This window comes from Lytechinus variegatus, chromosome 2, assembly GCF_018143015.1.
Source record: "Lytechinus variegatus isolate NC3 chromosome 2, Lvar_3.0, whole genome shotgun sequence".
Lineage (NCBI taxonomy): Eukaryota > Metazoa > Echinodermata > Echinoidea > Temnopleuroida > Toxopneustidae > Lytechinus > Lytechinus variegatus.
The window spans coordinates 27,137,710-27,209,798 of NC_054741.1; the positions used below are offsets into that span (position 1 = coordinate 27,137,710).

At 35.6% G+C, this 72,089-nt stretch overlaps 1 protein-coding gene and 12 non-coding genes across 13 annotated transcripts; 12 read left to right on the forward strand and 1 right to left on the reverse strand.

Annotated features, from left to right (window-relative positions):
- Nucleotides 1–3,523: 3,523 nt before the first annotated feature.
- On the reverse strand, nucleotides 3,524–7,073 carry LOC121407722 (forkhead box protein C2-B-like). The gene has a single exon (XM_041598912.1). It carries the CDS (start codon nucleotides 6,882–6,884, stop codon nucleotides 5,325–5,327), a length of 1,560 nt encoding a protein of 519 aa, XP_041454846.1. The 5' UTR covers nucleotides 6,885–7,073; the 3' UTR covers nucleotides 3,524–5,324.
- A 26,789-nt stretch (nucleotides 7,074–33,862) lies between these two features.
- TRNAK-CUU lies at nucleotides 33,863–33,935 on the forward strand. Its single transcript has one exon. It is a non-coding gene; the product is annotated as a tRNA-Lys (tRNA).
- Nucleotides 33,936–34,338: 403 nt separating this feature from the next.
- On the forward strand, nucleotides 34,339–34,411 carry TRNAK-CUU. The gene has a single exon. It is a non-coding gene; the product is annotated as a tRNA-Lys (tRNA).
- Nucleotides 34,412–35,133: 722 nt separating this feature from the next.
- On the forward strand, nucleotides 35,134–35,206 carry TRNAK-CUU. Its single transcript has one exon. It is a non-coding gene; the product is annotated as a tRNA-Lys (tRNA).
- A 777-nt stretch (nucleotides 35,207–35,983) lies between these two features.
- Nucleotides 35,984–36,056, forward strand: TRNAK-CUU. The gene has a single exon. It is a non-coding gene; the product is annotated as a tRNA-Lys (tRNA).
- A 720-nt stretch (nucleotides 36,057–36,776) lies between these two features.
- Nucleotides 36,777–36,849, forward strand: TRNAK-CUU. Its single transcript has one exon. It is a non-coding gene; the product is annotated as a tRNA-Lys (tRNA).
- A 739-nt stretch (nucleotides 36,850–37,588) lies between these two features.
- On the forward strand, nucleotides 37,589–37,661 carry TRNAK-CUU. Its single transcript has one exon. It is a non-coding gene; the product is annotated as a tRNA-Lys (tRNA).
- Nucleotides 37,662–39,241: 1,580 nt separating this feature from the next.
- TRNAK-CUU lies at nucleotides 39,242–39,314 on the forward strand. The gene has a single exon. It is a non-coding gene; the product is annotated as a tRNA-Lys (tRNA).
- A 790-nt stretch (nucleotides 39,315–40,104) lies between these two features.
- Nucleotides 40,105–40,177, forward strand: TRNAK-CUU. The gene has a single exon. It is a non-coding gene; the product is annotated as a tRNA-Lys (tRNA).
- A 1,575-nt stretch (nucleotides 40,178–41,752) lies between these two features.
- On the forward strand, nucleotides 41,753–41,825 carry TRNAK-CUU. Its single transcript has one exon. It is a non-coding gene; the product is annotated as a tRNA-Lys (tRNA).
- Nucleotides 41,826–43,717: 1,892 nt separating this feature from the next.
- TRNAK-CUU lies at nucleotides 43,718–43,790 on the forward strand. Its single transcript has one exon. It is a non-coding gene; the product is annotated as a tRNA-Lys (tRNA).
- A 756-nt stretch (nucleotides 43,791–44,546) lies between these two features.
- On the forward strand, nucleotides 44,547–44,619 carry TRNAK-CUU. Its single transcript has one exon. It is a non-coding gene; the product is annotated as a tRNA-Lys (tRNA).
- Nucleotides 44,620–45,404: 785 nt separating this feature from the next.
- TRNAK-CUU lies at nucleotides 45,405–45,477 on the forward strand. Its single transcript has one exon. It is a non-coding gene; the product is annotated as a tRNA-Lys (tRNA).
- Nucleotides 45,478–72,089: the final 26,612 nt, after the last annotated feature.

Below are 72,089 nucleotides of genomic sequence, written 5' to 3' on the forward strand. Positions count from 1 at the left end.
GAAAAGTCACTCATTGCTTTCATGCACATTATTAATCTCAAGCAAAGCATGATCAAGGAGATATCTCCTTGGCATGATCAAGCTCCTCCCAACTACAATCATTAGACGTAGATCATGTAGATAGGCCTATATAGCAGAATCTCATTTTTATTTTAAAGTCTATCAATTTTTCAGTCCCCAATATCATCACAACCACACCAGGGTCCCGTAACACAAATGTTTACGATTAATCGTACGATTGATTTTCACGATTGATTGTACATTGTAGTCAATGCAATCAATCGTAGAAAAACGTTATACGATCATTGCTAAGCTTTGTGTTACGGGCCACAGGAAACAGTCCATGATCCATGGCCACATCCAACGTTGTAAACAAAATGGTAAACAACTATAGCCCCCACCCACCTCCTCCCCCGTCATTTTCAATTACCACATTCAAATTTCCCCTTTCAAAAATTTCGAATACACTGTATCAATATTCATAAACTGGAGAGTCATAATTCACATTGTGCTTACGAAATCCCTTCAGCCTATCATCAGCCTCTAAATCGTTGTTTAAAAGAAACAAAATCTTCCTTTGGGGGATTGGCAGGCCATTTTTGGAGGTCGAATGGACTGTTTCTCGTGGTTGTGAAGAGGATCAATAAACACCAGTATGCTACGGGCAAGATCCATAATTTTATTCAATGATATCCTAAATTGGAGATGTGCATTATGGACATGGAGTAAACGTATCTTTTCAGCTAAAGAATTCGGTTTTGAAAGCGACAATGCAATTTTCGGAATATGTTCGGATATTGTGGCAAGGCTTGCATTTGATTGATTCGACATGAAATACAATCCTGATTTAATATTCCTTTTAAAAATTGATATGACATGTTTACCAAAATGAAATGATGACATTAATTCAAGAAAAAAAAACCGTTTTTCTAAATTCATTACTCAGGCAAAAGTGTATTGCATTCTCCGTAAAATAAATAAGTCATGAAGAACAAGTATTTCCTTTTCAATGAGCAAGAATGATGCCTCTGTTTATTTTCAATATTCATAAAAACAATAGTTAATATTTTCACTGAACATTTATAAACTTTGCTTGGACTATACTCAGTTATTGTCCCTGACATGAGAGAAAATAAGAACACGATAAAAAGTGATGTGACATACAAACAGGAAAATTGAAATATTCGATTTCCAGAACTGACAATTCTCAAAGATTTTCTTACACGTGGCTGGCTGCAAAAATGAAATAGTAAATATCGTTTCATTCGCTAAGTCATTTACTTCTACATTCATGACTTACGACTACAGAATGTACACATTGGGCCCTCTAACAAATCCATTTCACTCTGGCAAAATTTGTTGCCGTTTGAAATATTAGTAAATAAAAAATGACTTAAGGACTACTTACATTTCACTTAAACATGATTACCAACACAAACATATAGAGGGGCTTATTAAACGATTAACTGAACACTTAACAAAAATCATTTACACGAGACCTATCAAAATAAAATAATAACCATAATCAAACACGGTGTGTATAATAATGGAATCACAGGAGTTGTGCAGAGGATTTGTTTGGCTATTTCGTTAAATTATGCAGTAATATTCAGACAGACTGACAAAGTAAATTATGAATGATGTCAAAATCATATCTTAAAACAGGAAACTTAAAACAATTAATAACTCAGCCACGTAGCAATTCGAACATCTAAACTCTCTCTCGATTAAGTTAAAGTGTTGTTCTTTGGGGAAAAAATGCGTGACGTATATAATATGGATATGATTTATGGCAAGAATAATTTACGTGAAAAATATACACACAGCACTGGTGTCTTCTATCATTATATATATATATATATCTCCGTCTGAATCACACAACGCTCGCTGTCAGACCGGGTCGAGATTTCAATTAAATCGTAATCTCAAAATTCACTCATGGAAAATTAATCCGATTGAAGCTATTTTTCTCTGTCTCTCCCCATACATTTTTTTTTTCTTTTCAGTCTCCGATAAGAGATTCGACGGAGCGACTCGAATGCAACGAAGAACGTAGAGATTACCGACGCGTGAGCTACCCCGTGTGTACGGCTCAAGTGACGGGCAACATTTACATAGCGACACAACCTCACACTCTTCCCAAACTGCCATATTGATTTATTTCATGTACGGCATATTAAGTCGATGCATGTGAATCGTGGGATGAAAACTATATAAGGACATAATAAGATGGCCTGAAATATGGCACTCCACATATTACACCATAGTCTAAATTCAGGTCTCACGGGTTCAACTCTTAATAGGAATATTATTCCATGGAGACTTACCCCCAATTTGGATCTGCAAATTTGACTTGTTACTCTAAACCAGTCAATGATAGTGTTTATTTAAATTATCTTTTTTCTTTCTTTTAGCGCTTCGGGAGTTGATAACATTCTCACACATTCTAAGGACGTTTCTTCAACCTCTTTTCAACATTCATAACCGGTAAAGGGAATTAGAAACTTGAGAAATGTCTTTTGTTATCAAGAACGACCCTTTTTCACGACGTAATTGGGGCAAAAGTCCTTCCTCCTTATTATCTGAAGTTTATCTACACACTTACTAATATCCGTAACTACTTCATCTCACAATTTATATCCCACTCTTGTACTTTAACAGTAAAATCAAAGTACAGGACAATTTTACACCCAAAATGCATCACACTGGGCAAACCCTTATCAGTGAGAGTGAAATACTGCAAGAAATCTTCAGCCGACCTCACACCGACAACAATAGTGCACCCGAGAGCCGGTACTGTATTGACATTTCTATTTATACATGGAGTTTAATCTATGCATTCAAGAACTAATTCAATTTGAACTGAAAGGTGAGATGAAATAGAAAGGATTTAGACCGGTTAGTAACCTCTTCTTGCTCTTTTCCGTGGAAAAAAATTATTTCAAATCAGTTTCATCATATTGGGGTCATCGCTCCCTGCTTTCTTGTAATATCATTAAACAGTTGAGAGCAAATTCGACGAATCATTGCCGAAAAAAAAATATTTTGAAAGTCATGAGAATTCAAGTGGGAAAATAAAGATGACTCAAGCAGCTAGATTAAAATTGAGAAAGGGGGAACCCTACATCATAAATAAATTCTCTTCTGGAAAAAAAAAATTGAAGTAAAATGTGACTTATGGCGACTCACTCAGCTCAGACTCTACACGAGAATTTAGCTATAGCTCTAACATAAAATAATAGCTAGTTCTAACAGGCATCTAATGATCACAATCAATAAACTCTTCTGATTGGTCAGACCTATAATGATATGCACATAAAACTTTCGTAAGAAGTAAGAGAGAGAAGAAATAACCCTGTTTATCCGTGTCCTAATTTACATATGGTCTCTTGTGATAGGTTTCGATTGAGAAGTGGAAGACAAGACTGAACATTCGTGATCCTTTTCCCTCATTCCCCGTCGACGAATAAAATCTAAAACCTATTATTATTACAGAACAACGACCATTATTTTCTTACAACAAATTCGAACAGGTACATGTATAACACTACAAATATACACCCTTGACAGTTGAACAACTCTTAAAAATTTCAGCAGCCCTTTATATAGTCAATTTGCATAAGGTAAACCCTGCATTAACATTCAAACGACAAAAAAGGTACAACTTTCAACATTTTCCTGCGAATCTTGCATATCCCAGCGACCAATTCCATTTCGTGGAAAATCGTAATAATCTGTAACGGGTTTTTTTTTCCTGCAACAGCCTGGTAAGAGATTGCCCCCAAAACAAAAACATTCATCTATAGAATTAATCAGTTTATATCAATCTCCAGACCATAATACAAGGAATATCATAAATAATTATCTTAAATAATTTTGAATGAATTCTAAAGACGTATAACAGAGTCGGTGAATGATTCCAAACGAGACTGTATAGTCCTTCCGGTATTATTTCAACTTGAGCCCAAGCAAGACTACGTCGTATAGGATAATTTCATGTGGTAGATCTTTGTATGTAATCAGGCAGAAAAATATCAAGGGTTCAGCTTCAAAGATTGTTCCGGGGAAATACAATAAAGAGCAGAAAAATGAACGATGCCTATCACTTTGTGAACGATATTTCCCCCACAAATGACGTCAAGATCAAAGGAGCCGACAATTCATTGTCATTGTTGAGATTATATTATTATTATTATTATTGGTGGTCTACTAATTCTCTCCAAGCATACATTTGCAAGTAAAGCTGAGATTAGCTTTTTTGTTGGAATTATACACTATGATTTTAGCTTTTGTATGGTGGTGCCTTGTTTGTACAACGAAGTAACAGGGATGGTTTGTGATATTCTAGTTTGTTTACAAATGACATGTTGCTCAGCAACGTGATTTGTGAAGAAGGAAGAAAAATCAAATAAAATTGACAATTTTCAGGTATTTGATGATGCAGATAATTGTACAAACAATAAATATAAGACACACTCATCCGATTTCGAAATCATATTATTTCCGAGAAAAGTTATTGGAAATAAAGATGCATTTGGAGGAATATGGTTGTTTAAAACTTCTAAGAAATTTCAAAAAGACCCTAGATATCACAACAAATTGACAAATGAAATACAGCAACAGGCTTAATTGTGTGTCGAGATCATTAATTAATGTTCCTAAATAAACATACATCAAGACTAGCATTGCTACTGTATAACAAAACTTAAGGAACCAAAATCAATTGAGAGAAGAAAAAAAGACGAGGTAAGATAAAATACATAAAACAAACACATAACTATAATGCACATTACCACCCCATGTTAGCTTTGGTATATCAATATTTTAACTTTCCAGAAAAAGAAATCAATCTCTGATATTGTTTAAAGATTTCCCTCATGATAACTTTGAAAGACTTTCACTGCTAGGGGCAATATTAAAGTTTAAACAAAAACAACAAACAAACATATGATTTTATCCATGCGGAGTTTGCGGACTTTACAAAGGTTATGTAAACATTATATTGTGGCAGATGTTACTTACTGTTATACTTAAAACATTACTTATTAGCTTTATAAATACAAATATATAAAATGAATAATGATCATAGACTTGACCCACCAGTATTGTTGTCTGCCTGTCTGTGCGTCTGTCTTCTTGATGTTCCTTTCCCAGAAAGTTTTTAAAAGATTCATATCATCACAATCATCGTGAACTTTTGACTATACTAAACAAACAACCGGACAATGTTCAAAATGATTTTGGTATCAAGCGTTTTTTTTATTATTTCTTTTTTTCCCTTTCGTCAATCGAAAGTTTAAAAGTCAAATTGGTTTGGCATAGTCTCAGTACTTTGAACAATCATAGCTGTAATGCGCCGATGACGGGTACATTGAAGCCGAGGTTGAGCCTGAGGATGATGACCGGTAGCCACTCATCGTCGACATCGAGAGCTGACAGCTTTCATTGGCGTTCGCCGATGATGATAGTTGACCGTTTTGATGTGCAGCATGAGAAAGAGAAATAGATCTTTGAGGGTTGTACATACCACCGTAATGATCTTGACTCGACGTCGAAGAGTGCACATCGGGACTCGTTCCGTGGTACCACGAGTTCGAGCGGTGAACGTTTACGGTGCTCGACGGCGTGGCAAGGATCGGGGTAGACCCGGGAGGGCTGAGGCGTTGATTGAGTCCATGCTCCTGTTGAATTTCTTCAGGTGTTGGTGCGATGGCCATATGCTTACCCATCGCCATAGCTTCGGGGTCATATGAAGATGGACACTGGTATTGATTATGATTGAGCGAGCTGACCACCGGCCGTTTCGAGCAAGTGATTCGATTGAGCTGAGACTGGTTGAGCTGTGGAGAGCTGTACCCGAGCGGCTGCGGAGATAGAAGCTGACCCGTGCGGGGAGGTAAGGCGTGGGTGCTGGCTTGGATTTCGCTGCCCGTCCCACAGTTCCCGTGTGTGACGACGCCTTCGCGTTGTCGCATGGCCATGAGGTTTTCTACGGTGTAATTCGCCGAGTGGTGAGAGGATTCGAGCAGCGGGTTGTCAACAGCCATTGGATGATGGGGCTGGGTCGGGGAGGGTTCGTTTAAAACGTCCGAAGGGGAGTCCATGGGTTCTACTTTGGGTGTAATCAAAGCGGCACTCGTTTGAACCACATCACGATTCATGCCACCATCACCTATCTCACCTGTACACACAACCCCATTGGTCTTACCCAATTTCTCCTCACTCTGTCCTGTTGGATGACTGACCCCTTCTTCTTGTCCCTTCCTCAGTTCACACTCACGATCCTCCTTGTCTCCTTTCATCAAATCCTTCTTCTTGAAGCGTTTTCTCCTCCTCAAATAACTCCCATTGTCGAACATGTTGTAACTATCAGGATCCAGGCTCCAGTAGCTCCCCTTTCCTGGCTTCTTATCGTCCCGAGGTATTTTGACAAAGCAGTCATTCAAAGACAAATTATGGCGTATCGAGTTCTGCCAACCCTGTTTGTTTTCCCTGTAGAACGGAAACCTGTCCATGATAAACTGGTATATTCCGTTCAGGGTTATCTTCTTGTCCGAAGCATTCATGATAGCCATGGCTATGAGAGCGATGTAAGAATAAGGAGGTTTTACCATGTCCTTGGGGTTGGCCTGTTGAGGAGCGTAAGGTCCATACGGTGATCGAGCCATACCAGGGTATTGGTCGTGACCGTACATCGACATCGACATCCCCGAGTAGGTCGGATGGCGGTAGTAGCCCTGGTCTGGTGGAAAAACAGAGTGCATGACGCCGGGTATTGAAGGAGCCGCCGAATGATAAGGTTGCATCGCCATTCCTTGGTTCGACACCGGGGCGCTGCCGGGGTGGACTTCGCCTGGCGAGGTGCGTGAAGCGTACATTGGCATGGATGTTTATCTCACAGAGTCTTGATTCGGGATTTCGACGTGTTTCACGACAGAGATTCGTAACCCAGAATATCCAACCATCAAAGCTATTCAACCTATACTACTCTTTCACCATTTTGCTCGCTCCGCCCCCATTCGGCACGTTGAGCCAATCAGCGCTGTCGTTCACTACCGCACATGATGACCTGGCCACACACAGCGTACGCGATGTTACCGTTCATATATTGACGGCTACTTTTCCCTTACAATCCCTGACGTCTAAATGAGCTAATTGCTCCACTTATACCATATTCATCTTCAAGATTAATTATGAAACTTCACAGATATTTCATGTTCCAGCTCACTTGCACCTAGCACGAAATATCCATCAAATCCTATGCGTGTATCGATCCGTGTTGTACCCCTCGAAACCAGGGATTGTGTTCAACAGTTCTTTGCTTGAAGAAAAAAAAATCACGTAGTTGGGTCATCATTAGGGGTAGGCTGTGTACATACACGTAGCAGACAAATCAGGGGCTAATAAGGACTTAAATCGGCACTAATTCGACTAGTTTATTTGAACTTTCTCTTCGACAAAACAGACTTGCCAATGTAACCCCTTGTATCACGCAAGTATAAGACTTGAACACAACACCATTGCCAAAAAGGGGGAAAGAAAGAGAGAGAGAGAGAACAAAACTTACAATACAATACAATACTAAATAAATCTCTGGTTCATTCAAGTGCACACAAGCATATAATTTAACTATTTATCGGGTCAATTCTATATATCCACAGTCTGATTTAGTGATAAAGATTTATGAATACCTAAATATCTCTTGATTTACTTTATCGTTGAAATTTCGGCAACAAAGGGTTACTTTACCCGAAAGCATTATTATGAATATTTCCCCTGGTCATGCTGGTAGAATTATCTTATGAAGTAGAAATATTGTGGGAAATATGACTGACCAACAAAATATTCTATCACACTATTGTAAAGCACGAAATAGACCACAGTCTTGTTATGTCCACTGTATTGTAATATATTTGTCAGTAGTTCAGTGTTAGGGGTTATATTGTCGGGGTCCCAAGGAGTTTAGGCCTGTACTCGCTAAAACCTGTTGGTAAGAGTTTGTACATTGGTCAGCACTCAGCAGAGAAGGAATTTGATTTTGATTTTAACTTTTCTGACTTATGAGGGGCGTGCTAAATTACGATTAACTTTTCAGAAGTTTCAGAAATTTGTGAAAATTTCACGGGGCCCCGACGCCCTGGTGATACTAAGTTGAGAGATTCCGATTTATTTTTATGTGTTTAAAATAGTCTTTAGATTTATAACAAAGGGTGTTTTCCAGTTTGCCCGTCAACCTAATAATTTTACAAGGGTCACTGAACCAAGGGGACCCCAGCCCCCACTTTTTTTCCACTTAACCCCCCCCCCGTGTACAAAACGTAAAATTGACCATCTGATTGTGATTTTTTTTGCATGGTCAGCCCCCCCCCCCCACTTTATAAACCGTTCCGCGGCCCCTGCTATTACAGGACGACCAAGATTTTTTTTCTTGTTTGATGATTCTGTGATACAACACAAGCAATATCATTTTCAATATCATAAATGTTGTGAAATAAAATGGGTACCATCATTATTATCACCCCCATCGACCATTTTTTTATTTTGTCCGATACCCCCCCCCCCCCCCCCCCCTCTCTCTCTCTCTCATTTATTATGAATGTATTTTTTAGGCCTGCATAAACTAATATAGGCCTATAGTTTTGACGGAATTATACATCATAAAGACGTTGTTTCTACTTAAGGCCCACTATGTTTCCTGATTGTTATTTATCAGTACAATAATTATTGAAGCATATCAAGCGTCGGAGAACAATGCGTAACAGGAGCGAATGAATTGCGATGTTATTCGATATTGCCAAATGTCAAACCATGGAGCTGTAGCTCTATGGTCAAACCAGAAGCTGCAACTCTACCTTGAGTTTCTAGGGTCCATGGTTTATCAAAGGAGTTTGACTCTTGACTTCTCTCTCATGGCTTTGCACGCATAAATCACGGAGCTCCATGCATAAATGATTGCTGATAACTCGATCAACAGCAGCTTTCATTCTAGGTAAACTCTGATTAAGGGTATTAATGATAACGATCAAGCTTGGATTCTCCTAAGAGCATTCCATCTTAATTGCTTTGTGTGTCATAGGAATTATAGAACACAGCTGGTAGCTGAAGCTGAAACACAAGGGGTGGTCAACGATTTACAAGCGGCCAGGGATACAGGCGAGCTGTCACTGACCGACTGAAACCTTTCCCTTTTCACGCGCACATGAAAAACCTACTAATGGCAAAGGAATGGGAGTCTAGAGATACAGAAGATAATTATGCTCGAAAAAGATGTTAATCACTGAAAAACTTATATTACTCGTAAAATGGGAAATGAATTGGTACCTGAATTTGTATAGCGTCCCTGTGCGACACGCCACTGCCCCTATGCATCGTGATTTATTTGATGAAAAAAAACCTAAATTTTGTAAATTTCTTTATCCCTAAAGTTTCTACCGTTGTTTTGCATACAGAAATTGCGTAAACTTCACTCTAAAAAAATTTACCCAATATTCGGTGACCTGGGAACTGGCATGTTTGTTGGGTAAAAAGAAACCAAATATTTTGCAAAGTTTGCGCAATGTTGCGTTGGAATTTACCATTAAAACATGCATTTTACCCAATATTTGAGGAAAAAAAATGCCAAGCAAACATGTCTGGTCTCTTTCTATCAATATTGGGTAAATGTTTACTCTGTGTTTTGCTAAATGATAATAAAAAAGCAACAATTATTGGTGGGAATAGTATTCGATCTCATGGTTTCTTCTTCAATGCCTATTCTGATATCTGTGATTTATTATCAATCTCCAATGACGGCGCTGTATAATTATGCCTATACTTACGCATGAGACACACAATAATACATAGATGTACTATAAGGTATGCTATACGAAGTACATATACATGTACAAATACATGAATCCTTAATCAGAATGTTTTCATTAATATTGTGATAACCTTTAATATCTGGAATTATAATTTATTTTCGAGCATACAAATCGTTTTTTACGTGTAGTCGATAAGAATTGATCGGTACTCCATTAATGACAATTTAAATTACAGTATTCACATTGACTGGATTAAAGCGAAAATCGTTGAGCTAGCCGCTGCGCATATTTCCACAAATTTGACGTTACTGAAAGGGAATTATCTAATATTTGATTTTCTTAAATCGGATCTTTGATTTTGTGGAATCGGGAAAGTAAAATTGGCAAATAAAAGAGCTGGGGGAAAGAAACACTCCAAAAAGACGGAATTGAAACGTGAAATTGAGCTAATCCACGGTACTGAGAGCTCTCTGTGCGTTGAGTCTTTCCTTTGCAAGTTTTCAACTTTCCCACGCCCAACACAATGCATAAATGAAAGTGTGTGTAATAGTATACGCCAAGCTACCTCGACCGTAGTCAAACTCAAAGAGGATATGGGCACTTCATTTTCTCGTTTTTTTTTCTTTCTTCCTCGTCAAAAAAAATGTCCTTTCCGCTCCACCTGATTGAAGCGAATTGAATGACCTGACAAAATGCTACACAATGATCAACTGGCTATCGGTGTGTTTTTCGTAGAGAATGCTAACCATCGAGGAGACAAATTATCAACATATTGAGTCCACAATCCGTGTTTGCAAATTAATAATAATTATATAGTCTTGCTAAAATTCCTAAATTTCAGTGCTGTGGTCACACGAACGAAACGGACCCCTAAAACCCCTTTTCCACTAGGGCCAGGACAGCGTCAGGACAAGGCGCGGAATGTAATAAGTACAATCCGCGACCCTTCCGCAACCTGTCCGGACATTCCTGGGGGTGTCCGCACCCTGTCCTAAACCCTTCCTGGTGTTCGGGAAATCAAAATTTGTCCGCATCCAAATTTTGGTCGAGACCAAAATTTGGACGCGGATATTGAATTCCTGACACCTTCGGGACCCTGTCCTGACGATGTCCTGATGATGTCCTGCCCTTCCTAAACCCTTCCGCGTCTTCCGGAAACCATCCGCAATCAGGTCAGCTTCAAGAAGGAAAGAAGAAGCCATGCGGATTTTATCACGAACATGCGGATTGGAATAAGAAGGCAAGCGGACAGTTTCAGGAACGTGCGGACAGGAATAAGAAGGCAAGCGGACTGTTTCAGGAACGTTCGGACTGGAATAGGAAGGCAAGCGGAGTGATTCAGGAATGTGTGGATCCAATGCTAATATGTATGGAACGAGTACACAAGTAGCAAAAACCATTTGCAAAAGCACTAGATGGGGCAACGGGATAACAAGACAAGAAAATTACAAAAAGTAAAGAAGTACGGGGTCAAGGGGCCTAATTAGTATATACTAAACAAACCTGAGAACCTAGTATTTCAAGCAGTGTTTTAAACATAATTACGCGAGCGCAAAGCACGAGTTGATTTTTTTTGGGGGGGGTTACAGACTTGAAGGAGGAATATTTCAAGCATTTTCTACTGATCTGAAAAGTGGACTTTTCAAATATTTCTTGCAATAGTTAAACTGGCAATGATGCGAGCAGATTATTTTATTCTGTACTGAACATAAAAAGATGTTTCATGCAACGTTTGATTATGAATTAGATTATTTTAATGTACTCGACTGAAAAAGGACCGTATAGGCAGCGCTTGACTTTACAAATAGGACAAATATCATAACACAATTAATAATACAGGTGTAGATTCCAAACTGAAATTCAAGTTTATATTCCCATTACATTTTAAGCACTTTGTTTGATCATGAATGAGGTGTCATTAATAAGAAATAATAATAAATGGTAGCAAGTTTATAAATATCGCTTTTCTCAGAACGGCTCAAAACGATTTACAGCAGGGGCAAAACGATTTAACCCAGGATTCATTTCAATCCCGCATGAAAAGTGCACAATTCTCACACCCTGGGAAGCATTCCTTGCATTCATCCCGGTCTAAAAATGGCGCTGGCAAATTCAAGCATACAATAACTTTCGCTTCCAACCGGGTACCCATTTTGCACCTGGGTGGAGAGTGGCAAGGTATGCAGTACGTCTTGCCAAAGGACGGTTTAGACGAACACACGACTCTCCGTTTACAAGGCGGGAGTCAGAACCACTATACACCACGACTCTTTACAAAAAATAGGCCTTCCTGAAAAAAGTCGTGCACAGAGCATGTTTCTCATAAACATAAAATATGAGCGCGAAGCGCGAACTTACTTCTTTCAAACATCAAGGACGAAAAAGAAAAGACCTAAGTATTTTTCGTAAAAAATGAACAGCGTGCACAATCTTCTTATGATTAAACTATTGAAAGTATGAAGCGTGAAATGGACCATTATTTTTTACAAATTGAACTAGCTGAAACGCAGATATTCTCCCCGTCTGCAGGTCTGTCAATTTCTTCACTCTTCTTCCTTTTTCCCCCTCTTCTTTGGTTACTCCATTTTTCCTATTTTTACGCAGTCAATAGGGCGTTGCGATCGCATTCGGCCTCCTGGAATTGCCCATTTACATTTTCTTACTTAGTCTATTTCAATTGGTACAAGAGGAGCCAAAGGCGATTAGACACTCGATTCACATTTTGTCTAAAAATTAAGACTGATATTTCTAATCTTACACTTTCATAATCTCGACCAATTATTTTCTGTTCATTATCGCGATTTTTTTTCCTCGATTCTATTTCACCTTATTTCATTCATCTCCTTCGTTTATTCCTATTTCTTTTGTGCTGTTTGTATATCTCTTTAATACTGGGAGGGGTAAGCCAGCAGCAGGGAGAGGAGGGCCGCATCAGCACAGCACCCCCTTTTTCTTTTCCACCATATCATTTTTTTAAGTTTCCCTTTCCATTTCACTTATTTTTCTTCTGTTTGTATTTTTTTAAAGGGGGAGCAAGACCACCTCACCCCTTGATCCGCATGTGCCTGTCGAATGCAATTTGCATCCTGTTTTCTTCCTCTGTTGTAATATATGATTATGTATTAATTTGTAGACAAAATAAGAAAGTAATGTTATAAAGACAGCCCCGACTTTGCTATGAACATATGCAGTCTTTTTAAAGTTACCTTAGTTGAAAAAAATCAAGTTCCGAGATAATTTATTGTTATGAATAAAAATGCACAAAATTTGCTTTCAAAAAGTGAATACTACATTACACCGCTAACACACTTTCCTTTATCCTACATATTTCAACTATCAAATAATGCGAGCGCGAAGCGCGAGCTGAACATTTTTTTTTCATTCCTACCTAAATACTGGGCATTCTAAGCACCTTTTAAAAGCATGAACAGGAAAGGAGTATGACTATACACTTGATGTGTGCGCGTAGCGCGAGCCGAAACGAAATTCGACATATCACGTTTTGTAAATCAGGAAAAGGATGGATAATTGGATAGATGGATAATATTCCTACATTAATAATGATATTTGGTAATCTGATCTGAAACTGGCACAAGATTCGTATCTAAATAAACATGCGTGCGAGTGCGAAGCTCAAGTTTATATTTTTATCATTACATATATTTTGAGTTGCGACCGGGACATTTTAAGGACATTTTTTGTCTTCATATGACTATGATGACTATCTTCCTAAGCGAGAGATGAAACTTGTCGATATTCCATTCTGAAAAAAAAAACGGACAATGATTATTAGGAAATCATGAAAATATTGTTACACTACTTATTAATCAAATGAGGGCGCGAAATTGATATTAAGGTCAGATAACTGGACATTTTGTAATCATGAATAGGATGCATGGGTTGATATATTTTTAACAAAAATAATGCGAGCGCAAACTGTGAGCCGAAAATTTTAATAAACTGTCATAAAAGAGGAATTTAAAATAATTTGTTACAATTGATACAGGTATACATGACTCCCCAATCAAAATGCAAGCGAGCAGCTTTAGCTGATACTATTCAAAATCAGACCATCCTAAAAAGGGATATTTTTTAAAAAATTATGGAATACACGAAGAGAATAGTTATTTGACAAATCAAATAATGCCAGCGCGCAGCGCGAGCGGAAAATGTTCATATTTAGACCATAAAATATAGTCATTTTTCAGAAAACTATAAAATCAATTTGTAAATCAAACAAATTGAAAACTTAATGTTCGAAAAATGTTTTGTATATTTATTTCAAAACTTGATATTTTAAGCTCAATATAAGTCTATTGAGCAAGTTATACATCATTCTCATAGATTAGGCAATGCGAGCACAAAGCGTGAGCGAAAATTTAACATAGTGACATGAAATCCCCCCCCCCCTCATCTTATATAATTCACTCGTCTTTCTCCTCTTGTTTTCCTCTTCGTTTTCTCTTCTCTTTTCCCTTCTGGTTCTTTTCCCTCTCTTTCCACTTTTTTCTTTTTTGCTCGTTCCAAATATTGGGGAGGGGGGCGTTTGATATCAAATGCCCCCCCTTCCAAAAAGTGAGGGGACGCGTCGCCCCTGTCCCCCTGGGATGTCCACCAATGTATGCAATTTGATTTGAAATAAAAGAAAATCCCTTTGTAGTCGAAGAAAACCGAAATAACACCCCTAAATTCATAAAAAAATATATGAATGATAATTTTCATGGAGTATTCGCAAGTTGTCCGATTGTCCTAGTCCTTGAATTTACCACTCGTGACGTTGTCCTAAATGTCTCCGGTTCTGTCCTAATACGATCTGCATGCTGTCCGCACCGAACGCCGACAAATTTATTTAGATAATCTTGTCCTAGGACAGTCCCAGGAGTGACCTACGACAATACGCAGACAGTCCTGGTTGTGTCCTAGGACAAGATCATTTGCATAATCTTTTACGGAATTTGGTTGCGGACAGCATGCCGAAATGACAAAAGTAGCTTCCGCAACCCTTCCTGGTCTTGTCCGCGCCCTAGTGGAAAACCGCCTTAACCGGCCTATCGTATGTCATTCGAAATGACGCAGTTGTTATCGTTTTGGAGTCGGTTTCGTTGGTGCTACTATAGCATAAGATTTTGTTGGGAATACCATATTTCTCTAGCAAATACTTATCATGTTGATTAGTTTATACTGATACAATGACGCATCGCCATGTAATTGAACACGATTACGACGTTTGCTGTGTAGTATGATTTTAAACGGGGTTTGCGGAGGGAGGGTGTCGAACTGCACAAATTAATCTTTGCGAGTAATCTACAGAGGGCGATATGTCACTTTTACGCACGGTGTGCTCTCCTAAAAATAATATCCCATATACCTTCTCTTTCTCGTACGAGCGAGTGCTACCGTACCCCTCCCGATCCACCTTTCACCCCCATGTCCCCCTCTCCTCTCTCCCTTTCTTCCCCCCCCCCCTTCCCCTCTTTTACTCCTTTTTTCCTATCTTACTCTTCTCTATTCTATATTTATTTGTTATTCATTTGCTGTATATCTCATCTTATCTCTTTTTTTTTAATATATTGTTATTTTCAGGTTGATTATGTTTATATTTCTGGCTATGTCTCTTTATTTTCAGATTTATTTGTCCTTTCTGTCGTAGAAGTTTTTTCTTTTCCCCCTTTCCATCTTTCTTTTCCAACTCACTATGATCTCTCAATTTTCTTCCCATCCCTCAATCTACCGAAGTTCAATTTCTTCTCTCTTTCTATCCAGATTGGCCTAAGGGATCAATCCTGCTTGAGACTGGTCTAGCAATCAAGGCAGTCATGGCAGTGCCCTAATATCGCTTTGAGAGACAGGCCGGTTGAAAGAAATTAACTAGGGCAGATATTTTTCAAATGTTCACAAACAAATTCAGCTATTGTCCGTTCCTCTAAGTAGCTAGAAGCTCCATTTTGTGTGGGATTGCGTTTTGGAGGTATTGAGGTCTGGGGGTTTTTATTGAAGGCTTCCGTAAAAAGCCGTCAGGTTCATCATATGGGAAATGCAATTTCTGATTGATTCTATTGTGCTATATTGAAAATCCGCTCGCATATTAGCTACAACTTCGACACCTCAAGCGTCACTCAAATCTCTCCCCTCCATCTCTCTCTCTCTCTCCCTTCCTCTCTATCACCCCACCCCTTCTCATTCTAACCAAACTCTCAGTCCTTCTTTCTTTATAACTGTTTTCTTTTTTGTTTTCTGATATCGTACAGATAAGGAAAATTTTGTTAACCTTTGTTTATTTATATCATTATTATGTCCATGATGTATATAGAAAATGCTCTCACTTTTGTAATTTTAACAATATTTTTATTTCCAGTTTACATCTAAATATTTTTCCATGTCCTTATTCTAAAGTTATTGATTCGTAGGATTTTTAAAATTATAGTATGTGTACAAAATTACATAGAAAATAACACTGTGCATTTTATCTGAATTATTGATTTTGAAATAGGCATATTATCATCAATTATGTTTATAGGAATGATAGAGTCATGTTAGTATCATTTGAAATCCGATTTTATTCATACCAACACTTCCGAAAAAAAAGATGAAACAGCAATCCATGTAAAATAGGTAAACACGGTTGATTTTCAATTTGTCGTTTCACATTGGTTGCAATTAAAAGATCTATACAAGTGTTTCAAATAATATCCTTGTCCGTAGGAATTAATTTGAAAGCTATATGTTTACTTTCAAATTTGAATTCGAAGCTCTTATGTTTAAATTAGTAGCCCAATCAGCCCCCAAATTGAGGGTTGGCGTTTGGGACCAAGTTTATGGTAAAGCAATCGAGCAAACGTGACGTTGTTAATACAAAAAACCTAAATTTGTGGCAATTTTTGACACAATAATTAAACAAAAATAACATAATACTTCTTTTCTTTTTTTTCACTTTCTCTCTTTTACTTACTTTTTTATTGGTCTTTTTTTTGGGGGGGGGCCGGGGGTGTCAATTGTTTCCTAAGCCCCTATCTGTACTCTAGTAATTGAAATTAAAATCTATAAGGTTAATCTAGTATTCAACATGTACATGTATGTCCATTTGACCAACAGGAAGCCAAAATGAATTGACCTATATTCTTGGTGATGCCACGCCAATATTTTAAAAATGATTACATCTTAATATAAAAAGGTGTGATAAAGGCAAATGTCCATGCATTTTTAACAATTTAGGACAAATGAGGAAATCAGTTTATTGGATTGAATTGAACTGATTTATTTAAGGTCATGTCCACCTCAGAAAAATGTTGATTTGAATCAATAGAGAAAAATCAGACAAGCACAATGCTGAAAATTTCATCAAAATCGGATGTAAAATAAGAAAGTTATGACATTTCAAAGTTTCGCTTATTTTTAACAAAATAGTTATATGAACGAGCCAGTTACATCCAAATGAGAGAGTCAATGATGTCACTCACTCACTATTTCTTTTGTTTTTTATTGTTTGAATTATACAATATTTCAATTTTTACAAATTTGATTATTAGGACCTCCTTGCCTGAAGCACAAAATGTTAAAATAATGAAATTCCACGTGTTCAGGGAGGAATGAAAATTCATTTCACATGACAATGAAAGAAAATCAGAATACAGAAAATCAAAATATTTCATATTTCATATAATAAAATACAAAAGAAATAGTGAGTGAGTGATGTCATCAGTTCCCTCATTTGCATACCGACCAAAATATGCATATAAATGTTTTGTAAAATGAAGCGAAACTTTACAATGTCATAACTTTCTTATTTTACATCCGATTTTGATGAAATTTTCAGTGTGATGCTTGTTGAATTTTTCTCTTTTTATTCAAATCAAGTTTTTGTTGGGGTGGACTTGTCCTTTAAGAAAAAAGAACTTTGGCACACATTGTCAAGACAGAGGTATAAATATTTAATTATCTGACCACAAAAATATATATAACTACGTACTTGCAGAATATATCCAAAGTACAACAATAAAAAATGCGTCTATACACAGGAAAATTTATTATAACAATAACCCGAAACCGAACAGCTTCGTCCTTTCAGGGTACGATATATCTAACATGAAATTGTATTCGCATTCGTTTAGAGCAACAATGACGTTAAACTGTTGTTACAGCCTTCTAGTACTGAAGTGCAGAATATAAATTGGAAACATTTTTATAAGCCTTGACTTGGACACGTGTTAAAGAAGCGAGAGTGAAAAAAGGCGATAATGTAATTTTATTCATGTTTTATTCATCATCTGGAAGATTATCAAATTAATTTCGATTTTTTTTCTATATGGGATCAGTAAAATCGGCAACAGTTTTCTTCTTCCCCTTCAATGCAGTGGGAGATGTGATTATGGCAGACGGCAAAAAGCGGAAAGAAAAATTCATTTTTTTTTACCTGAGCTAAAAACGAACGTCAGTTTCTGTACGCATCAATAGTTTATGTTGTAATCAAGTGGATATTCTAGGCCAAATTTGTTTAATTGTGAAATTCAGTGCGCATTTTGTATTATTTAATTCATTTTGAAAAATATTTCTGCATGCTGGTCATGCCGGTACTGTGGTATCGCACGTTCTAGTGACTCTTTGCATTCTGACTGCCATCATGTCCGTGATCAAATTGATTTTTTGAATTTTTCTCCTTGCAACATTATTTTGGTTCAGTGTACCATGAAATTCCCATGAATCATTTAAATACATGTATAATCATGTTAAGATTTTTATCATAAATCTGTATATAGAATGAAATAGAAAACATATCATTGTTGAACTTAATTCATGCAATAGATTTAACTTGAAAATTAAAATAGTTTGCAGCAAATGATTCTCCCTACATATCCAGATTGATACGTGCATTTGCATTAACATCACATAAACTTTGAAAGAATCGGTTGTTGAATGGGAAGGTGATGCAAGCATAACTTCATGCATCGCGTTAAAAAAGCGTAAATGCATTGAAATGAATAAAACCCGAAGAATCTAATCATCCAAGATGATAAATGCATCAAATAAATTTGATAAAAGAGGAAGGTGGATTGACTTCGAAAATATGATTGAATGATTGCGACTGGTAAGAACGGATTTCAACAGTTGAAATTCGTCTTGTGGTGACTATGAATGAATTATAATCAATCATGGAAACGAAATTAATAGTGCAGCGCTCCTTCTTTGCATTTTTCCAAGTTTGCCTTTTCTACTCTTTTTATTGAATTTCATCTTGATTTATGCTCAAAAGACATTAAAACAATGTATTTTCCTCAATTTATAGGGTCTAGTTTGCTTTGGAAATTCCTTCCTAAACTTAACGTAAACCAATATGTATCATCCTTGCTTTTTTAAAAAGCTTTTCATAATTACATTTTTTGTTATTATCATTTTATCATTTTGTTGGGAGTTATTGACATGCAGGATAGGGTTTTAAAAGTTTATTATTTTCATAGAAACATTTTACAAGATTTTCTTTGACTCTAAGGCGAAAGTCTATACACACATAATATGCTTAGAATAATGATATACAGTACTAAAATTTCTACACGATAAGCAGCCCCCTTTTAATTATGATACTTGTTTTTATTCATTTACCCTAATATAAAGCTTCATAATGGTGATTCAAAGACAAAAGGCTCTTTCTTTTGTATTGTGATTTGAAAGTTGTTTTTTCACTCCCATAAGAAAATATAAACTAAATTGCTCGGGAACTTGGAGTAAAGTTGTTTTGTTCGATTTTTCACTAAATTTCAAGACCCCAACCCAACGAAAAAAAAAGTCTGCAATCGGCCAGTCAATCAAACAAAAGTCATCGGATATTCGTTACCTATCCCCTTAGCCCGATATAAATAGCAATTGCTAGCTTTTCTTATTTGAACAAGATAAAAGTTTGGAATCAGTAGAAATACATGGATAGGAAATGTTCAGTTGGCGGGCTTTGACTAATCCCAGCACGTGTGAATTGGTGTTATCACGACAAACAAAACCATGTTTAGATGGTGAAACGAGAGAGCTACAAACTCGTGGCGAGTATTGACTTAACCAAGTTATTGTACAAATTACGGCGAGGCGTGGCGGACTCTCTCTTCAGTCCCACGCATAGGCTTAAGTGACATCTTTTCTTCCACAGCTATCAAAATGGTTCGCGCCCTTTTCTTCTTTTTCATTGATACACAGCCTTTTTTCTGCCCTTCTTTTGTCGAGGGAATCTCTAGCTAATCGTTGGGGATGATCCGGGTGTTTGTAGTGTCTTCGGGGCAAGATATGCCTCTGTTTATTGAGCGTATGTTTTTCAATCGTCTTCTAGGTGGACATGTTTTCTTACAACTTATTTGTCGTTTGATTTGTACATGGACTGAGGGAAGTTGCACTTCTTCATCAGTTTCGTGCCCGAGGAGGTCGAATTCCACCAAGTTTAATAATAGTTTACAATCGAACCATTACCAAATGAACCACAATGTTGCTGCATCTGCTCCTTTTTGAATTGATCTCTCTGCATGAAATTTATCCGATGTAATGAATCATTTAAATTTAAGTAAAAATTTATGTAAGATGCTGTTAAAGCTCTCAAAAATGTGTGTCTCTATACAGTGGTACAAAATAATCCTCATGAAACGTCAATACTAGATGTGATCAATCAAATGACCCGATGTAAATGGATGCTTATGAATAACAAAAGGCTCACCAAATAAAAGTAATGGCAAACTCATCTACATGATGAAAGAGAGAATCGTTTCAAACGAAAATCGATATGCAATGAACATGAACAAATGCTATTCAAATAAAAAAAAATATTGAATAAAAATTACTTGTAACTGTTTTGAATTGCAACAATCCCTAGACTATTATAGATCACTGCTTCAACAAAGGCTTCTTGCTCCCCCTCTCCCACCCCCTCCATCTCTTCTCTCTTTCTCTCTCTGTCGCCCCTTCCCCATTACGTTATTGGTCAATATTCATCTCGCTTTTGATGCATTTTGGACCATTCATCATTGTCTACTTTTATGGGTGCGGTATGTCAAGTAAAGTTGTGAAGAAAAACAAAATCTTCTCGGAACCTGAATTGGAGACTGGGAAATATGAAATAAATGTTCGAAAATTTCAATAAAAATAGCAGAAAAGAGATTTAAAAAGGGTGATTTCCTACATGATTGTAGCAGTATTACGCAACAAAATCCCCATGATGTAAGTGAATGTCTTTTGTAGAATACACACTGATTCTTGAAAGATCCATCACGGCACTGCTAAAATGACGTTGGGACATGATCATAACGTCTTTCTTGCAGTTACACCTATAGTGCCAGGCCAGTGAAACAGGGACAAGTTACGGCCCATTGGTAAGATTGATGGATGATGGGTTGATGTTTGTAAACATCCATGTATCATTTCATCTATTCCTCGACATAAAGTCAAGGTAACTCACAACGATGGCGTGACCATTATTCGTAGGAGGATCGTGGGGGACGGTTCTGTATAAAGCGATTTGTCAATGATCCAAGTTTGTGTCCAGCCAATCAGATGCAAGAATTCGGATAGCTTATAATATTTGTCAACGAAAATCACTAACAAATCACTTTCAGTAACGCTACCTTGATTTACCCACTTTTGGAGCAGGAGGAACTGAAACCCCCTCTCTCTGTCTCCAATCCCAACATAAAAAGTCCCTTTTTTGTTAACAAAGTTCATGAATACGTAATGCTAAAACTTATTTCGGAGCAGTAAATTAGCCTGATTACCATAAATTGATGTGTTATATTCATTGCAATAGATATTAGGAGTGAGCATTAGTTGACACTGCTTAAATACACAATTCACGTTGTTAGTCTTTGTTTTGTTTTTTTATACAAAACGACTTATCGTTCGCATCTAGTCAGATTATATTGTTGGAGTTAAGAGTAGGATGGACACATTGGTTACAATATCGGTGTCAGGAATTGGATATTTAACTGGTTACGTCATTGGAATGAGGAGGGGGATGGTTACATTGGTTACATTATTGGTGACAGGAGAAGGATGTTACATTGGTTAGATTATGGTACCAGAAGTGGGATGGTTACAGTAGTTTCATTATTGGTGCCAGGAGTGGGATGGATAAATTTGTGATATCATTGATTTCAGGAGTGGGATCGTTACATTGGTTAAACTATTAGTGACAGGATGGGGGGTTAAAATGGTAACATTATTGGTGACAGGAGAAGGATGTTACATTGGTAACGTTACTGGTCTCGGGAGCGGGATGGATACATCGGTTACAATATTGGTGTCAGGAGAGGGATGTTACTTGGTTACATCATTGTATGAGGAGTGGGATGGTTACAATAGTTTCATTATTGGTGTCAGGAGTGGGATGAATGAATTGGTTTAACAATTAGTGTCTGGAATGGGTGGTTACAATAATTGTTACATTATTGGTATCAGGAGTGGGAAGTTTCCATTGGTAATATCATTGATGCCAGTAGTGGGATGGTTACATTGATTAAACGATAAGTGTCGGGAATGGGGGTTACAATGGTTACATTATTGGTGTCAGGGGTGGGATGGATAAATTGGATATATCAATGGTGTCAGGAGTGGGATGTTACATTGGTAAGACTATAACTAGTAGTGTCAGGAATGGGATGGATACATCGGTTACCTTATTAGTGTCAAGAGTGGAATTGAATAATTGAATAAAATGCTCCTATCTTGGTATTTGTCAATCACAAATATTTTGACGTGACTATGCAATATTTCGATAAGAAAGTCGTTCACTATGCATTATAAGCCCTGCTATTATCAATAACAAAATACAGAATTATATATCAGCCATTGCGAAGTCATATTTCTAGTGCAGTTACTGAAAGTATTTGTTATCAAAATCATTTTCATCAACGGGATCACATTTAGGTTCTAGTATTTATATATATATATATTTCATCTTAAAGGTAATTAGTCCATTACCACCTTCTTAGTTGTGTCAATTTTGGCAGCTCCGACATATTTGAAATAACATTAGTTAATTTCCATTTTGAAGCCGTAAGCACGACCACAAGCAGGCGATAAGCATTGGTATCAATGAAAAATACAATCACCGAAACTCTTATTTTTCCCCATTTATAGATAGGGAGGGGGGCTTCTTTCAAACAAAATGATTAACCTTATCTGGAGTCCATGTTCGTTGAATTCTGCTCAGACAAAATCCGGAAGGTGTCAGAATTCTGTCGGCTTAGAATTTTTACAACCGCAACCTTTACAATGCAGTCTACCTGCTTTTAACAATTATCACTTCATTTTAGACGAAAATCCCTATTCAGGTATATATTGCCCTTTGTGCCTCCGTCAAAGAACACCATTTCCACATCGTTTCTAAATACGTGACAGGATAATAAACCACACATTTCGACCATTGTAATGGGACTATTATATCAGTGGTTTTATAATTTTATTATTTCCTTTGACACCCTTTGTAGCATGTAAGCCAGGAGCCTTACGAAAGAGGAAAGGCATAAAATGACTTTATGCTATTTTTTTCTAGTGAGTTCAGGAGCAAAACAGTTTTTTGACATGCGTTTGTAAATGCGTGAAGTAGAATAAGTTTAATGTCGTTATCGTTGTTTTTTTTTCAATTTGAATATTGTGTGTGTGTGAGAGGGTGTGCGTATGTGTGTATAAACACATTTATTTATACGGGGAATTTTGCAATTTTCGCAGAAAAATTAAAAAATCAAACTATGATGCATAGTGACGGAGACAAAGAGATTAATGATGAGACCAGACAATCGGGATATCAAAATATAAACTAAAACAATCTCCAAAAGGAATAAACATGCTCACTATACCATTTATTACATTTTAGCTTCCCTCACCTCTTTTATTGATATGAAATGAATTTATTATGTTTTTTTAATCTTGATTTAACTATACATTTAGGTCTATCTGCCATATACCTTATAATATAATCTCCCGATAGCATCGTATCATCCATCCCCTATTTCTCTCATCCCCCCCCCCCTCTCTCTCTCTCTGCCTCCGTCTCTATTTCTGTATCTTTTTATTCGTTTTTTATTTCCTATATCTTCCAGTCTCTTTATTCATATTTAAATGTTTCTCTCTCCCTTTTATCTCTGTACAATTCCCTTCTTCCCCTTTCCTAGCCCCTACCTACTTCTCTCGCTCTTGATATTCCTCTCTTTTTTATACCCCCCCCCCCTTTGTCACCTTTCCAACATTTTATATTCTACGTCAATCTCCTGAGCTGCCATCCATCTCCATCTTTTGGTTTTCTTCTTTATCGCCTTGGAGGTAAGATTTTTACTTCGAGATTTTCCTTAAAAACACCAGCAACCGGAAGTGTTAGAAAAGGACAGCAACCCCTCTTCGCTATTGCCATACGACCAACCCACCCCCCCCCCCCCACCAATCACCAATAGCAATTTTTCTTCCAATCTGTACTTAAGTGCTCAATTCTCCATTGTGTGGTAATGGTTGACATTGTCTACATTCTCTTTTTTTTTGGGGGGGTGCAAAACTGCGGCGGTTCAATTGCCCCCATCTATAGGCCAGTGTATTTGACTCACTGCTATTATGAGCTTCTGTGGTTCCTTCATGTGATGACCGATTCGTTACGGGATTGAGGGTTCGAATCGCAGCCGGACAACATGAAAGAAATAAACCCTTTTAATACCCTTTTTACGCAGAAATCGATGAGTATCTGGATGGAGTAAGCCCAAACATTACAATGATAAATGAAATATCCTCATCGCCAATTTCAGTGTAAAAGAAAAATACAGCAATTAATTGAAATCCCCCCCCCCCCCTGTAATTCTTACTTCAGTACTTTTTTTTCATGTTCAGTACTTATTCTTGATGTAAATAATATTATCATTAAAGAAATCGGATTTATCATTACTAGTCGGGCTTTCGGGCTTTTGCGCTTTTGCTGTAGTAGTTTCACTGACACGATCGAAATCACTAATTGCTTTGATATAGTAGCTCTAGAATTTCACTATTTAATAGGAATATGTTTTGCATTATGATTGAATAATAAAAGTGATTGATAACAGAGAAACAGAGCTCACAAGTTGTGGCAAATTCCATAATTGACTGACCATACAGATCGAATAGTTTCATAAAAAAGAATAACACAAATTGAAAAAAAATTGACTGATTGTTTTTTGTAGGTTTTATCGTATTCTTTTATTTCTTTATTTATGCTTTCCTTTTTCCCTTTTTCACTCGTTTCTTTTCGCAGGCCATTTCGATTTCGACTCTCAAAAACTTTCAGCATCTAGGTCAAGACCCGAAAGAGTTCTCCTTTATTTTGGTTGGTTTGTACTTTTCCGATGCCATCTGCTTTTGTGGGTTCGCCAAGTTTCAACAGTTGATCGTCACCTCGCCCGGCCACGCTTAGTTTCTCCTCTCGACTCGAATATCGCTCAGAGTGTCTTGGGCTTGTTGTCAGTGACCGGCTACTAAGTGCGACTTGTCTTTCAACTTGGTGGATTAAGACCGTCTGTGACTTAGCTAAGATGAAACCAGGGCGATGAGACCGGGCCAGGTTGACCTCCCAGAGAAAAAAAGGAGAAATTTAGAAGTGAAAAAGGGGGCCATATTCGTCATCACGGGAACAATCGTATACAAGAGATTGCCATGACGAATATGATGCTAACATACTTGGGATTCTTGACAGCTAAGGAATATGTGTCATCATTGGCGTCATTTTATGTCATAAATACTAGAATGAATGTGAATTCAATGCTGTACTATTCAAAATAAATAAATATATACTTCTGCATGTGTATTGATCATTAAGCATGTTAAGAGTAAACTATTTGAATAGATTACTGTGGAATAAGAATATCCAAATTAATCGAAATTATTTGCTATCTTCATCAACTTGGCCTACGTGCATCTTCCTTTCAAGCGCAATGCGTGTCACAAGAAGGGAAAGCCATATCCTTACAACATAAATCATTCGTGTTATTCATTTTCTATATTTTGCAACTTACAGTAAAGGATAAATGTTCTTGCTAGTTGTAAATTGCTATTCTCTTTGTTTTTGTATACAAAGTGATCTAAATACAGACACTAACTAATACATTGGAAATATTATGGTGTTAAAGGGGAAATTCGCCCTGAAAACTTTATTGTCGAAATAGCAAAAAAAATGATGTTAAAAAATATTGGTGAAGGTTTGAGGAAAATCCATCAAAGATTGAAAAAGTTATTAGAACTTTAATGTTTTGATTTGTGACCCAACATACAAGCACTTTTACATGTATCGTGAATTCGACAAATCAACAAAATTTCATTTTCTAAAAAAAAGTGAAAATGGGTTTCAGCATACTTTTAGTATCATATAAACAGACAAATTATTTCACACCCGCTCGTGAAGAAGATTTTTTATCATCGTGAACTATAAAAAAAAATGAAATTTATGCATTTTATATTATCTAACATTTGGGGTAGCTGCTCGTACGTGACGTCACAAATGTAAAACTTAAATTTCTAATGAAAAAAATTAATTATCTTAATGGATGTTCCCTTAACCTACACCAATATCTTGTAATAATTTTTAATGCTATTTTTTACAATAAACTTTTCGTCATGGTGAACTTTAATACCCTTTTAAAAACAACGCCTGTCGGTGTTATGAGGGCACCACATCCATAATGTGTTAACATGCACCACTGACATGATTGAGTATGAATATAACACAAAAGAGTATCAATATAATAACACAATATCACAATTGGGTGTCAAACCGTGGCCTTGGAAAGCTGGGGGTGCTGGCGATGCTTCAGCACCCCAAAGATTTTCCTGATGTGGGGTGCTGCGTGTGTTATACTCCATATGCAGCACCCCCTGGAATTCTGGTAGGTGTGACAAAATGCAGAAATGTAACCAAAACTGATCTACATTTTGTATAGAAACCCCCCTTTTTAATTGCCTGTAAAATTTATCGGGACCAAAGTGACCCTTTTTGTTTTTGCTTGTCAAATTTAGATCAGCACTCCCTGTAACAAAACATGTTTCCCGCGGCCGTGTGTCGAACTAACACCATCGTATTTGCAGTGTAAACCCACTGTGCTTCATCAAACCCTACACACCAACTTGTCTTAGATTTATTAAAATTCCGCAGGGCGCATTAAGAAGTGTGGGGTGACGTGTGTGCGCGTGTGAAGTGTGAGAGTGTATGTGGGGGCTGATCCGAAATGGTTGCTGAACCAAAATTTTAAGATCATTTTCATTTTTTAAAAAACTTTTTTTAACATCGGTACAGTAACAAATGGGGGGGGGGGCTAAATCCCTGTCTCCAATTGATTACATACAGAGTTATCGAATCAATAGTCATTTGAATACGATTTCGTTATCACGATTAGGGAAAATATATGTTCTTATCACTGCTGTTCATCTTTTTTTGTATGTTATTTTGTTTTCTAAAATAAAATATTTTTAGAAAAATATTTGGCACGGCCAAAACGCATTTCCATTAACTCATTTTCCCGCCATATCCTGAATCGTCTGAGACACTCGGGACAATCAAGGAAAAGTGGGACTGTGGATTGATGATTGTCAATTAAAACTCTGTCTGACTTGGCCATGCGATGTAAGGTTCAAGACTTGAAGAAGAGTTTGGGACTCTTCTTGTAGAAGGACCAAGAAAGTTCATGCGAGGTGTCATTGCACTCTCTTGGTTGAGCTTGAGGGAAGAGGATGGTGGATGTGAATGATAGCAAAACAAGTCAGAGATAAACTTAGGCTCGTCCCAGTCGTCCATGATCAATATTTACAAAAACGAAAAATAGCCATTTGGCATTGTATAGGAGGACGATATGAATCAAAAGAACATTTCATCGGGCGTTTTTTTTGTAGCCTTGTGGGATATCCAATTTGATATGTTAAGCTCTGAAACTTTCTCCATTTATAGTAAACACAATGTCACTTCAATTATGAAAATGGTTGTAAAATGAACGTTGAGTCTCTGGCATTATAGTTTTTCAATAATAAATTAACAAGAAATGCAGGAATAACCGACATCTATAAGTAATAATAATTTGTAAGGGAAGTGTTTGGTGCCCAATCGGAAAACAAAATATCGATTTAAAAAATGATATAAAAAAAGAAAGAAAGTAGAAGTCATGTTTTAGAAGATTGATATTAACAAAAGTCGAACGGCTTGATGAAGTCTAAGTGGGCATGAAAGGGTGAAAGATGGAGATGGATTGAGGAGGAAGAGGTGAAGACAGGTTCCCTTAACTTACCTCTCTTTGCACCCATCACTTGTCAAGTCTAGGTCCCGAACCGGGGCAATAAGAGGGGATGCCCCCGGGCTGGGATTCCATCGACCAGCATCCGAACTCCATTTCGGGCTTAGAGCCCTCTGATGACGCGCGGCCTTTCTCCCCTGGGGATCGTACGGAGGGGTGGGGTCGATGGGGAGGGGGTTGGAGCAGATATAGGGAGGACAGGAAGGGGGTGGGAGGGGTAACCACTGGCGGCATCAGAGTTTTTTTTTAAGCGGGAGGGGGACAAGGGTGGATACTTTAAAACAATCTTCATTTTTCTCCTTTTTTGGGGGAGGGGGGGGGCTGGGGACACTGGGAGTATGTAGAATAATACTTTGGATATTATTGTTTAAATTTACAGGAAAGGCTTTATGTGGGGCGGACGACTTTTACTTATTTATTCTATTATTATTTAGTATTACCTGATGAATAAAAAGTAGGAATAAAGTTACTTTTTCCGCTTTATTCGAAACTCCTATTTTATTGTTTTATCATAAGCCTTCATCATTATCATCATCATCATCAACATCATTATCAATGTATTACTATTATTTAAAAACTATTATTAGTATTATTACTACTATCATCATTATTATTGTTATTATTATTATTATTATTATTACCATTGTTATTATTATTATCATTATTATCATTATTATCATTATTATCATTATTATTATTATTATTAGTAGTAGTAGTAGTAGAAGTAGTAGTAGTAGTAGTAGTAGGCCAGTAGTAGTAGTAGTAGTAGTAGTAGTAGTAGTAGTAGTAGTAATATTAGTAGTAGAAGTATTTTTAATAGTTGTAGTAGTAAAAATATATATATAAATTTTCTAAGAAACGATTATTTGATCATATTTTAGATTTGGTAGGCAATGCTAGAAATGGAACCAAAATTTAATTCTGAAAAATGGGAAAAAGTGATTTATTAAAGCAACGCAATTTCGGGCAATTTATGTTTTCTTGGGGGAAGCGTCAGTATACTGATGTACTGTCAAAATGTGTATTATACATTCATTTTAAAGAAATGTAAATACATTTCCTATTTTCCGCAGTGTTTATTATTATTATTATTATCATCATCATCATCATCACTACTATTGTTATTATTATTTTGATTATTATTGTTCTTATTGTTATTATTATTATTTCAAAAGATGATTATTGACATTATTATTATTATTTCAGCGGAATAAAGAACGGTACATATAATTATAAGAAAATAGAGTTCAGTCAAAATTTATTTTAAAAATAAAATGACATGTGACATGGATTAAAAAAATGTTGATCGTGACATTTTTGAATGGTATAGCCACTGCTGCACAACGCTTCATGAAGGAGCCTGGAAACGATTTTTGAAGATGGGACGCCGAATTTAAAATTAAAAATGACAAGCAAAAAAAAAGCTTCCGCTCTAAAATGAAGGTAATTTTGGTCAAATTGCTACATTTAAATATACCAACCTGATTTCCAGGGAGCAAAATATTTAATAAACAAAGAATCCTCAGACAAATCTTAGGGGTTGAGCCCCCCCCCCCCCCCCCCCCCTCTCGCCGAGCACATCTGCTTCCCAAAGTCAACTCTCAACATCTTTACAGGTAGGCATTGTTTAGAACCAAATTCTGAAACAAAAGTGTATGTTTATGATATTTGAATTCAACTTCATTGTAATTATGTTCAGTAGTATTTATCCTTGTCTGATCCTTTACCTATTTTCATTTTCACGAATTATAGAATGCGATTAGAAGCATGGAATATTATTTTACAGATATTGCCTGCCTATATGTCTATTCTAACATTTTATTTCCCCGACGGAATGACATTTTCCCCCAGGCCTTTTATTTTGCCCGAAGCGCACAGTTCTGAGGGAAAATATCAAATGCTAGAATACTGTATAACAAATGTGATCCTTGCTGCTGTGGTCACATGGTGACTATGATATATCACAGATTCCATAATCTATAGAGTAATAAGTGCCAATAAGTTGTAAATATATGTGTGTTGAATATGCTACTACTACTACTACTACTACTATTGTTAATCATCTTCTTTATTTGTATGTATCTCCGTGTTCATATGAATAATAATGCTTCCCGATGGTACATATTTTTCTCTCTATATAGCTTTGGCAATCAAAAAACACGTCAAATAGGCCTATGACTATATAGCTCAGTACAAATTCGCATTTCTGAGTTTTCACCAAGATCGTATGTGCGATCTGTCAACGAAATCACTTGGAGAAATCTTCGGGCCTGTTCTGGTAGGTGGTCAAATCAATCTGTCACAGAACTTTCAGAAAATTGGCATACAATTTCCTTCGCGTGCTATGGTTAATATGAAAAGTGCAAAAGGCGAAGACGCAGACTGAGGGAGAAAGCTAGCATCAAATTGCGAGGGAGACATGCTTGGTAGATAGGTATGCAAGGGGGCAAAGGAGTTCACACAATCTCACGGGTGGAGATGATTAAACCATGGACCTACCAGCAAATTAAACCATGCATCTAAACGAAAAAAAAGTATATTCCACCATTAAACATCACTGTCGAATCTAGATAGAAAGGTTGTATGGGTTCTAGAGGATGTGGGAAGACATACCGACATGATGGAAGGCAGAACAAACACCTACAAGTTTTAATATCCTGAATGTGTTAAGAACATGAAAAATGAAAACGAAGATATTAACATAAGGATTCGGAATTAATGCACCACCCCCTTGAAATGGATTGAACCTAATTCAAGATGATAATGAGTGAACATTTGGAAGTTCAGAAGTTTGTTTGTTTTATATGACGATGTCTCTGCTGATCTTACCAAAAGGTTATCAATTTCTTTCTAACTATCCGATCAGGATGGGCGATGTATAGATATATACCCACCAACCCTACTCGTTTTCTGTCCGCAGCTTCATATAATAACCAACCTTAATAGTTTTTCAGAGAGTGCTTTCCAATAAAGCTGAGCAAAAAGTTATTCTAAAATATGGAACAGATAAATAACTGTCAAAATAACTGAAGCAAATGTAACACGCACTGTAAGATCACATAAATCCATTATGTTGTACTCTTGAAAAGAAATATCTTAATTGTAAACAAATTAGTCCATACATCAATGAGTCAATTTTAACCACAGTCAAAAGTTTGACAGCAATTATCTGCTGCATCTAATGAAAATAGACGTGGAGTTATACATTTGTCCATTCAATTAGGGAAATATAAATAGTTGACTAGACTTTGGGAAGATTGTAATTGATGGCGTCACCATGCGATCAGAAGTGCACCTCACTTGGGTTCATTTGAAAAATTAAAAGGGATCATACGAGAAGAAAAGGAGCGAGTATAGAAATTAACGGGAAATATCGAACTCGTGAAGAAAATGAAAAAGGGGTATATAAGGAAGCTAGCAGAAATGTGGATGTAGCAAGAGAGAGAAGAAGAAAGGAAACGCACAGAATGAGAGATAGAAAAAAATCAAAGACGTTATGCAGACAGTCAGATCTACCCCCATAACCACACCCCACACTCTTCCACACACACCCACCCATCCTCACACTCATAAGTATACCTCCAAACCCACTCTCCCTCTCACACACATCATCCTTACCCAAGCCCACACTCACATTGGCTCACCCTCACACTTTATCATCTACATCCATATCCACGCCCACACCCAGTCAATCTCACACGCACACACACACCCACACACACACGCATACACACCAGGCCGCAGCACACCTCAAACACATTGGGCAGGTAGATAGGAAAGGCTATAACCATGATAACAGACTCTTCAGAATAAAATACCTGGAAACAGAATGTATATTCTTAAATCCTGTATAAAGTAAGCACGTGTGTGTGTGTGTGTGTGTGTGTGTGTGAGAGAGAGAGTGTGTAGACAAACTATAACAGAAAAATATAATGTACAATCTAAAAGGCAATAAAAAGTGTATAAAGAAGAGAAAATGTGCACTGATATGATATCATGATAGAAAATAAAAAGAGGATAATTTGAGGAATGGGGAAAGAAGAGAAAGAGAGAGTGGATTTGGTTGGCAAATCGAGATAGAAAGTGAAAAGTATACGGTATCAGAGAGAGAAATTATAATGAGGACATAACCGAAAGATTTTCACGTTTTTATGCTATGGGGGACGGTTGTCGACCATCCGTCGTCTTCATCAATTTTACCGTCTTCCGCCCCTAAAATTTGAATGCGTTCATGTCCGTCTGAATGGGTATCCCAGAGCTAGACTCCACAAAAGAGCTCTTGCACTTTTCAAAATATGAAGGGAAAATTGGAAAATATGGGAACAAAATGAAAGACAATAACGAAGAGAGAAAGCAGTGAAGAATTGATGTATCACGCAAAAAACAATTCCGGGGGTTTCAAATGGAATGCTTCTTTTTCTACAAACCTCTCAGAAAATAAATGCAAATAATTTTCTTTCAGTAGAAAGAAAGAAAATATCGCTGTAATATCATGAAGCAGTAGAAATAAATCAACAAACAAAAATTTACTAGCTTACGGTATATTCGACATTAAACATGTTAAAGTCTGCATCGTTGAGAATTATAGTATTCTTGGCTAAGATTTGATATGTAAAAGTAATTTTAATCATGTGAATTAAATAATTCGAGGATTTAATTTTTTTTTTTAATTTTCAACAGATGAAAAAATGAAACATAAAGCTTCGAAGCGTGAAAAATAAGAAAATACAAAGCCTTGCTGCGCGGTTAGCTAAATCACTTGATCGCGAGGTCGAACGCGCACCCCCATCGTCGGTCGTCTGCTCAAGACGAATTTCATCAAATCAGAAATTCCAATTTAAGGATGCGGATTACCAAGGTAATGATGAGAGTGATAAACATGCAGTGTCATTCCCCATATCTCCTGTCATCGAGAAACCAATACTGGCTCTTGTTGACAAACAGCTAATGCGATCTAGCTCGAATAGAACCAATCCTAGTCTCCATCAATCATACGTTTTCTCTCATTTTGAAATATCACTTTATCATAGCAAGTGAAAACACTAACAACTTACATGTAATTCAATCATTATAATACTAGTTTCTACAGCCATGATTATCACAAATATAATGAGGACAATATCTTCTATTTTTCAAACAAGAATAGAGAAAACGGTGGGCTTCATCAACGAAGGTGTATGGTTTTAGACTGCATAAATAAAAAGAGGACTTTAATTATGTTTGCAAGCGTAATTAAACAAATGCTTCACTCATCGGGCGAAAATCTCGAGATCTGCAAACCAGACATCTCAAAATATGCTTACGTGTAATACCGCATCAGTTAAATTCCCATGTTCTCCTTTCAGACACAAGCAATTTCTATCTCATTTTCAACCTGTAATTACATCACACAATTCAAAGGGTAATTCTAAATGTGCTTCATGGCTACCTGAAGAATGCTTTATAATAAAACTAGATAATCACCATTCATTATTTCATCTGCCATTCATGAATACGTCTGTTAAGATTATTATTCATTTTTACATTTTTGTAAGTCTACGAGTAAAAAGAGAATTACTGTTATAATACTGCTTTGGGATGCTCTCTAATATGATTGTATTCTAGGTGTTATATGTAAAACATATATTCAAAATCGATTAGTCATAAAGATGACTACTATAATTACGAATAACGTGATATGAATACATGTCTGCATATATTATCTAGATATTTGAGATATTTTAATTGCGTACAAAATTAATCATAAAAATAAAAAATAAAATCAAAATTGATTTTTATCGTATGTTTTGTCGTATTAACAATGTCCGCACAGCCCGGTTAGCTCAGTCGGTAGAGCATGAGACTCTTAATCTCAGGGTCGTGGGTTCGAGCCCCACATTGGGCGCACATCCTTTTGATTTTGAATATATGACCTTTGGAGGAATACCTGAAAACTGGGATCAAATGCTACAAAAGGTTTTATTTTCAACTTTCGGTCATACACATATCGCATATTCTATTTTCAAAATAATTCTGTGTGTTTTCTGTTCATATTTTGTCAAAATTTCTGAATAAATTGTTTTCAATTAACTTGCTTAGCAACCATATTTTGGCCTTAAATTTAGAATCCCTTCAATTTGCATATTATAAACGAAAACGCAAGTAATCATATTTACAACATCAATACTTAAATGATAATTGTTTTTCTAATTTTTGTTTGAATAGTAAACAACACGAATCATAAACAAATCGTTAAGATAAAAATCAATTTAAAATGGATTTTTATCGTTATTAACAATCATCGCGCAGCCCGGTTAGCTCAGTCGGTAGAGCATGAGACTCTTAATCTCAGGGTCGTGGGTTCGAGCCCCACATTGGGCGCACATTATTTTATTTTTTTTATACATTACCCTTGGAAGAATACCTGAAAATTGGGATCAAAATGGTACAAATTTAAGTTTATTTTCACCTCAAAGTCATGCATATATCGTTATTCTGTATTTTTAATAATTCTTTTTGATTTGGGTCCTTATCTTGTACTAAAAAATATCCTCCCTTTGATTGTTATACAATAAACTCAAATTCATTTGTTCCAAATCTCATTTATTCGAAAATACAAGAAAATACAATTGACTTATCACAAAATTATATGATTGGTCACAGGAAACATAAGTGAATGTCAGGCGAATAGTTTGTAGTTAGCTTGTCCTGTTTAAGTGAGAATGAATCTGTTTTGACCTTTTTATTATAGTAAAAAGGTGAAAAGGTATTGATCTATTATCATACATATATTTAACGACATATGTTGGCTTTTTGTGGTAAGCCTACAAGTAAATGGATTTGTAATGAAAAATAAGAATTAATATTGTTTTTATATATTCTTTTGCGATGCTCCCGAATTCAAATTTATTCCAGGTGTTATTCATTAGGTGTATTCATAAACACGATAAAGATTAAGAATATTGTGGTAAATAAATTCATATTTTATAATATAAGTATTTAGAGAGTAACTGTTCTTTCTAAATTTTGTTAGAATAGTACATGACATGACTAGATAAAAGTCTATTAAATTGATTTTTATCGTTGATAGCAGTCTCCGCACTGCCCGGTTAGCTCAGTCGGTAGAGCATGAGACTCTTAATCTCAGGGTCGTGGGTTCGAGCCCCACATTGGGCGTACATCCTTTTGCTTTTTTATACATGACCTTTGAAAAATACCTGAAATTTGAAATCAAATGCTACAATATGGTCTATTTTTCAACTTTTGGTCATATCGCTATTCTATCTCTATAAATAACTCTGTTTGATTTTGGTCCATATTTTGTCCTCAAATTTAGCATCCCTTTGATTTGTATACAACAAACTCAAATTTATTTGTTCCAAATCTCATTATTCGAGTACAAGAAGTTACTGTCGACTTTTCAGAGACTTCTGCATGATGCTCAGTCAAAGGGAGCATAACTGAATGTCAAATAGAAAGTTTGTATTTAGCTTGCCCTTTTTAATAATATTCAGTATATTATTCAGCATAACTAAAGTGAAAATGACCTGCTGTTTTAAGGGTTTAAACTTTGATCAATATAGTAAAAAAGTTAAAAAGGTTTTAGTCAAATATCGTTTTTATTTAACAGCATATGTTGGCTTTTATAGTAGGCCTACGAGTAAACCGATTTGTACAAAAAAAAGAAACTGTTTTTATACTTTTTAGAGAGATGCTTCGAGTGCTGTTTATAAAGTATATATATTGTACTCATAAAGATAAAGAGTATTATGAAAATTGATGTTAGGAATCAAATAAAGTACAATTCTTCAAATTTTGCAATATAGGTATTTCGAGAATAATTGTTTTTCTAAAGTTTGTCTGGATAATGAACAACATGAATCATAAACAAATCGTTGTAAGATAAGAATCAAATTTAAATTTGTTTTTACCGTTATTGACAATCATTGCGCAGCCCGGTTAGCTCAGTCGGTAGAGCATGAGACTCTTAATCTCAGGGTCGTGGGTTCGAGCCCCACATTGGGCGCACATTATTTTATTTTTTTATACATTACCCTTGGAAGAATACCTGAAAATTGGGATCAAAATGGTACAAATTTAAGTTTATTTTCACCTCAAAGTCATGCACATATCGTTATTCTGTATTTTTGATAATTCTTTTTGATTTGGGTCCTTATCTTGTACTAAAAAATATCCTCCCTTTGATTTTTATACAATAAACGCAAATTCATTTGTTCCAAATCTCATTTATTCGAAAATACAAAAAAATACTATTGACTTATCACAAAATTATATGATTGGTCAGAGGAAACATAAGTGAATGTCAGACGAATAGTTTGTAGTTAGCTTGTCCTGTTTAAGTGAGAATGAATCTGTTTTGACCTTTTTATTATAGTGAAAAGGTGAAAAGGTATTGATCTATTATCATACATATTTAACGACATATGTTGGCTTTTTGTGGTAAGCCTACAAGTAAACGGATTTGTAATGAAAAATAAGAATTAATATTGTTTTTATATATTCTTTTGCGATGCTCCCGAATTCAAATTTATTCCAGGTGTTATTCATTAGGTGTATTCATAAACACGATAAAGATTAAGAATATTGTGGTAAATAAATTCATATTTTACAATATAAGTATTTAGAGAGTAACTGTTCTTTCTAAATTTTGTTTGAATAGTACATGACATGACTAGATAAAAGTCATATTAAATTGATTTTTATCGTTGCTAGCAGTCTCCGCACTGCCCGGTTAGCTCAGTCGGTAGAGCATGAGACTCTTAATCTCAGGGTCGTGGGTTCGAGCCCCACATTGGGCGTACATCCTTTTGATTTTTTATACATGACCTTTGAAAAATACCTGAAAATTGAAATCAAATGCTACAATATGGTCTATTTTTCAACTTTTGGCCATACATTTATCGCTATTCTATCTCTATAAATAACTCTGTTTGATTTTGGTCCATATTTTGTCCTCAAATTTAGCATCCCTTTGATTTGTATACAACAAACTCAAATTTATTTGTTCCAAATCTCATTATTCGAGTACAAGAAGTTACTGTTGACTTTTCAGAGACTTCTGCATGATGCTCAGTCAAAGGGAGCATAACTGAATGTCAAATGGAAAGTTTGTATTTAGCTTGCCCTTTTTTAATAATATTCAGTATATTATTCAGCATAACTAAAGTGAAAATGACCTGCTGTTTTAAGGGTTTAAACTTTGATCATTATAGTAAAAAAGTTAAAAAGGTTTTAGTCAAATATCGTTTTTATTTAACAGCATATGTTGGCTTTTATGGTAGGCCTACGAGTAAACGGATTTGTAATAAAAAAAAGAAACTGTTTTTATACTTTTCAGAGAGATGCTCCCGAGTTAAATCGAGTGCTGTTTATAAAGTAAAATTTAGAAAGAACAGTTACTCTCTAAATATTCATATTTTACAATATAAGTATTTAGAGAGTAACTGTTCTTTCTAAATTTTGTTTGAAACGTACATGATATGACTAGATAAAAGTCGTATTAAATTGATTTTTATCGTTGACAGCAGTCTCCGCACTGCCCGGTTAGCTCAGTCGGTAGAGCATGAGACTCTTAATCTCAGGGTCGTGGGTTCGAGCCCCACATTGGGCGTACATCCTTTTGATTTTTTATACATGACCTTTGAAAAATACCTGAAAATTGAAATCAAATGCTACAATATGGTCTATTTTTCAACTTTTGGCCATACATTTATCGCTATTCTATCTCTATAAATAACTCTGTTTGATTTTGGTCCATATTTTGTCCTCAAATTTAGCATCTCTTTGATTTGTATACAACAAACTCAAATTTATTTGTTCCAAATCTCATTATTCGAGTACAAGAAGTTACTGTTGACTTTTCAGAGACTTCTGCATGATGCTCAGTCAAAGGGAGCATAACTGAATGTCAAATGGAAAGTTTGTATTTAGCTTGCCCTTTTTTAATAATATTCAGCATAACTAAAGTGAAAATGACCTGCTGTTTTAAGGGTTTAAACTTTGATCATTATAGTAAAAAAGTTAAAAAGGTTTTAGTCAAATATCGTTTTTATTTAACAGCATATGTTGGCTTTTATGGTAGGCCTACGAGTAAACGGATTTGTAATAAAAAAAGAAACTGTTTTTATACTTTTCAGAGAGATGCTCCCGAGTTAAATCGAGTGCTGTTTATAAAGTATACATATTGTACTCATAAAGATAAAGAGTATTATGAAAATTGATGTTAGGAATCAAATAAAGTACAATTCTTCAAATTTTGCAATATAGGTATTTCGAGAATAATTGTTTTTTCTAAAGTTTGTCTGGATAATGAACAACATGAATCATAAACAAATCGTTGTAAGATAAGAATCAAATTTAAATTTGTTTTTACCGTTATTGACAATCATTGCGCAGCCCGGTTAGCTCAGTCGGTAGAGCATGAGACTCTTAATCTCAGGGTCGTGGGTTCGAGCCCCACATTGGGAGCACATTATTATTTTTTTTTTATACATTACCCTTGGAAGAATACCTGAAAATTGGGATCAAAACGGGACAAATTTAAGTTTATTTTCACCTCAAAGTCATGCATATATCGTTATTCTGTATTTTTAATAATTTTTTTTGAATGGGTCCTTATCTTGTACTAAAAAAATATCCTCCCTTTGATTTTTATACAATAAACGCAAATTCATTTGTTCCAAATCTCATTTATTCGAAAATACAAAAATAATACTATTGACTTATCACAAAATTATATGATTGGTCAGAAGAAACATAAGTGAATGTCAGACGAATAGTTTGTAGTTAGCTTGTCCTGTTTAAGTGAGAATGAATCTGTTTTGACCTTTTTATTATAGTGAAAAGGTGAAAAGGTATTGATCTATTATCATACATATTTAAAGACATATGTTAGCTTTTTTTGGTAAGCCTACAAGTAAACGGATTTGTAATGAAAAATAAGAATTAATATTGTTTTTATATATTCGTTTTCGATGCTCCCGAATTCAAATTTATTCCAGGTGTTATTCATTAGGTGTATTCATAAACACGATAAAGATTAAGAATATTGTGGTAAATAAATTCATATTTTACAATATAAGTATTTAGAGAGTAACTGTTCTTTCTAAATTTTGTTTGAAAATTACATGACATGACTAGAATATAAGTCATATTAAATTGATTTTTATCGTTGATAGAAGTTTCCGCACTGCCCGGTTAGCTCAGTCGGTAGAGCATGAGACTCTTAATCTCAGGGTCGTGGGTTCGAGCCCCACATTGGGCGTACATCCTTTTGATTTTTTATACATGACCTTTGAAAAATACCTGAAAATTGAAATAAAATGATACAATATGGTCTATTTTTCAACTGTTGGTCATACATTTATCGCTATTCTATCTCTATAAATAACTCTGTTTGATTTTGGTCCATATTTTGTCCTCAAATTTAGCATCCCTTTGATTTGTATACAACAAACTCAAATTTATTTGTTCCAAATCTCATTATTCGAGTACAAGAAGTTACTGTTGACTTTTCAGAGACTTCTGCATGATGCTCAGTCAAAGGGAGCATAACTGAATGTCAAATGGAAAGTTTGTATTTAGCTTGCCCTTTTTTTAATAATATTCAGTATATTATTCAGCATAACTAAAGTGAAAATGACCTGCTGTTTTAAGGGTTTAAACTTTGATCATTATAGTAAAAAAGTTAAAAAGGTTTTAGTCAAATATCGTTTTTATTTAACAGCATATGTTGGCTTTTATGGTAGGCCTACGAGTAAACAGATTTGTAAAAGAAACTGTTTTTATACTTTTCAGAGAGATGCTCCCGAGTTAATTCGAGTGCTGTTTATAAAGTATATATATTGTACTCATAAAGATAAAGAGTATTATGAAAATTGATGTTAGGAATCAAATAAAGTACAATTCTTCAAATTTTGCAATATAGGTATTTCGAGAATAATTGTTTTTCTAAAGTTTGTCTGGATAATGAACAACATGAATCATAAACAAATCGTTGTAAGATAAGAATCAAATTTAAATTTGTTTTTACCGTTATTGACAATCATTGCGCAGCCCGGTTAGCTCAGTCGGTAGAGCATGAGACTCTTAATCTCAGGGTCGTGGGTTCGAGCCCCACATTGGGCGCACATTATTTTATTTTTTTATACATTACCCTTGGAAGAATACCTGAAAATTGGGATCAAAATGGTACAAATTTAAGTTTATTTTCACCTCAAAGTCATGCACATATCGTTATTCTGTATTTTTAATAATTCTTTTTTGATTTGGGTCCTTATCTTGTACTAAAAAAATATCCTCCCTTTGATTTTTATACAATAAACGCAAATTCATTTGTTCCAAATCTCATTTATTCGAAAATACAAAAAAATACTATTGACTTATCACAAAATTATATGATTGGTCAGAGGAAACATAAGTGAATGTCAGACGAATAGTTTGTAGTTAGCTTGTCCTGTTTAAGTGAGAATGAATCTGTTTTGACCTTTTTATTATAGTGAAAAGGTGAAAAGGTATTGATCTATTATCATACATATTTAACGACATATGTTGGCTTTTTGTGGTAAGCCTACAAGTAAACGGATTTGTAATGAAAAATAAGAATTAATATTGTTTTTATATATTCTTTTGCGATGCTCCCGAATTCAAATGTATTCAAGGTGTTATTCATTAGGTGTATTCATAAACACGCTAAAGATTAAGGATATTGTGGTAAATAAATTCATATTTTATAATATAAGTATTTAGAGAGTAACTGTTCTTTCTAAATTTGGTTTGAATAGTACATGACATGACTAGATAAAAGTCATATTAAATTGATTTTATCGTTGACATCAGTCTCCGCACTGCCCGGTTAGCTCAGTCGGTAGAGCATGAGACTCTTAAGCTCAGGGTCGTGGGTCCGAGCCCCACATTGGGCGTTCATCCTTTTGATTTTTTTATACATGACCTTTGAAAAATACCTGAAATTTGAAATCAAATCCTACAATATGGTCTATTTTCAACTTTTGGTCATACATTTATCGCTATTCTATCTCTATAAATAACTGTTTGATTTTGGTCCATATTTTGTCCTCAAATTTAGCATCCCTTTGATTTGTATACAACAAACTCAAATTTATTTGTTCCAAATCTCATTATTCGAGTACAAGAAGTTACTGTTGACTTTTCAGAGACTTCTGCATGATGCTCAGTCAAAGGGAGTATAACTGAATGTCAAATGGAAAGTTTGTATTTAGCTTGCCCTTTTTTTAATAATATTCAGTATATTATTCAGCATAACTAAAGTGAAAATGACCTGCTGTTTTAAGGGTTTAAACTTGATCATTATAGTAAAAAAGTTAAAAAGGTTTTAGTCAAATATCGTTTTTATTTAACAGCATATGTTGGCTTTTATGGTAGGCCTACGAGTAAACGGATTTGTAATAAAAAAAGAAACTGTTTTTATACTTTTTAGAGAGATGCTTCGAGTGCTGTTTATAAAGTATACATATTGTACTCATAAAGATAAAGAGTATTATGAAAATTGATGTTAGGAATCAAATAAAGTACAATTCTTCAAATTTTGCAATATAGGTATTTCGAGAATAATTTTTTTCTAAAGTTTGTCTGGATAATGAACAATATGAATCATAAACAAATCGTTGTAAGGTAAGAATCAAATTTAAATTTGTTTTTACCGTTAATGACAATCTTTGCGTAGCCCGGTTAGCTCAGTCGGTAGAGCATGAGACTCTTAATCTCAGGGTCGTGGGTTCGAGCCCCACATTGGGCGCACATCCTTTTGATTTTGAATATATGACCTTTGAAAAATACCTGAAAACTAGGATCAAATGCTACAATAAGATTTATTTTTAACTTTCAGTCGTATATATATCGCTATTTTATATTTTAAAATAATTACGTCCGATTCGGTCCATAGTTTGTCCTCGAATTTAGCATCCCTTCGATTTATATACAATAAACGCAAATTCTTTTGTTCCAAATCTCATTTATTCGAGTACACGAAGTTACTGTTGAAGTCAAAGTCAAAGGAAACATAAGTGACTGTAAAATAGAAAGTTTTTAGTTAGCTCGTCTTTTTGATATACAGTATATTATTCAGCATAGCTAAAGTGAAATTGACCTGCAAGGTTTTAAACTTTATCATTATAGTAAACAGTTGAAAAGGTTTTGGTCGTAATATCGATTTTATTTAATACCATATGTTTGCTTTTATGGTAAGCCTACGTGTAAACGGATTTCTAATTAAACAAAAAGATATACTGTTTTTATACTTTTTAGAGAGATACTCCCGAATTTGAGTTTATTCGAAGTGCTATTTATAAAGTATATATTTTATTCATAAAGATTAGGAGTATTGTGGCAAATTGTTGATGGTTACGGATCAAATAGAATTCAAGTCTTCATATTTTACAATAAAAGTATTAAGATAATGTTTTTTTCCAAATCGTGTTTGAATAGTTTACAAAATGAATCGTAAACAAATCGTTAAGATAAAAAAATCAAATGAAATAGATTTTTATCGTTATTGACTGTTTTCACGTAGCCCGATTAGCTCAGTCGGTAGAGCATGAGACTCTTAGGGTCGTGGGTTCGAGCCCCACATTGGGCGCATATCCTTTTGATTTTTTATACATGATCTTTGAAAAAATACCTGAAAACTGGGATCAAGCTACAATAAGGTTTATTTCTAACTTTCCGTCATACATATATCGTTGTTTTATTTTTAAAAATGATTATGTCTGTTTTGGTCCATAGTTTGTCCTCGAATTTAGCATCCCTTCATCCATTCCTTTGTTCCAAATCGCATTTAATTCGAGTACTCGAAGTTACTGTTGAATTTTCACAGACTTAAACATGATGCTTAGCTAAAGGAAACATAAGTGAGTGTCAAATAGAAAGTTTTTTAATTAGCTTGCCTTTTTAATATTCAGCATAACTAAAGTGAAAATGGTCATTATAGTAAAATTTGAAAATGTTTTGGTCTAATATCGTTTATTTAACACATATATGATTGCTTTTATGGTATGCCTACGAGTAAACAGATTTCTAATTAAAAAACAAGAAATAAAGTTACAAGAAGTACAAGAGTCATTGTTGACTTTTAAGAGACTTGTGCATGATGCTTAGTCAAAGGAAGCATGGGTGAATGTCAAATCAATAGTTTTTAGTTAGCTTGCCCTTTTCATTTTTCAGTATATTATTTGGCATAACTAAAGTGAAAATGAAATGCAATTTTCAAGGGTTTTAAACTTTGATAATTATAGTGAAAAAGTTGAAAAAGGTTTTGGTTGATAATTGTTTTTATTTAACGACATAATTATGTTGGCCTGTTGTGGTAAGCCTACGAGTAAGCGAATTTGTAATGAAGAAATAAAAATAAATACCGTTTTAATACTTTTTGGCGAGATGCTCCCGAATTCAAATTTATTCCAGATGTTATTTATAAAGTATATAGTGTATTCATAAAGATTAAAAGTATTGTGGCAAATAAATTGATGGTTACGAATCAAATAAAACACAAGTCTTCATATTTTACAATATAAGTATTTAGAGAATAACTGTTTTTCTAAAGGTTGTCTGAATAGTACATAACATGAATCTTATACAAATCGTCAAGTCAAATTAAAATTGATTCTTATCGTTAATAGCAAACTTCGCACAGCCCGGTTAGCTCAGTCGGTAGAGCATGAGACTCTTAATCTCAGGGTCGTGGGTTCGAGCCCCACATTGGGCGCACATCATTATTTTTTTATTTTTGATACATGACCTTTGAAGGAATACCTGAAAAGTGGGATCAAATGCTACAATATGGTCTATTTTTCCAGCTTTCAGTCATACAAATATCTTAAATTAATTGTTTTTAAATTTAGCATCCCTTCGATTTATATACAATCAACTCAAATTCGTTTGTTCCAAATCACATTTATTTGAGTACAAGAAGTTACTGCTGACTTTTCACAGACTTCTGCATGATGCTTAGTTAAAGGAAACATGAGTGAATGTCAAAAGAAAAGTTTGTAATAAGCTTCCCTTTTTAATATTCAATATATTATTTGGTATAACTAAAGTGGAATGAACTGAAATACTGTAAAGGTTTCGGAATCTGTATTATAGTGAAAATGTGAAAAGGTTTTGATCTAATCTTATTTAACGACATATGTTTTGGTTAGCGTAATAGTAAAGGGATTTGTAATAAAAAAGTGTAAAGAAATATTGTTTAATACATTTTAGTGAGATTCTCCCCATTCGAATTTATTCAAGGTGTTATTTATAAAGTATATTTTGTACTCATAGAGATAAAGGGTATTATGAAAATTAATGTTAGGAATCAAATAAAGTACAAGTCTTCATATTTTGCAATATGGGTATTTCGAGAATATTTTTTCTCTAAATTTTGGTCGTTCTAGTAAACGGCATGAATCATAAAGAAATTGTTAAGATATGACTTAAATTCAAATGTGTCTTTAGCGTTATTAACAATCTTTACATTGCCCGGTTAGCTCAGTCGGTAGAGCATGAGACTCTTAATCTCAGGGTCGTGGGTTCGAGCCCCACATTGGGCGCACATCCTTTTAAATTTTTGATAGATGGCCTTTGGAGGAATACATGAAAACTGATATCAAATGCTACAATAAGGATTATTTTCAACTTTTAGTCATATATAATTGTATCGTTATTCTATTTTTAGAATGATTATGTCGTTTTTTGGTCCATATTTTGTGTTTTAATTTAGCATTCCTTCGATTTGTATACAATAAACGCAAATTCATTTGTTCCAAATCTCATTTATTCGAGTACAAGAAGTTACTTACTTTTCACAGACTTCTGCATGATGCTTAGTTAAAGGAAACATGAGTGAATGTCAAAAGAAAAGTTTGTAATAAGCTTCTCTTTTTAATATTCAATATATTATTTGGTATAACTAAAGTGGAATGAACTGAAATACTGTAAAGGTTTCGGAATCTGTATTATAGTGAAAATGTGAAAAGGTTTTGATCTAATCTTATTTAACGACATATGTTTTGGTTAGCGTAATAGTAAAGGGATTTGTAATAAAAAAGTATAAAGAAATATTGTTTAATACATTTTAGTGAGATTCTCCCCATTCGAATTTATTCAAGGTGTTATTTATAAAGTATATTTTGTACTCATAGAGATAAAGGGTATTATGAAAATTGATGTTAGGAATCGAAATAAAGTACAAGTCTTCATATTTTGCAATATGGGTATTTCGAGAATATTTTTTTCTCTAAATTTTGGTCGTTCTAGTAAACAGCATGAATCATAAACAAATCGTTAAGATATGACTGAAATTCAAATGTGTTTTAGCGTTATTAGTCTTTGCGTAGCCCGGTTAGCTCAGTCGGTAGAGCATGAGACTCTTAATCTCAGGGTCGTGGGTTCGAGCCCCACATTGGGCGCACATCCTTTTAAATTTTTTATAGATGGCCTTTGGAGGAATACATGAAAACTGATATCAAATGCTACAATAATGATTATTTTCAACTTTTAGTCATATATAATTGTATCGTTATTCTATTTTTAGAATGATTATGTCTGTTTTTGGTCCATATTTTGTGTTTTAATTTAGCATTCCTTCGATTTGTATACAATAAACGCTAATTCATTTGTTCCAAATCTCATTTATTCGAGTACAAGAAGTTACTTACTTTTTACAGACTTCTGCATGATGCTTAGTCAATGATTAAATGGTTGAAACATGGCTGAATGTCAATGAACAGTTTGTAATTAGCTTGCCTTCTTAACATTCAGTATATTATTTGGCATAAACTAATGTGAAAAAAATATTTTTCTAATGAATGATTGAATGATTAAAACATGACTGAATGTAAAATTGATAGTTTGTAGTTATCTTCCCTGTTTGATATTCAATGTATTATTTGGTGTAACTAAAGTGAAAGTGAACTGAAATACTGTAGAGGTTTTTAAATTGTTATTATAGTGAAAAGGTGAAAAGTGATTTAATGCATCGTTATTATTTAACGACATAGGCCTATGTCAAAAAGGCCCCTTTTAATCATATTTACTCTGAATTAACCCATCCCCAGTATAATATTGTGTCTATATGTGTGTATATGAGAGTGTGTGCGCGCGGGTGTGGGTGTGCGCGTGTGTGTGTGTTGGCGTGGGTGCAATTGTTCTACAACACTAAAAGTAATTCATTCAATGTCTGCAGACCGTCAGACATCAATATTTCAAAGTTGTGACCCGACATCAGTATCGGTTAATGTAATTCACTTCTAGCTGGATCACAGGAAGGCTTCATAGCTCTCAGTTGGCGTAGGCGGGTTTGCATGATAGACTACAAGGCTCAACTTCGATCATTGACTCCGCACTACCCCTGCTGCTTCTTGACAAATTTGATGAGCACCGTGTCACCAAGAAATCACAAGATACCAGTGGGGAAATATTAATGCCTGGTGAGTGTGGGTGCTTATTATCACCTGGGATATGAACAAGAAGGCAAAATGTCCCCCTCTTACTCTTGGGTATACCACAAGGAGATTGAAACCTCCTTTGTAAATCGCAGAAGCATGCAGAACGGCATCGGTTCATATAACGACACCAACAGTGTTTAGGGATGCATTCAAGAATGCGCAGACAAGTTGGTTTGACCGTGTGGTGTGAGGTAAATGTGCGTGCGTATTCGGGCGTGTGTGTGTGTGCGTGGGTGTGCATGCGCGTGTTCGGTATGGTTGTTATTTTGAATGGAATTCGTAATTAAGAAAAATAAGTAAGGGAAGATCTAGGTGTGAATGAGGTGAGTGTATGCTTCAAGATCAAGGGTATGGTACCTGAACCTAGCAAGCTTCGTTCGGAATCCTATTCTCTCCGACTATTGGCACCATTCTCCGAGACTTCATTTTCAGATTGAACTTCTCTGTTTATTTTCCTCTTCAATTGCACTTAACTCTCACCACCAAAGAATGAATAGGAAATTACGATCACCATTCAGCCACACTCACTTCCAATTTTCACATTTTTCGTGTTTTTATAACACCAATTTTATCCCATCTAAGACACCTTCCACGGTCTCGCGTAAAAGCGTCCAACATTACTGACAGAGTGATGTTGTCGGCCATTTTGAATTGGTCTCGTCATTCTCTACGGGGGTGCTAATGATAAAAGCCAGGTGCTCCAGCAGACATCGCCCCATTATATTATCCCATGCACATGTTTTACAATCAAATCATTGCAAAGCCAGCCCAATTACATCCATGTTGTTGACGCTGAGCTGGTATTTCTATCATTTTTTTTGTCATGTTGGTGGTATACGTTCTGTGTGTGAATTTGGCCTCGTAAGATGACGTATAGCAGTGTCAACCTTCCAAAGGTTCTGCATCACTTGTAATTCATTATCGTAAACAAATCCAACAGGGTGCTACATAACTTTTTAGAAGCACTTACCCGGTTGGGCAAGTAATTTTTTAAATAGTTTGAATATACTTCAAAAATCTATTTCACTTGCCCGAAAAATCCTTGAAAAAACAGTTTTACCTCTTCATTCAAGAAAAGTTTTTGTTATTTAAACCATCGACCTTTTTCTCTTTTGACATGAACTGATATACCTTGTTACTGCATTTCTGTTTCCAAAGTGATTTTTTCTGGCCTGCCATGACCCAAATTAGGGTCAATATAATATCATATCATAATATCATATCGACCCTAATTTTGGTCATTTTGCTTGCCCTATTGGGGCAAGTGGTTTGGTCTTCAAAACACTTGCTCGGCTCTAACTTTTACTTGCCCCAGGCAATCGGGCAAGTGCTTATGTAGCACCCTGTCCAGTATTTGTTATATTCGTAAGAAATACAGGAAAAATAAGAAGTAAAATATCTAGGAGCGACATAAACTGCAAAATTCCAAGACAAGCAAACATCATGCGTCAGCATTCCAGCATCTAACTTATGACGTTATATAATCTTTCGGTTTGATGTTGATATATAAAAGGCGCATGCCATTAAGAGCTCATCATATCACGTGACCTGAGGTGGTTTAACAGCGTGGCACCATGTTCATAGCGGTGTGACCCCCCCCCCTCTCTCTCTCTCTTTCCCTGTCTGTCTTCTTTATTATTCTTTGACCTTATTTATTTCGTATTCATATATTTTATTCCCTCATACCTCTGTTTGTATTGGTCATGTTATCCCTATTCTCCAATTAGTTCACTCGCATGCTTACGCACTAACACTCTGCACATAGGCACTCACATTTCCTCTCTGGTTTGACATGTTTTCCTTTTCTCGTCATAATTTATGGTTGCATTGGTTCTACGAATTACATTTTGTGTTTCGTTGTATTTGTGTAACTTTGTTATTCAACTTTGCACAAAATCCGTTCAATCTTATAGAATTTGCAATCAGGGAACTATGTTAAGATATGTTTTTATAAGGCTGCGCGGAAACAAGTTTCTCACTACAGGGGCCCGTTGCAGAAAGAGTTGCAATCAATTTCAACTCTGAAAATCATGCGCGACTTGATTTTCAACCAATCAACAGCGCGCATTTGGGACTTGCGATTGATTTTTTTTACTTGCGTTTAAAAGCAACTTTTTCTGCAACAGACCCCCGAACTCTACCATGATTATGATTATCATGTCATTCATATCGTACATGTTTATTAAAGCCATCAAGAGAAACAAACATGAATTATTCCAAAGTCGTTGCATTCTGAATATGGAGAGGTCAATCAACTTTTGCTGCAAGCTTCTTAACCGTCGGGCCTCTTCCAGATTTGATGGAAAACACCCATTTTCTAGAATATCACCGGTTTCCGGAATTTCTGTCTATTCGTGCCTAAAGACGCTTGCCGTCAACAGGTATCTGGTCTATTCGAACCTTTGACAATCGAAAGAGTGGAAGAGCAAAGCCCGGGGCCCTTCTCGCCTCGTAGTGGGTACCCTTGCTACGAGATTAACACCAGACCCGTGCTAATTTCACTCACGTCTTAATCCCAGGTTTGGTTTCAAGCGGCCCAGGAGGGGGGTCTAATGAGGGCCCGTCCTGCTCAACCGTGCCAGGCAAAGCACGAGAAAGGGAATTGGGGGTGAAAGCTCCAAGCCACATGGAGCGAGAGAGAGGTGAGGGTTTCTACCCCACAACCGGTGCTCTCAAATCGTCACTAGGCCACACAAAATGTCATTGTACGGAATTTGCAGTCGTTTTTACCAAAACTTTTTGTAACACACACACAAATATTTCGTGAGAAGAAAACTATCACATCTCCAATGAAATAGACAGAATGCATTTCTATCATACCTTTCAACTTACACTAATTTGATATCTTGTGGAGGAAATGCATGGAAAGAAGATGATGAATTAGATAATTACGTCTGTTTTGAGAGTCTAAGCTTGCGCATCGCACAATCAGGATTTGATTTCGCTCAGCCACGGCACCATGCGTAAAGAGTGGTGGTATACGGTTTCGCTGACTCCCGCTGCGCAGGGAAGGCCCTACGAAGTGTAGCGTTACAGATATTGGTGTCAACGGCCTCATTGAGAACGCTGGTCCCCGCGGCAAGGCTGCTGCGGCATGTATCATGCGGGCTATCAATGGTTGACCTCCCCGAAACTCTCCCGATAGCTTACTCTAAGCGATACGCTTTGCGCACACGGATTTGTCAAGATTATTATACTATCTTCGTGAGGAAATGAAATGGATAGGAGAAGGGAGTGACATTCTTTGATAAGAAAAGTCTACCATCAATTACCCGAGCACATTCCTGATAAATGATTGGTGCTTACCGCTGTGCTTGGGTGCATGGTCCGATAGGTCAGGTATAAACCCAATGAAAGGTTAGATGACTGTAAGCTCGAAAGTATCCTCTATTTAAATTGTTCACACTACATCACAAAAACAATATACAAAGTTCTCTGGGACTCATTGTTGTGTTTAAATTTCTTCGAATTAAAACTTTACTTCAATCAAAGTAAAAGTGCCTAAAGGGGTGCTCTGGGTTGAAAATCTAGATAAAAAGAGTAAAATCCATCGAGAACTTCTGATAATATAACAAAATTATTGAACTTTTAAAGTTAAGAAGGGGGTGTTTCAGCGGAAAATATTCCGTCCCTCGGATATGAAGTTAAAAGGAGGCATGGTGAACAATGATGACAATAATAATGATTGCAAGTAAAAAATTAATTTTCCCTTGAAAAATATTCATTAATGTATACGTTATTCTCTTAAACGTTTCATAATTTTGTGTTGACATTAGGAATTATTTTATGAGTGGCTGCAATATACCAACCGCTTGATATCATGGATATTACATCAAAGCAATCTGTGCCTGCATTTAAAAAAAATGTTGATGTTAAAGTAAACACAAACATATACTTTGCCTATAAAATGTTTCCCATAACAGTAAGAAAATATTGATAGGTTTATGGCAATAGGTTCAGCTAAACAAATCGCTCGTAAGGTCGGGTGGAATCTTACGAACGGTTTTATGAAGCATACCCTGTTTGGAAGCTTATAACAAATAATAGCAGGTCGATTAACTACCTTATACCCAACACAAATCCGAAATTATATGACTCTGGATTAAAAACATGAAAAACATGCCCATTAGTAATACATCAAACATGAAACAAACACCCCCCCCCCCCCATACACACACACACAAACAGAAGCAAATTGTACAGGATTAATAGGTTCAATTACATATAATACCCATACATCATTTCTCGATCACACCGTACACAAACCCACACCCCAAAACACACTCACACAAATGCACTTCCTCATTCCCCACATAAACACACACACACACACAATCCCTCATACGTGTTAGCACCCCCCTTTCTCTCTCTCATAATATATATATATATACACACTCAACCACACAAAAAGTGATTGCACTGAAAATTTAAAGTGTATTAAAACATCAACACAATTATAAACAGAAAAAAAACAACACTCCCTCGTCGATACGCACACCCCACACTCGCACATCCTCAAAATAAACACACATCCGCACACCCAGTATGATACCGTATTTGTAGGAGAGCATAATTGTCATCTAGAACTAAATTGAATAAAGAATTGAGACGAAACACAACTGACATACTTTTGATTGTTTTTAATAGCGCTATTTCTACATCTACTGTAGATTGTGTTACCATATTTTTACATGATATGTTATACAATAACACAGACGAACCTAACAAAGAGAGAGAGAGTGCGCGTTTTATCTTCTGTTGGAAAAGCTTTGAATTGATTAATGAACCGACACCAAAATTACCATTGTTGATATTACAATATCGATGATTTATCTCAAATAATATTACAACTCATGAAGAGAGTGAAGAAAGAAAAACATATCCACCAACTTGACCGTTAATCATCTGAGGGAAATGTGGAGCACCTCTGAATGTTGTTTTCCTTTAATGGCACTCATATCATAAAATACAGATTAGAGAGGGAGTGGGGAAATGAGAAATGGGGGTAGTGGTTGAAGCATTTTTCTGTCACTTCCTTTTCCAGAAAAGAAATAGTGAAAGGTTCAATACACTGTACTAATCGTTGATGCGCGCTTAATTAGCAACAACGTCATATACGACAAACGAAGATAGCTCTAGCGATTCCTAAATCATCTGCTTTTCGCTGCTCTTCGAGCAATCCCAAAGTTCCACTACAAACTAAGGCCCAGCGGCCCTCACACTTGCCACATGGAAGACACAATTCCGATGACAAAAAAAGTCTATGGATTTTACCTTTCCTCATCTCCCACTTTTCTTCTTTTCAACTCCCAATTCTGTACGCCCCAATGATTCTGTTGAGGCAGTCATCCTAAAATACATCTTTGCCCAATCTTTCTTTACTAATTCAATTTCAACTACGTTTAGCGTCTCCAAATTTTCGATTCCTTTTCCCCCCTCTCTGGCTTCCTTCCCCTTAATCCATGTACATTGCTTATTGTCACCAAGGCATGGCAGGGCACTTTTGGCGCGCTTCTTGGCAGCTTCCTTCGCAGTGTCGTCTGCGTTAAACCTCGTATGCTTCGGGGGCTTTTTATCTCTCAATTTCCAGCTCTTCCGGATTTCTTGATTCTCTCTTCGTTTCTCATCTCGCTCCCCTGCATGCCCTGCCCTACGTTTATTCTTGCATCTTGAAATTCCTCTTAATTAGTTTGTGATTCTCTCCTGCATGTTTAGAACGCTATTTACAACATATTAAAATGGTCCTTAATATGGTTATAATCTTCAAATTTAATGTGAATACTTTTTACAAAATCGAAAATGGTTTAATTTTTCACCCCTGCTCCCCCCCCCCCCCCCCCCTCTCTCTCTCTCTCTCCCTGTATCTTCCCATAGCATACCAAGAAAGCTAGAAGCCTCATAACCACCATATCCATATCAACGAAAAAAAGCTGCACTCTGCTAGAAGGTCACCAACCTCCACCAAAGATTGAAAAATTGGCCTTTCTGGAGGTGGATTGGAGTCGATCGTCCAGGTGCTTTCCAGTATCTTCTCTAATCAAATTGCTCAACCCATAATTGACCCTATCTCCCGGCCCCAAGCGAACAAGCCCCCACAATGACAGGCACACAATACGCGACAAACGACGTAGTCCTAGACGATGATGATGATGATTCCGTGGAGAGAAGGAGGAGAACAACGGAAGGAGAAGAAGAGTAGGATGGAGGAAATAGAACGAAATAATTGAAGAAAGAAGAGCAAACTGATCAAATATATTGGAGTTATCATTTCTTCCTTGTACTGATTAATCATGAATAAAGCCACAATCTTTTATGTTTTATTTATTTTATTTCATTTTATTTTATTTATTTCATTTTATTTCATTTTATTGATTTTATTCTATTTTATTTCATTTCATTTTGATTTATTTTTTATTGATTTTTTTATTCATTTCATTCATTTATTTTATTTTATTTTATTTATTTATTTATTTATTTATTTATTTTTTTTTTTGGGGGGGGTAAATTAAGAATAGAGAAGGAGACATGTCAGACATTTTGAAGAACGTTAATAGTGGAGCAACAGAGGGCAGAAAATTGAACATGGTCACTCGCGAGTCCTACATGACTATCATTAATGATGCATTGGAAATTGTCAATCTCCCTGGTGAAAAATAATGAGTAAGATGTACCCTATGAAAATAAAAATCAATTAGGCTGCTGGTAATTTGTTCATAATACGTCCCCGATCATTGGCGACCGTCCTTTGGGACGGGTAGATGAGCCCCCCCCCATCACCTCGAATTTCGAATTTTGTACAGCAGCCTATGTGAGTTAGGGTCGTCTCCTAAACATCACGCACCACCCCTCCCTTCTCCAATCCCTCTCAAACATGTCAAATAGGACTACTTTAACCACGGAACTACAGAAGCAGCATCTGTAAATGTAATGTAAAGACGCAATGATGTTAGATTATTTCATACGACAGATATGAATAGGCATTTGTTATATGATAGCTTACTCTTCATTAGAGAGTTTTATTTAAATGACAAGAACTTAGTTACAAAATCATCACAAGCTGTTAAAGTGTTATTAAAAAATGTATATTTATATCATGCATGGTCCCAGTGTTTGCTCAGTTAATTACAGGCTTTATCATTGTGTTTCTTAATAACTCGGTAATTCTAATCTTAATTTGAAAAAAAGTGACACAATAGACCTATTTTGTGAGCGGAAAGTGAAAAACTTATTTATTGAAAAATATGTTGTATCTCCCAAAATATCAAGGAAAAACCCATCCTTCTTGGTAGGTGGGCCGTATGGTTATAATAGAATGGAATGATGGGATCAAATAATATATAAGTCCAGATAGTATTCCAATGGGTTATATAGCAGTAAACAGGTATGCCATTCTCTGTTTGATGGGAGTGCTAGTATCGTTCCAGGCGGGCAGGGCCCCGAGGCGATGGTTGGGAGTTGATGACTCGATCTCTTCTCTCCGTGGCGTATAGTTTTGATCTTACCTACAAATCACCTGGTGTGCGGGTCACTGATTTCTGAGCTATTTTGTACTCCCCACAGGACCGCCCCCCCCCCCCCCTCAGCCCAGATTGGTTTCGAGGGCATTTACCTGTATTTCAGAGTTCTATTGTATTATATAAACGCGTTGAGAACTCTCGGCAGACAATTGACAATATGGAGAAAACAAATCGATCAGTTGTATAAATACAGACCAATTTTATTTTGGGACATTCCCGCAAGATAAGATAAAGCGAACAGAATTGTAGACACCAAGTGATCGAATATTGATTGTGATCGCAAAGTATAAAATCACGAAACTTCATTTTGTTGAACACTCTAAGAAAAGGAAAATCAGCTAAAGTTAATTTGATAAAGGATAAATCGTGAAAAGAAATTATTATCCAGCCACTGTTATTTTGTTCATTGTCATTGATTCACTTTTTCTTGGAGGTAGCAGCGTACCAGTGGCATATACGCAGGATTTTTTTAAGGGGGGGGGTTAAAGCTGAATAAAATGTTGACACCCCCCAAAAAAATTCAATTCTTTATTCCATTTCCATTCAAAACATAATACAAAGTAATATAAAGTAATGCAAATCAAGTAGAATTCTACAGACAATGGCAGAAGAGCATTCTTACGGTAAAAAAAAGGCTTCACCACTTATTGTAGGTCGTTTTATATCCCCAAAAATGAAGAAGGTGTGAACACCTGTAACCACCCCCCCTACGTACGCCACTGCAGCATACTTTTCCCGATCTCTTGTCATATTATTTCCATGTCAGGGACATTTTAAATCTACTAAACGTTTGGCATGGACCCGTTCCATACTAAAAGTTGCAACAACACGCCTTGTTTTGCAACCAATCAAAGATTGCATTCGGGTTCCCTTTTAGTTGGGTTTAGACGCAACTTTCCACGCAAGAGGTCCTAGTTTTATCAAAACATGATAATCCCACAAAGATTAAAATTTCATTGTTTTTAGTAGCAGAGATTGGTTTTAGTATTAATTCATAAACCTATATACATTTGAATTTGCGAACATTTTGAACGTGCGTACAGATTCCAGGAACGGGTTTCAGGTTTATTTTTATTTATTTTTTTTTTTGGGGGGGGGGCTTTGGGGTGGTAGCCATGATAAAGGAACATTTATCAGCTGTTGATATCGATGTTTTCCCCGTTTTTTTCTGTGTATCATCATGTTTTCAATTATCAGAGTTTTAATCTGCTCTTTTATTAAAAAAGGAATACGTACCAGTATAATGGGGAATTATTATTATTTTTTTTATTTGATGATTAGTTTTTGGTATTGCCAGGGATTTCTCTCCGTTTGCAATCAGTGCAGTGTCCGAGCTTTGTCTGTGCATCCTCTAATAGCTGGCGCTCTTCATTTTACACACGTTAACCAGCTTGCAGCACGGGTTTGTCACGGCATGGACCTATGGTCACGGCAAAATGAGAAATTATATACTTTACTGGCATTTGAAATAAGGCGCGGGTCCGATCAATCGACTCTGGTCAATTAAAATTCATACAAACTTAAAGTCCAGACCATTGAAATATCATTTCACATAATTATTATTATTACTCATTATTTCATTCCTTCTCTAGTTTTGACGAGATTAAAAACAAGAATGCAGCAGGAAAAATCATGAAAGCAAAAATGTTATTTACGATCGGTTGAAAAAAAAAATGAAATAAAGAAATTAAAATGCATAGAGTTTCTATACGTTTTGTTTCTTATCTATCATTCTTGGACTATCCCACTGTCTTTTAGTTAGAATATTATTACCGTCAAATTCATAGGCTAAAACATTATGCATGCATTTTGTATCTAAGAAAATATGATACGCGGTTAGTTGCATTTCTCATATTATATCTTCCTTTGACAGAGTCCTACAAATATTCTTCCACAGTAGAACGGCCAGAATAAAAGACTACGCCAAAGCAACAAATCGCAGTGAACACGAGGTGGCGGTATTTCACAACAATTCTCGGGGCGATCGAGCTTAGTTCCAGAGAGTAGGGCCCAACTGCTTTCATGAGCGAAGCTGCTTTCCAAATTGATCAGTTAATAAGAAACATTGGAAAAGATCAAAGGTCGATTGATGATGATTAATCAAACACATAAGCCATATTGTTCTTTCTTAATGTTGATTTGCATCTCTTCGATCAGACATTGGAGAGAAGTCGTTAGGGAGCAAGACAATTTGCTTCAATTACTCGGTTGAAATACTAAAAAAAGGGGGGCGCTACACAATAGAGGGGAAATTCGTCTAACTGAGAATAAAAGTCTTCAACTTTAGGTCGTCTTGCATACCCCCCCCCCCCCATACAATACAATAATGAAACAAAATTTAATGAAATTAAACAAGATACAGAGTAGAAAGTTAAAAAAAAGATAAAAATATTTTAAAAAAATCGACATAAATAGTGATAAATATCACGTTGCCACCCCTGCCATCACTAACCCTTAGTGAGTGCTATTGTACAATGTAATTACACGAAGTCTAAGAATTGTTTGAAAGACAATAATCAGCCCCCTTTATAGTAATTGATTCAGTAACGTTCTGCGCAACTTGTCATGAGTATTCTTATAATTGTTTTGTTTTACACAATTATTTAATTAACAAAATCAGAATGTGTACGTATACAAACACTGAAGAATTCCTTGAATTATAGCATTTGGTAATCCCTTGCGACAAAATTGGAACCAGTGGATACGGGTTTGGGGCTTCAACGGCCTTTCTCATTTGGAATCAAATTTGAGTATACCACTTCCCTTCTCCCACGACATTTCTTTTCCTTCCTACTTTTGTCCCCAGGCCTGATGACAGTCATTATACACGAGAGAGAGAGAGAGAGAGGGAGTTAGAGAAGGAGGGTGGAGAGGGATGCTCCCTTCAACATGTTCAATCTAGCGTTTGCCGTATAGGCAAAGACGCCATCACAAGTCATGGTCAGTTTTAGAGAACTGGCAAAAATGAAGAGCAATCGGTTGCAGAATAGGGCACATATGAGTATTACAGACCCCCATTCACTCACGTGTTATATCATAGCTCATCAAAAAATCATTAAAAATCAATCCCTCGATAGATTTTGCTTTAATTCGCTGACATTAGTCACAATTAACAGTACATTAAGACTTGATATGTTAATCAGGTACTTGCCCAGCTCAATCAAAAGTTAAATGGCCTGAAATAAGACTAACCATAATTTCGGCCCGTTCGTTGCCAGAAAAACCAGAACTGCATTGTGGGTAATAACGATTAAAATTTGATTTTGATTTTATTGTTTACTTCTGCAATTACATCATTCGTATATAATACATTTTCCATAACATAACAAGCATAGTATATTGAGAACTTTTTTGGCATGAATCATAACTAAATGTACTAAAATTATCATTACAAACAAAACTGATCTCATACCAAAAAATGAAATACAAAAATGCAGTCTAGCCTCCCCAAACGCCTTAATTATGAAAGAGTATGAACGTAGCATTTTCTCTATCGTCTTTTGATATACAAACATTTAATCTATTTTTAATGAATTATTTTAATCAATAAAGTCATGTAATCTTTACTTACGCCTGTCCGGCATGCTTTGCGCGCGGTTGAATTACTCTCATGTGCCCTATACTGTGGGTCAAACGACGAAAAGTTGAAAATTTGGGTCTCAAAAGAAAGAGTGGGTTCTCCTGAAGAGATTGATACCTTGCATTCAATACCTAATCTGACTAAACGTGTTAAAAGAAAAGAAAACGTCTCATTAGACACCCCTCATTTTAATGTAAAAATGCATTGTTCCATTCATATATTTTGTGCACTTCCTATGGTATTGCAGCTACAAGTTCTACTTGCTTGATGTCCATCAATGGGCTAAATATGTATTGTGTGGATTTACAACTGTTTGTTTACATGTTTAATTTCGTTCGAGGTGATTTATTACCTATGTATTCGCATAAGAATAAACAAAGTAAATAAAAGAAAATTGATAACAAACAAAGAGTGTAAGCATTTCTTTTGCTCATTTTGCCTCTCTTCCCTATTATAACCGTTAATTTGGAGGAAGAAGGGGGGGGGGTGTTATAGGCATCAACCCCGCCCTGCTTACAAGCCAGGAGGATGGGGGTATGTACCCCGACTCAGCACCACCTCCCCCCCTCCTGTAACTTTCAACGAAGTGAATAGTATTCAAGTGAGCAATCCGTTTTACATCTGACTGAGACAAGTTTATGTATTTTAATGTTTTGTTCACCTTTCTTTCTCTGCGTGCTCTAAATATTGAAAATAGGAATCCTGATGATAATTTGAAGTTATTTATCATTTTGAAGTTCCCACTTGTTTCATTTCACACTCTCAAACAAACCAGATCTGATCTATCGGCAGTAGAAACTCGCATTTCTGCATGATAAATGATAATAAGCATTGAATATACATTTGAAAGCGTCATTTCAGCATCGTAGTCGATAAATGCACTAAATGCCGAGTTACATACTTATCAAATGTTGTTAAACATAACCTATCACTTTGCATGAAACTGTTTGAAGCATTCTCACCACCGATTTCTAGCAGACGACGCCCAGCCATAGCAACGACAGTGTAGAAGTGTAGTCGCGTTATAGGGCACACATGAGTATTACAGACCCCCATTCACTCACGTGTTATATCATAGCTCATCAAAAAATCATTAAAAATCAATCCCTCGATAGATTTTGCTTTAATTCACTGACATTAGTCACAATTAACAGTACATTAAGACTTGATATGTTAATCAGGTACTTGCCCAGCTCAATCAAAAGTTAAATGGCCTGAAATAAGACTAACCATAATTTCGGCCAGTTCGTTGCCAGAAAAACCAGAACTGCATTGTGGGTAATAACGATTACCGGTAAAATGAAATACAAAAATGCAGTCTAGCCTCCCCAAACGCCTTAATTATGAAAGAGTATGAACGTAGCATTTTCTCTATCGTTTTTCTTTTGATATACAACCATTTAATCTATTTTAATGAATTATTTTTATCAATAAAGTCATGTGATCTTTACTTACGCCTGTCCGGCATGCTTTGCGCGCGGTTGAATTACTCTCATGTGCCCAATAGCTAGTTCTCCGAACTGATAAAATGGATCCTTGTGTATTCCATATCTTCTGCTCTTAGAGCATTTAACCCTTTTTATAAACCTATATGAACACCTAACCGACACCTAACAAGGGTATACACCATCACATAAATACTGATGCACTTTTGCTGTAACGTTCTAGTTGTTCAACAAAGATAACTAAAACAAGAGGATTTTTCTGCAGTCATTCCACCCTTTATAAAATATCCATAGAGCTACCAAAAGTATAGTTGGTATTCTCAATGAAATAAGTTAGTCCCCGAAATCTATTTTTAAAATTAAAATGAAAAGATTGAGGGAAGCAATGCGCTAACACGATTTCCCGCCGGAATGACCCCCCTCCCCCCCAAAAAAAAAACAACAACCCGACGCATTATAGCAAGTTCCTGGTTATCATGATAATAATTCTACTTGAAAGCCTAGATGCTTTTATTTATTTATTATTTTTATCTATTATTCTTTTTTTCGAGGGGCGGGATGTTCGAAAATCAGGGGCTATTACAAATTGAAGTGGGAAAACATGTCTGTAGCATAGCAGAATATGGGGGCGCTCGTACTGATAAATTTGCAAAAGCTCTGCAATAGTGCTACAAGTATGATCTTGCATGATTTTTGGAACATATTATATTTCGGCTCTAAACATTCCCCCAAAGATTATATTCATTTTTTCTCTCCATACTATGCCCACTCGTATTACAAGAGTCTTGAAAATTGAATGCGAAATCACTTAAATTCAAGGTAAAGGCGATGTTTTACTACTTCGGATTGCAAGTAACGTGCACTTAAGATTAAAAATCTACCTATCAAATAACATTACACATTATATCTGAGAATGAGTGAATCAAGCATCATTTCCTGAAACAGAAAATTTCCTTTGGCATTGACCATTTAAAAGTTGCATTTGCATTCTTCTGTTTTTTTTATCTTGCATTAAAAACGGCTGGAAAACGGCTGAACTACTTGAAAAGGAAAACGTCCCTGCATTATGCTATCATCGCCGTCTTGTAACTCACAAACCTCAATATATACAAATCATTTCCGAGTTCGTGATGCCCCTACCTCAACATGGCTATCACTGGGACCATATAAACAAACAAATCGATTGGTAAATTCAAGCTTTTCTACTTCCATTCGACGCCTGGTCTGTCGAAAAAAAGGATAAAATTTCAGATAAAACCATAAGAAGACAACGGATTAGGAAATCGACCTAAGATTTTTGGCGCGTTGATGTGCCTTTGCCCACATGTTTTCAACGAGCTGATTGGCTCTTCTCAACCAATTGGCCTAGACTTTTTTTCAGGTCTTTCTGATTTCTTTTTATACAAATTTCTGACAAAAGATTAAACAGAGAGGCAAATGTCAAGTCATTTTGTTTTCTTTTTAAATTGCTGTACTTCACTCCCGTAATGCAGTCTATATTGAACATTAAAACAAAAGGAATATTATTTCTTCGTTCTTTTTTTTTTCTTGCGTAGTGCAAGAAACTAGCTCAATCGAATAGGCGCCCGAAATTGTCGAGAAAGGGTAAAAAGGGGCGCCTTGATAGGCAAGGTGGTGATGGGATATTTTCAAACAAAGGAAGCAACTGCAAAGAAGATCACATGAAAAAAAATGTTGACATAACGATGGGACAGGTCGGAGGGGGGGGGGGGGGTCGTAAGAAGATATATAGTTATCGTGGTAAAAGAAAACACGTTAGTGAAAAATAAAAGCATTGGACATGAACATTTTAAAGAAATACGCACGGAAAGATTCCATATCATAAAATTTCTTAAAAACACATTTTTGTTAAAAGTTTGTTTGATTTAATCTGTATCATGCATGCTTTTAAAAATAGAGCTGAAGTCACTTGTCGTCTCTTTGTAAACAGAAAAAACGCATGAAATTGCACTGGTGAAAATGTTCAATATTTTTATAATCATGACGCCCCCACAATAGTAAAATAAAGAAATAAATATGAAATAAAAATAAAAGTCAAATGTCTGCTATCAATCACCACGTTAATAATTTCACGAATATTGTTCTGAAGGACATGTTCGAATGCAATATCATGAATACTGTTACCGTAGCCATGTATTACCAAGGAGATCTCCTAATTGGTATTACCATAATCTTTTCTCGAACAGGATTTAATGAGGGGTCCATTGCTCTTCTCCTTTAACTGTATTTTCTCTACAAAATTATCTAACATCACCATTTCATCAATGTAAAACTGTCAGAGACAAGCGTCAAAATTATAATGCATTTTGAAGTCAATGTTATCGAAAGAGAATCATTTTCTACAAAAAATGCAAACCTTAGTTGGGGTATTCGTAAAGGGATCTTACATACAACTACGGTTGTCGCTCATAGATTTGAAAATTAGAAAATATTTCTGAGTTGAAAACACGAATGAGAATGCCTAGCGATAAAATATGTGAAATCTATATCAGCAGAAAGATGTATTTCTGTGTAATATCTCGCCGAAAAAAAGTAAGCAGATTTATAACATTTTGTAAAATGTTTGGAATATTGCTTTGATAAAACTCGGCATTTTTATACAAGAAAGAACGAATTGTCAATAACAATTTAAACAACACATTTATGAAAAAACCCTCTTATTCCTAAAATGAATGGTAAATTGCCAATTCGTCTACTGGCATCTCGTCCACTCACCTCACGGTCTAATGCCATTCCGTCCATCAACATTTCGTCTAACAACCATTTGGTCCAATCATCACTTCGTCTAATCATCATTTCGTCTTTGACCATTTCGTCTCATAACCAGTTGTCTAATATCCATTTCATTTTCACTCATTTTGCACAACTTACACTTAGTCTAATTAGACCAAATTGTATATGGACTAAATGTATATTGGGCCAACGGGTTATTAGACAAAATGGCATTAGACTATTAGAATGAAAGTAGATCATAAGTGGACAAACTGGTGGTAGACCAAATGGTAGTAGACGAGTTGGAAATTGGACGAATTGGATTAGACTATTTGAAAATAAACCAAATGAATACGGATATTTTATATCTAGGGACATAGGGTAATGTGTAATTCTTAAGTCCTTCTTGCTCTATCTTCCATTCTCATATCTGTCTGCCTGTCTTTCTGTCCTCATTTTCTATGTAAGGAATGAAAAAGGTCAAGAAAATGAGTTAAATTCTTTTCACCCGCCCTCTGAACTGATTTTCAAGAAGTTGGTGAAACTTCAGGCCAATTTTCTTATAATAAAAGGGTTGGTCGGAATAATTCATCATTATGTTGGTTAATGTTTCCGACCAATGAAATGGTGAAATTCGATTAAACTATTGGTTAAAATCTATACCCGGAAACTTTTTTGATTGTTGTCACTTTTTTCAGACGGACACAAGTCATTTTCACAAAGAGATTGGTTATTTTGACCAATTTTTTTAAGAATGAATTAATACAGTAAAACTTAGTCTCGTTTGACTAGAAGGCAGCCATTTCTGACTAGAGTTACGAAGATAAACGAAACAGTTGCAGTCACCTGATTCTAGGCATAATACATATAGGGCTTTGTAGTAATTGTTACCCTGCCTTCGATTTAAGAATGCACTTGGTAATGTTTGATTATTTATTACTGTCTTGTAGTATCTATATCCATAATCCTATCAAGCTTAAAGCATTTGTGCCATGTTTTGCCACGTCAATTATTATTTAATTTCCTAACCATCATCAGACTTTATATCATATGGCATTGAAATTCATTCTATTCACATTTCTCATTTTAACCGGTCTTATTTTATCAAATTGCTCACAAACATTTACCTTTCAGTGACTAGCAACACGATATTAAACTTGATTTGACAGAAACGTGCTGTTTGCTTCAAATGAAATCAATCAAAAATTAGAAAATAAGTGTAGGCTGTATTAAAAAGAAATATCTGTTACACCTTTACAGTCAAGATAAATCAACCGAATAAAGGTTTGATTTCATTTGAATTCATATTTTCCACTTTTGTTTTCATTTACTATTCATAATAATTCGTACATAATAAAAAAAAAGAATAATCATAATTATAATTCATAATAATATACGTACATACATGATAAACAGAGAATAAATGTATTGCAATACATATTTGAAAAAGTGAACATGTACGGAAAATCAACAAATTATTCAAAAACTACAATGAGAACAATACCTTGGAGGAGAGCTTCTCTTCTGCTAAAAAAAGTTGTGGAACCTGATTAGGTTAATACATAATTATTTCGTCCTTTTTGCATATAGTGCATAGTAAAAAAGCAAGTTTAATGTAATCATCATTTAACTTGGAGAGGAGAAATTAGGCGAAATTGCTGTAATAAAAATGTGGTTTTTACAACCGTAACATAGTTGATTCTTGTAGATTCCGTATTGATCTTGATGAAATATGCATTGATCCGTTTATACTTTTGGGAGATATTTGGGACATTGTACTTCTATTACTGTTTACTTAGGAGATTGAATGGTTATCATTAAAGATAGACATAATTGTAGTGAGATATGAAGCCTTTTTATTTTTCAAGGGCACAGTCCAGGCCTATCATCGCGAACCTCGGGGGTGATGGGTTATCTGGTGAAACAGGCCGAACTACCCTCGATACGCGACAGCTTACCTACGGGGTCGAGATAACCTTCGCATACCTCAAGATGTTTTAAAAGCGATGAAATATGTGATCTGGGCCTTGTCGGATTAATTAAAGTGCGATAAAAAATGAGGAAAAAACAAGGGAGGAGAAGCCATAAAAGACGGCTAAAGACAAAAGACCTCGTGCAAATGTTGTTCTTGCCTGTGTATAGCTTGGCAACAGCACCCCGTGTTATATATCTCTACAGACCACACATTACGAGGGCGAGGTAGGTGGGCTGGCGAACTGAACGCTAAGTGATCGCGTCGCCGAAGCTGACGGGGTCGAGTGATAGTGAGGATCGTCGCTGGTAACCGGCACCGCGTGGGATCTTCTCTTGAAAGGTGATTCAGTTTTGAATTTCTCTCTGGCATAAACACGGTCGTTATGGTTTCTTTCCATCGTTAAAGAAGAAGGCTTGTTTATCTACTCCTTGGAATGGTCAATAACTCCTCGCCTTTGACCCCCTTCTGCCACTCCGAGCAGAAAATATATAGGTGATCTTAGCCATCTTTTATTCCTCCAAACATAACATCAACAAGTATCTCAAAAAGGCAGCAAAATAACCGGGCAAAATAACAGGCATTTGAACGAGAATAGAGCATATAGAACCTTGACGAATATATCCTCCAATGAACCAATTGCCTGCAATTGTATTATGTTTTGTTGAACCTCGATGATACCAAGTGTCACTGATTACAAATAACCACTGAGCACAATATTAATACTCAATTTCATGAAAACTTTATCATTTGAAGACAGGTTGACACATTGAAATAAATACAATATAATCATGCGCTTTGAAATTACTTTTAACGGGAATTCAAAGAGGAATACAACCTTGGACATTATATTTGGGAGTGAGGGGACAAAATCAGAAAAAAAAAGAATGGTGAAAGTTTGAAAGAAATCAGACAAGAATAAAGTTCTGGCTAGGGTCAAGGGTAAGTAAATTTATGATAAGTGCATGGTAGGGACCACTTTCCCATAGGCAATGTACTTAATCTATCAGTGACAGTGATTGTCTAAGTTGTAGCTATTCCCCTTGGGCAGTAATCAAGATATAGCATATTTTCTCATGTCCTCATAAAAGAAAATATGATTTGAAGTAAAAAAATTGAGAAAAAGAAATAAAATTTAAGTTTTTTTTATGTATTTGAGTAAAATGAAGAGTGTTGCTTGCCTTACATCAATATGAAATTCCCAGTGTAGCCAATTTGATGTCCATATGTGATAACCTATTTTTTAAAATTGTCAAAAATTCACAACTTTCTTATTGTTTGTTTGATATTTTTCAAGCTTTCACGTATCTACTTGTATGACTTTTCTTTTTCCTCTAAAACAACTTCTTGTTTGGATTAGATTCCCCTTTAAAAAGCTTATTATCCGTATCTTACCGAGGTTTCATGCAACGAACAGAACTCATAGATTATGACATTTTGGTAATTAACTATAGGCAATATGCGAGTGTGTGTCCGAATCCTAATGGTAAAGATTTTTAAAAATGGGATAGAGTTTTTTTGAATTAGCAGATGGATTCGATTTAAAAATAATAAAAAATTAAAAAAAAAAGAGGAAAACAACCCCTATATAGAACTAAACTTTCCAGTTTTGCAGTAATTTACCAATTCTTTTTCATTTCGCGCCAAATCTAGGCGCTTTACAAGAAAATTTAGAAGACAGTAGGAAGAAACAAATATAAATGTTTTTAGGTGGTTTTATTTTTCAGGAGTTAAACATGTTTTTGTGCATCATATATGTTCTTGAGCTAAGCGAAACTTTAAAATGTCATAAATTTCCTCTTTTACATCCGATTTTGACTTATAAAAATATTCTGCATCATACTTGCTGGACTCTTTACAGTTTATCCAAATCGATTTGTAATTGGTGCGAACTTTAAATTTTAAAACGGCAGAAGTTGTATTACTTGTATATTACTGTTACGTTTCAGGAAACATTTACCAGCATAATTACGATAGCTGAATAAAGGTGTTACACTCTATAAAAAGAAATGTTAACTTAACATTTGAAAGGTTGGAGGAGCAACAACATTTTCTAAATGTTGCATTTACCACTTTAAATGGTTCTACCTAACACTTAAAATGTTGGATTTAGCTTTATACAAGGTTGGATGTAACATTTGGAAAAGGTTTTCACTCCTCCAACCTTTAAAATGTTGATTTAACATTCGATTTTTAGAGTGTAAAAGCTACTAAATTCTAGATATTTGATTGGCGGATTGTGTCAGAGATATCAAATACATTGATTTGATTCAAAGATGAACACGAGCCCAAAGCACTTTGATCATATTATTGGTAAAGCGCTAGAAAAGTACCTGTTATGTACAGCTTGAAACTCTGCTGTTCATTTTGACTGATTTATTATAGAGACGCTGAAGATTTTACATTATATTGCAAATGAAGACCCAATCAGGACCCAACTTCTCTCTTTCTCTCTCTCTTCTTTCCTCTATGTCCTTCCCTTTCATCTGCCATCACCCTCATCCCCCCCCTTCATTCTCTTTCATCCACACAGGTGCACCAGTCTTTCTTCTCGGTTATCTATCTTTTCACTTTCATCCATCATTTCCGTACTCCATCCATCACAATAGCTTTCTTACGATTTTTTTTTCTCGTTCTTGCATTTATACTTATACCTACAAACGTGTCTTTTAACTTATTCTTTGAGGAATCCACACTCAACAAGCCCTGCTTTTTAGTGGATCCCTCCATTTCCTCAACATTTATGTAAATAGTAAAGATGAATAAAATAAATCATATGCAAAACTCTTTAACATGAATAGTCTGCAGATTATCTAGTTCATCGTAAATATCATTATTATTATGATTATATTGTTTCGTGTCTATTGTATATATTTACTTATATATGCTACATTGTCATACTGTATATACTTGCATATTCATTTATATCTTTGTAATGATTTCTTTTGCTGTTAAAATTGATTTGAGTTGAAATGAAATAAACCAAACTGAACTGAACTGAACTGAAATGAAGACAATGGATAAACTCGCAATTACTTTTGATGCGCTCTGCCTGTACCTATTGACAATGTCAACGTCAATCATGAGCATGCAAACCCCATTTTTTCTTCAAATTTCACTTCTTTAGCACAAACACATTAATCATATTCTTAATATAATACGAGGATTAACCTGAAAACAATGTGAAGACCCATCAGAAGCACGATGGGTGTTTTCTGAATAATCGTTTGGTCATCGAGAGTATGAGACAGAGCAAAATGTGATTTATGAGGGATGTAACGATATAATTCATATCTACCGAGATCTCGGTTTTGAATAGGTATGGGCCTATAATTGTCTGCATAATTTTGTAGGCCTATATTGATCATGCCTGTAGCAGGCCTAAATTGTAAATTTTCTGGCTCAGTACATACATATACCATGTATACATGTGCATGATAGAGGCCTATACATGTTGGGTCCTTTAAAATGCCATGCACATACAGTATGCCAGCTCGAAAAATACAGGTTTTGCCTTTCTAAAAGTGCCCAAATGTGAGTCGGATGTGAGGGTGTGTGTGTGTGAGTGTGTGTGTGTGTGTGAAGGTGTGTTATATTCAAAATTTTTCATCGAATTGTTTTGTACTTTTAAACATGATTTATTTATAATGAGTGTGAGCAGATCTTCTGGGCAGTGTTGTGTTGGGTGTGTGTGTGTGTGTTTGGGTGTGTTTTTGTGGTGGGGGGGAGGGGGAAGTTTGGTCTTTAAGCATTTTTATAATAACTGATTTCATTGTTGATTTTTTTTTAAAGATATATATGACTCATGATTTTGTTAAGTTAGTGGAAAAAAGTGAAAATATGAAGTGTAAAGTATTATATATGATTTGAAATGTTAAATTGAAATGTTATGTTCATGAAATCAGAATAAAAACATTATTCAAAAAAAAAAAAAAAAGTGTGTGTGTGTGCGTGTGGGGTGTATGTGTGAGTATTGCGTATTTCCAGGCATGTACCAATCGTTTATGATTATTTACGTCAGGGGCCGATTTTTTAACGTCACCATCCAAAAGACGTTATGGTAACCAGGACTGGAACCTCGAAATCCCCGCATCCATGCGATGCGTAATTTTCCAATGTAAGCGAAATTTAAATTTTGGTAACCCCCCCCCCAAAAAAAAATGTCGCTATTCCGATTCAATACTAGTTCACATGTTTATGAATGTGGATGTCAAGTATATGTCACCAAAATGTCTGTTATTGGATAACTTTTGCGATTTACATGAAAAACATTGTATTAATGGGGTGCTTGGTAAAAACAAATGTGCTTTTTTTGTAGCATATACATGTACAGTAAGTATATTGACTCTAGGAAAATTTTTAATTTGGTATGAACGGCAACGATGTGAGGAGGATCATTAAATTGGTTATAAGTCGTACATTATAAGATAAAATGTTGCATTCTGGGAAGGATACAGCTGCACTGATATACTGTTTGGGTTGTTGTTGCTCATCTCAGTGTGGTCATGATGGTACAGTGCAAAGTCATGAAAGTTGAAGTTGAGAGTGTATTAAACGGTAGCCTACATAGCATAATTATCAAAAGTAACATAAAAACTATTACGACTCCTCCTCCTCCCCCGTCTTCTACTACTATACTACTACTACTACTACTACTACTACTACTACTACTACTACTACTACTACTACTACTACTACTACTACTACTACTACTACTTCTACTACTACTTCTACTACTACTACTACTACTACTACTACTACTACTACTACTACTACTACTACTACTACTACTACTACTACTTCTACTACTACTACTACTACTACTACTACTACTACTACTACTACTACTACTACTACTACTACTACTACTACTACTACTACTTCTACTGCTACTACTACTACTACTACTACTACTACTACTACTACTACTACTACTACTGTTTTTGTCCGTTTCTCTTTACATCATCTACATATTTTTACAGCTGCTCTCACTCTCTGGTTTATGAATGATTTTGACGGTTTGTTACAATAATTATTTGCAATGTTCTAGATAACCAATATAATATCTTTTTCACCCCAAAAGACCAAGTAAAGCTACCTCTCCCGCTGCTGGTGCTTTTCCCAATCGTGTTCCAAATTTCCTCACAAATCCCCTTCATAATCATACCCACTTTCTTTCTAAATATAGAAGACCATTTCTATTTTACCAAATGCACTTGATTTCTTTCCCAATAAACACTTTCAAAATCGATTCATTTCCCTAGGTCAGCGAAAATCAACACCCTCAGATTCATTGATTCATTACACACGCCTCTTTGTTAGAATTGAAAGTGAGATTTTAATAATCGGAAGTATTATGCTGGACTCGAAGATAATATCATTTTCGAATTAGTGATGTTTGCAGCTTCGATTTCGTATCATACAGGAAGACGACAATACAGTGATCTAATTAATACCAGGATATGAAAATAGATTTTGAACGCATCACTGCCCGTTCACCATGTTTATATTATGTTATTTTTGCACGTGCATATTTTTCACACGTATATAGATGGTTTACTGTCATACAAGTAGAACTTTCTCTGTCCATATTAGAAAGGGTTTAGCTTACGAACTAAATACATACAGTATATGTATAAATCACACGAGTTAGGTACATCTTACATTAGCCTTTCTATCTCATGAAACGAATGCTGCGCATGCTGTAAACTTATGGATTTTTTTTAGGGGGGGGGGTTGTACAATAATGGTGCCTTCAATGGTTGTCGTATATAAGCAGAGGGGTGGCAAGGAGCTTTTCCCCAAAATTAAAAAAAAATATGTTTTTGTAGTAAAATTTCACAAAAAATGCTCAAAGTGTATCCACTGCATCCCTCTTTTTCAACTTAAAATGAAAGAAAAATTACACGATATGTGTCGCTTTGCTCAATCGCTTACTTATGTTTTCAAACATTTTATGTATTCTTGCTCCTCTCCTGGTAAAACAGTCTTCTTACTTCGTCGGTTGTCTTGGTCATTTCACATTTTCTGGACAAATTATTTGACAATAAACAAAACAAAAATACAACAACGTATAGCGCATAGTAATATTTTGATCTTCACGACGTTCAAACATGAATTTTTGGTATTTCTTTTCGACCAAGAAATATTTTGTGGATACTCATTGAAACTCTTTTGAACAAGAATTTCCTTTCAAAAGAGTTGACGATAAAGATGATCTCCCCTTACTGACAGGGTACCATGATAAGTGATGATTTTTATTTTCCATGAAGAATCAAAACAAGAACTATATTATTTTTTTCTCTTTCTTTTCCACTTCCACATGGTTCTTTATTTTCAAAATTATTCTTCATAACATCATTATACAAAATATTTCAAAGCAGTGAACAATTAATTCAAATGTGTACATTTTCAACATGTACGTGCATTTGAATAATTGTATGGAAAAAATTATAATTTTGATATTTCATATAATGAAATACAAAAGAAATAGTGTGTGACGGTGACATAATCGGTTCTCTCATTTGCATATCAATTATTTGCGTAAATGAGCGAAATTTTAGCTTTCTTATCTTACATCCAAATACGATGAAATTTACAGGGTTTTGTTTTGTTTCCCTCTCTCTTTCTCTCTCTTTATACAAATCAACATTATGTTTGGATGCACATGACTTTTAACTTGATTTTCAGAGAAAGAGTAATATCTCAGTCGGTATATTTACCGGGGATACGTCACAACCCAGTGACCCAGGACCGATTCATCAACATTTTTGTCCTACAAGTTATCGGATCTGACAACTTTCCCTGATTCCGATTGGCTATAGAGGCAATGTTACTATGGCAACTGTCGGATAAAACGTGACTTGTCGGATAAAACGTCCGACAAGTCCTTTCATGAAACGCTCCCTGAAGTATACTGTTACTATGTTAATTGTCCGATAAAATGTAAGGCAAGCCCTTTTATCAAATGATGCCCAGTCAATGCCCTTGGCACGTTTGGTATAAGGCTGTCATCTTCAATACGATGTATGTCCCTCGAAGAAGACCTTAAAGCCGTCGGTTCCCTTGTTGCATTCTCACGTACGTTCAGTCACCACAAGTTCTTAGCAGTCGGGTAAAAACACCATGAATTTATGTGCCTGGGAAGCGTTTCATCAATATTTTCATCCGACAAGTTGTCAGATCTGATAGCTTTCCATGATTTTGATAGGCTGAGAGGCACGGTTCCAATGGTAACTGTCGGATAAAATGGGACTTGTCGGATAAAACGTCCTACAAGTCCTTTCATGAAACGCCCCCCTGATATAATGTTTGGTGCATTATGTTTTTAATGACAATCAAGATGATCAAGGAGACATTTTCAAGCCATGATGGTGTCGGTCTCCTGGATTGAACTTGTGATTTGTGAGGAATCACAGGCGGGCTGAAGACGGGGAGGAGTTGAAGGAGGTCTAGGTGGGTCTACGATCTAGAGGTCATCGTGTTTACATAGTTCTTACCCAAAGGTCAACCATTGTTTATCACAAATTGTTTTTAGGCAGCGTAATTTTTCATTGCCCGTCAGAAAATCGCCAGGAGCGACGATCAGTTCAGAGTTTGAAGAGTTAGAAAGGGGGGAGTAGAACATAAAACTCAGCCATTGAGTCAAGTGAGATGAAATCTCGGTTCCTTAAAAAAAGACACGATGTCTGAAAGATACTGGATTGTTGATATTTCTACCGTTTCACTGAATATATGTATGTTTAAACGGTTCGGAAAGCATTTGAATCATAATGATACATAGCAAATGACGTATATATTACTTAGCTCCAGTTCACCCCCCCCCCCGCGAAGAAAGGGGTATACGGTTTATTCGAATGAATGGAAATAGAGACAGACATTCTCTGAAAATAATAATGAACTGAAATACCAATAATAGTAAAGAGGTGAAAACTTAAAGAACATTAATTATATTCGTATCTGATTCCAGTCATCACTCTTCACTGACACATATGGCAATAGTAACACTCAAATATCTAAAGCTACACTGTAAGAAATATTGGGTGAAGTTTAAACTAGCACGAGGACAGTTATGTGTCCAACCAATTTTGGGCAGTATTTTACCCAATGCGGGAAACGTATTGTCCACTAAAGTTAAAAAAAATAAGCAGCAATTACTTTAGAATGGGCTTTTCATCACACTGGATAAATAAAAATTCCCAAACGAAATGTCCAATGTTGGTTGGACACATGATTACTCTCATGCAGCATTTTTACCCAATATTTTTTAGAGTGTATTTATGGTTGGCTTTACATTTTGTCCATACTTATATGTTTTCCACCCTCTT

What these genes read in the sequence shown, in the direction of transcription:
- LOC121407722 (XM_041598912.1), bottom strand. Translation starts at nt 6,884, where the DNA reads ATGCCAATGTACGCTTCACGCACCTCGCCAGGCGAAGTCCACCCCGGC.